Source organism: Delphinus delphis, chromosome 5, assembly GCF_949987515.2.
Source record: "Delphinus delphis chromosome 5, mDelDel1.2, whole genome shotgun sequence".
Taxonomy (NCBI): domain Eukaryota; kingdom Metazoa; phylum Chordata; class Mammalia; order Artiodactyla; family Delphinidae; genus Delphinus; species Delphinus delphis.
In genome coordinates this window covers 40,448,294-40,501,193 of record NC_082687.1, presented here as the reverse complement: position 1 = coordinate 40,501,193, position 52,900 = coordinate 40,448,294, and the positions used below count along the sequence as shown (strand labels likewise).

Below are 52,900 nucleotides of genomic sequence, written 5' to 3'. Positions count from 1 at the left end.
AGGAGCAAAAGGTAAAAGAGGCTGTGTGTCTGGACTGCTCAACCGATGTGTGGGTGGAGAGCAGAATTCATGGGGAAAGTAGCAAGAATTGAGGCTGAAGAAAACAGCAGGTGCCAGGTTATGGAGGACCTTATATGCTATAGGAAATGGAGAGCCATTTTAATTTTTAAGCAAACTTTAAGCAAAGTTTAAGAATTTTAAGCAAAGTCAGGAAGAACAATTAGAAAATTATTACAATAATACAAGTGAAAAAATGGGCCTTGAATTTATTAAGTGAAGGAGGGGTTAGGGAAAAGAAAAATAGATAGGACCGAACGCTGATCATGATTGAATCTACATGATGAGGGAGGAAATCGTGTTTGTGCCTGATGATCTCTTTTCTTCAAGGTCAAGTCGGTATGGGGGAGGCTGAAAGGACAAATAAAGGTAGGAGGTGTAAATAAAGTGGTGAAGGAAACAAGGGATCTGTAGGCTTAAGCTTTATTGAAAGAATAATCAAGGACTTCCCTGGTGGTGCAGTGGTTAAGAATCCGCCTACCAATGCAGGGGACACGGTCTTGATCCCTGGTCCGGGAAGACCCCACATGCTGCGGAGCAACTAAGCCCGTGCTACAACTGAGCCTGAGCTCTAGAGCCCACGAGCCACAACTACTGAAGCCTGCGCGCCTAGAGCCCGTGCTCCACAACAACAGAAGCCGCCGCAGTGAGAGGCCCGCGTGCCGCAACGAAGAGTGGCCCCTGCTCGCCACAACTAGAGAAAGCCAATGCGCAGCAACGAAGACCCAACACAGCCAAAAATAAGTAAATAAATTAAAAAACAGAATAATCATGCAATATTGAGGTTATAAAAGTTACTTTATTTCAAATGTGAAAATATAAAAATTACTTACATATAAAATTTAAGGATATTAAAGCATCCAAACTTTAAGTTTCAGCTTTAGTTCCTTATAAATGTACTTAATTGATGACAATATTCATAGCAGGCATAAATATAAGGAGAATTATATTTCTAAGAATTAAGACACAGGAGCAAATAATACATTCTGTTACTGATAAAAGCACAGAACAGTAGTGGTCAGTGTTATAGACTTCCCAACACCCTCTCCATTCCAAAAGATTATTAGGAGACAATTGGAGGAATCTCATTGATGGTGGCAGTGACTGGGGAGAATGGCCATGCGACCATGACACGAGGAGGCATGAGGAGAGTTTTGCTGAGAGAACCTCTGAGAAAGGGTCCTTCAAAAGTCTATGAAGGAGACAGAAAAAATTGCTCATCTTCTTTCTCTGGCTGCTGCCAGGTCTGAATGGGCCCATGGAATAGCTACAGCCATAGTGAAACCAGCTTGAGAATGAAGCCAATACTAAAGGTGACAGAGCAGAGAGATGGAATGAAACCGATTCCTTGATGACATACTGAGCAGTGGAGCTCACCCTACTTGAACTTCTTGTTATGTGGGATTATTAATGTGTGGTGGTTTAAGCCATTGGAATCAATGCCATTGGAATCAATCAAAGCCATTGGAATCAATTTCTGTTACTTGCAGCCAACTAAAACAAGAATTTAAGGTAGATTAAAGGTAAACATTAACAGATGCTTACAATGTATTGAATTAAATTTTCTCCTCTTGGTAAATCAATTTCACTTACAGTCAGTTTTTATTTCATTTGAAGTTTACATAATCCCTTCCCTCCAAATTGCCATTAATCGTCTTTTTTTTTTTTTGTGCTATCACATCTAACCATCTGTCCTCTCACACAGTATTGCTGACAGAGACAAACAGAACAGAGGGAAGTGAAGCAGCAGCTGAATTTAGCTCTCTGTTAAGCTGCAAAAAGATTGTCTCTCTTTTATAGATGATTTGAAGGTTGTGGTAGTAAACTTTTTCTGACAGCAGCCCTATGGGAGGAAAGCATATGGAGGAAAGAATCTGACAATCTTCTAATAACTGTTTTTTTTTTAAAATAAAAACAACTAAACACTTTCTTAAAACTAATAATATATCCTTCACTTACTTGCCCCCTGGCTGTATTGGGAGTATTTATATACATTTTTAATAATCTTAAATAAAAATAGTACATGCAGAATACAAACATAGTGTTTGGAACTAGCTATTACTATTAACAGTGGTCTACTTAGAACAAAATACTGTGCTAAGCTAGCGCTGAGAGTGTCCTAGTGGCCCTAAAGCAGTCACCAGTTCATCTGCTTGCCTTCCTACAGCCTGAGTTTTGCTTTCCTCTTATCAATGCACTTGAAAAATTCAGTCTCTGGGCTAGTATATGTCTTTCATTTTCAGATGCAAGCAGCAACTTTGGCATTTCTTATCACAAAAAATCCATATGAGAGAGCTGGCAGGCCCAGTGAACTTCCTGGGCGGAGAGGTTTTTCTGTCAAAGCTGGCAGGGTTTGGTCATCCACCATCTTCAGAGTTTGACCATTGAGCTGGACAGATCTGCAAAGGGGAAAGATACGTCCAAGTTAGCCAAGTTGTGTGTCTTCCACCTACTCTATAAAAGTCATGAGATCTTTTTAAGACCAAAAAATTTTTCTGTGGCAGTTTATATTATATAATTTGTATTTGAACACTATGTCAGTTAAATATTTGACCTAGATGGTCTTTAAGCTGCACTGGTAGAGTTGAGCAGTTGTGACAGAAACCATATGGCCTGCAAAGCCCCAAATATTTACTATCTGGCCCTTTACAGAAAATGGAACACATGTAACCCATACTAGGCAAGATGATGGAGTTATAAAAAGAACGAAGATGACATACTTCTGGATCTGCAGCATTTTTTTGGATGGTAAGAAACTGAAAACATTTTTATATAAAGCAAATATATAGAATGGAGTGTGAATTTCATGAATTTAACATACAAAATGACAGTCAATTTCCCATTTATAACTATGTCCATAAACCCTCTTACTCCCCTTTTCCCAGGAGGTATGCATTCATTTTCTTAAATTGTTAAGCTATTTTGGTAGAATGTATATTGCTGTGGTGAAGCAAAAATGATTTTGTTTAGCTAAACCACAGATTCCAAAAAAATTATGTTTTCTTTGCATCTCACTGTTGGAATTTAAAATCAAAACTGAGTCAAAAAATGGAAAAAAAATTAAGGACAAGTATTATTTCTTATGCATATTTATTATTATTTAAGTCAAATTAGTACATGCTTACAGCAATAAATCTCATATAAACAAGAGCTTATGAAGAAAAGCTTTAGTCTGCTTTTAGTTCTGCTGATAGTTACTTCCATAATTCCAAATGATGCTTTTATCTCTATTATCTTTTTCTTAAATGCTTTTTACATTATGAAATTTTTATATATGAAAAAAGTTTTTTATTGTTGAAAATTTAGATTACTGTCAGAGTTTATCTATGTCATGTATATAATACATGTAACAGTACCTTGTATATAGTAAGCACTGTAAAAGTATTATCTATCATCATCATTATTATTCAGATAAATATAACAAAAGCAACCTGTTAACTCATCATAACCATTTTTAAGATTTTGATGTATATTTATTCATCTCTTTTCTATGTATGTATGTACATACATGTTTTCATTTAGACAAAAATGAGCATACAGTATATAGTCTCTTAAAAGTTGATTCTTTTTCCTGTAACACAGCCTAACATTTGTTCACACCATTAAACATTCATCCACTACATCATTTTAATGGCTGCACAAGATTCAGTTGTATGAGCATATTAGTTTATTTACTTAATTGTCTAATGTTAGACATTTGATTGTTTCCAATTTAACATTATTATAAAGTTTTCTTTTCTTTTTTTTTTTTTTTTTTGTGGTACGCGGGCCTCTCACTCTTGTGGCCTCTCCCGTTGCGGAGCACAGGCTCCGGACGCGCAGGCTCAGCGGCCATGGCTCACGGGCCCAGCCGCTCCGCGGCATGTGGGATCTTCCCGGACCGGGGCACGAACCCGTGTCCCCTGCATCGGCAGGCGGACTCTCAACCACTGCGCCACCAGGGAAGCCCCTAAAGTTTTCATTTTTAAAGATCTCTCACACTCTATCCTAAGTATCAGTCAGCAGAAAAACTGGTTTCCATTTAACCTTGGTTAAATGCCCAGCTCTGGGCTCTGTGCCTAAAGATGTGATAAGATAACCATGGCTGTGCTGGAGGCTATAAGCCTGCATAGCTGTTACACTCAGCCCACATGCACCCAAGCTTTATCTTAGCACCTATATCACAGCAGTTCCTGGATGGGGTGTGGGAGGAAACGCCATGACCACCATCAGGAAACCACAGACAAAAATAGGCCTTGAAAACACCTCTAGATGGTGGTAGTAAGACCTCTTCTGCATGAAATTGAAGACCATTACAAGGGTACACAAAAAAGTCTCAGAAATGCTTTAGGAGAGGCCACAGAGTTTAAAGGTAAGTCTGATCATTGTAAATTAATACTGCTCTGGGTTAAGATGATGAAGCATGGGCAAGATAATCCATCTGGCTATACTGTTTAATCACCTATAAATATAGCTAAAGGATGCTATCAATATACTGAGTGTAAGCTTAAAGCGCGCAGAATATTTCCTCATCAGGCTGGGCAATGAGGGTAGGGCTTTTTTTGAGGGTAGTATCTTGTTTTATATTTTTAAGTCAGTAACATGATGACAAGAAATAGAAGACATGCTTGTCACGTTTCAGATAAATAGAGCTAGAAGGAATTAGCAAGCAACAGATTTGGCAAAATTGGCGATGCTGGGCAAAATTTATCTGAGATAACTATAAAATACTGTTTTTATGTTAACATATATTCACTTTAAATATTTATTAAAAACTTACTATGCAGGGCCTTCTATGGGAACTATACAAGTTATTCAAGTAAAAAATAATTTTTTAAAGGTGATTATTATTTAACCCTCTGAGGTCATTAGCGTGAGCAAGTGTGCAGACTGTGCACTCATTAAACTTATCTGCGATGCTTTTGCAACATTTTAAAGAGGGAAAAATATAAGTAATATATACTCATCAAAGAGAACTTAGGGTAATAAAACATTATGCACAATTTCACCAATTTTCCAAGTATAAAGCATGAAACGTGATAAGAATGCAACAGGGTCTGGTAAATATAGCAAAGAGAAGAATCATTGAAGAAATTGGGCATATTCAGCCTGGAGAGAAGACAGTCCAATTGTCCTTCAAATATTTGAGAGTTATTCTGGAGAAAAGGAGGTATTCAGCATTGTTCCAGATTAACAGTAGCAAACTCAAATGTCCTCAAGGGCCAAGGAAGTTACGTGTGCCAGTGCAGTAGGACAGGTTTAAGACACAGCAGGGTCACGTAGGGACTAAGGAGCACAGAAAGATGAACGACCTGTCTAAAGTAAACAACCCCAGTTCAACTCCATCGAATTGGGAAAACATCCCAGAGCTGCCAGAGCACCTATTTTCAAAGAAAAGCTAGAAATCCAGATACTTTAGTAGTTGTCAATTTTTACAACATTGACAACTAATTAAAAATAAAAATTAACACAGAATGTATGCCAACCTCCCCTAGCAGAAAAAGAGAAAAAAAAAATCCTCTAAACCCACTTGTCCACAGGCATGAGGTATAGTTTCCATCCTCCGTTCTAGAGAATAGAACTAAGAGCAGCAGATGAAAGGCTTAGAGGCTCACTTTATCCTTGCCACAGAGAGCAGTCGCCAGCAGAGGCTGCGAGATCCAACAGAGGAGGAATCAAACAGAGCTGAATGGCCTTAGATACCCATCTAAAATGATCTCTTAAAACACTTCTAATTCTGCAACTATTATTCAACGACTTCAGAAAAGCTTTTCTCTTATCAGCCTCAGACAGAAATATGCAAAAAATAGCCACTTCAAAAAGGGTCAAAACCCAAATAGAGAAAAGTATCTGTTATCCAAATATACATTATTTACAATAGGGAAAAAAAAAAGGTTTAAACAGTAGGAAAATAAGTAAACCATGGCATTTTATAAAACATGCAGCGGGGCTTCCCTGGTGGCGCAGTGGTTGAGAGTCCGCCTGCCAATGCAGGGGACATGGGTTCGTGCCCCGGTCCGGGAAGATCCCACATGCCGCGGAGCAGCTAGGCCCGTGAGCCATGGCTGCTAAGCCTGCGCGTCTGGAGCCTGTGGCCACAACAGCGAGAGGCCCGCGTAATGCAAAAAAAAAAAAAAAAAAAAAAAAAAAAAATGCAGCCCATTTAGAAGACTGCAAAGGCTATATATGGAAAGATACTTTGGGAAACTTGTGGGTTCCCCTTCACTTTTTCCTATTAGAGGTTGTATGATTACAGTTATAGTAAAATAAAGGACAGGGAAAAAAAGTAATGGTACCCAGTGTTAATAATGCTTGTCTATGGGGGATAGGACTTTGGAGAAAGCATGTTTATGGTACTTTTTCAGGTTCTGAGGCTGTCACTGAAAACATCACTCATAGAGCATTTGCAAAGATGCGAGGAGGTAGTAAGAATTTTGTAATCTCAATTTTTTATGCTTTAATGTGAGAATAGCCATGATGGAAAGAGCCCCTTCCAACACACAATGAATTTTTATTTTAATTAATTAATTTTTTTGGCTGCACCGCACAGCTTGTGGGATTTTTAGTTCCCTGACTAGGGATTGAACCCGTACCCCCTGATTTGGGAGCATGGAGTCTTAACCACTGGACCATGGGGGAAGTCTCCTTCCAATACATATTAGACAGAAATCTTACAATGTTTGTGTGCCTAACTCTTAAAGGCTTACGGTCATTCTTGGGTATTCTGTTGGATTACAGGCTTTTGTAAGACATAGTCAATGACAGGCTTTTATAACTAAAATGTATTAGAACCAACTTTAAATAATTCACCTAAAAGGCACATTTCTGACCACTTTTTTCTTACTCTAACCAATAAAAACACTACTCTGATACCATAAGAGACTCACACCCAGCTCGCACCATATAATATTTTACAACAACTCCTATGCCTTTATATAGCAATTACATATAGGTATTTTTGTTTTAGTGACTGTGTTACCAAGAATTATGTCTTTTTGGAGCAAATAATCTAAATGCATTGAGTGGATCTTGATATATCAAGTTGCTCTGAAATGAAAACATTTCCCTGAGATAACTGCTAGTTTGTGGTCCCATTCTTCCGCTTTGGACTCTCTGAATGAATCACACTTGTATTAGCATGTATTCATATGTAACTTCCTGAATATTAAGAATTGTTAGAACTTGAAATAGTTGACTTTTTTTTTTTTTTTGCTCCCTATCAACACATGGTATTCTGACAAACACCAATAAAATTCACTTTTGGTGAAAGTTTGAAATGAACCAAGAAAATTACTCACTTGGAAAATAAGCCATTGGGTCCTGAAGGTTTTATGAGGTATTTGTCCACTTGCTTGTCAAGTAAGTGATGTGGTAACTGCAAGCGCTTGGTGACATTATGGAGGTTTAAGGCATACAGAGTTATATCTCCTTCTTTATACCTTGGGCTAAAAGCAAATGGATTAACTCAATAAAAATATTTATCTAATTTAAGCAATTGAATAGTTGATTAAAAATATAGTCATGGACAATACTAAGTATTAGTATCTATAGTGATGATGGGCCCTCTTTGTATCCTTCCATTTATGATAATATTAGGCTACTAATGTGGTCCTATTTTGAAAACATGATAAAAATATTGCTGTTCACACTGCCATTTTCTGGGCTTTAGCACTTTGAGATCTTTGCTGCTTTGCTAGGCTGCGTTGTGAGGAAGCCAGTCAGCCCATATGCATTCAAACATAGGGAAGTTAAATGGTAAAATGGAAATTTTCAGGGTTCATGTGAATTCCTAATATAAACCATATAAACCCAGGCTTTTCCTAACCTTATGAAAAGACTGAAACAAATAAGAAAATTAAATCTACTGACACTTTTCAGAATTTTTCCACCTAAACCATTCCCCCACTTATTCCTAATGGGGCTCACTACCCAGAAACAGAGTTTCCACTCACTGAAACTGGAAACAGTATGTAGCTTTTGTAGCTAGAATTAGCATTTTAATATTATTCTATTAGGAAAGACAGACTGAAACTAAAAAGAGAAAAATCTCAGACTTAGGAACATTTTTCCTACCTAAGGCCAGAGTACTGGACTACAAAAGTCTCTATGGCCTCTCAACTCCAGAAACTGGGTTGAAACTTTTGAAAACATGAGTGTTATTGTTGTTATTGGTGTCATTTTAATTATTCTTCTTTATTAATCAGATATGATGCAAAGGGATAAGTATATTCATGTAATTATTCATTCATATGAGTTCATATTCATATTTTATTCATTCATAGCCATTCAATTGATTAATCATTCATACAAAATTGGTTTTATGTGCTTCATTTGTATCATTATTTATTTAAATTCAGGATATAGTTTCATTATCGATTGTGATAATTAAATCATTGTACAAATCTTTGCTGGACTGCAAATGCCTATGTTTAACCTTTTTTTTTTTTTCATTTTTTTAGCTAGACTCTGGCACCATATCACTATAAGAATGAAAAGAAATGAAGAACAATGACACACCTTAGACCCACACTATAGATAGAAGACAACAGTGTGTTAGAGTAGGAAGTTGTGTGCTTACTAATTAAAACTTGTTGATTGGTAAAGGGCATCTTACACACTTACTGGTTGATGTTTGTGCAATGAAGGTATACTCGAAGTTTGTTTCTGTCTGGACCTTTCACACTTGCCATTAACACATTGGTGCCCACCAGTTTCTTGAACAGAAGAGAGAGCCAATAATCCTAGTTGTAGTGATTGGGGAGGAGAGGGACAAAAATAAATCTTTACTTACTCTTTAACAAAAACAGTGTCAAGAAAATAGTTATCCTACAAAGAGTGTGACTGTTATCCTAGAGCTATTTTAAAAGGATTCATCTTTTGGTCTGCATTACCACCACGAATCTGAGGGCAATATCTTGTTTGCTGCTTTTTATCACTGGACGACTACACTTCCACAATTCAGAGTGCTAGGAGATAAATCTCAAGGATGTAACTCATTGCTCAGAGACAGTCTAAATATTCTTTGTTGTCAATCATCCAAGAATTCAAAGCTCAAAGCAAAACTTTTAGATATAGACACACACACTCACATACACACACACACACACACACACACACACACACACACAAAGCCAAGTTTTAAAAATAAAACTTCTGTTTAAGAGACTAAAACAATTTCCTCTGAAACCTTATAAACCCCCAACCCCTGCCCAATAAGGCAGTGCATTAGGCAGTGACCATGACTAGCTATCAAGGTCAAGAAAAGAGACAATCAGACATTATGTGTCTCTTGATGGAAGCACACACTATCACCTATGAAGAATTCTTGCAAAACAAAAAACCCCACAAAAATCAAGCCTCTGGGTCTAGCTACCAGTTTACAGGAAATACAGGGGACAGAGGAACATGCTAAATGATACCACAGAAATAAATTTAGCAAAATCCATAATGTGGGAAACACTATATAACATTATCTGGTTTCTTAATAAATTCCAAGGGACAAAAAAAAGAGAGGGAGAGAGAACTTAAAGATTAACAGACTTAAGAGATATAATAAATACAATATATGGACCTTGTTTGGGTTCTGATGTGAATAAACCAACAATTAAAAACTTTTGTGACTGGGGGGTGGGGTGGTGGTGTGATGAATTGGGAGATTGGGATTGACAGGTATACACTGATGTGTATAAAATGGATGACTAATAAGAAACAAAAAAACCAAAAAAAAAACCATTTGTGACAATAAGGAAAATGTGAAACACTGATTAAATATTTAATGATACTGAGAAATTATTGTTCATATTTTAAAGTATGATAATTATATTTTGTTATATTTTTACAAAGGAGATACATACTGAAATACTTATGGATAAAGTGGTATACCTGAGATTTGCTTAGAAGTAATCCAGTAGGTGGGAGGTAAAGAGTGGGTACAATTATGGATTAAACAACATTAGGGCTTCATATACTTTTCTCTCTACTTTGAAAATTTTCATAATAAAAAGTTTTGTTTTTTTTTTAAATCCACTCAATATATATATATACCCCAACCCTTCCTTCTTGAGTTTGGGTAAGGTAGACTCAACAGGCAAACAGCTTTTGTTTCTCTGCTCAACTTCAAAATTCTTACTGGAGACAAGAAGAGAATCAATTAAATGTTTTCAAAGGAGACGTAGCATGGTTCCATGACTTGGGGTAGAAAGGAAGCAGGCTCAGAGCCAGGATTTGTACAGGATTCTTTAGAGTAACAATGAGACAGCTGTGTGACCTCTAGCAAATCACACAAGTTCATCTCAATTTGAACTTCCTCATTTGAAAAATGGATCTAAGATACCTTCCTTGCCACCTTCCAGGACTGTTTTGCGAATTCCCTGGGATTCTGCAGATGTCAAAGGTACCATTTACTCTTGCAAGTTTTTCTAGCTGACTTGTGCACCTTGAGGAGGAAGTATATTTAGCACATATACAAAGAATTCTTAAGCCAAAAGTTTATGTTTGGCTGAGAAGCTTTAGATAACATCATAAATAGCTGGTACTACTTACAAAGAGTGACAGGATAAGCTGGCTAATTTCTAGGCATTGGACTCAAAGCAAATTGTGAAGAAACTGTTTATTTCTCTTCCTTGTTCAATGTCCATTTAAGAAGGGGCCAGTAGTAGATTTTGGATATTTGTCTAATGAAATGATCACGTTTGGTTTAACTCATTTTATAAATTACTCATAATATACTTGGGGAAGATAGATTCCATTTTGTGCAAAGACATTTTGCTAAAAAAATTTTTTAGGTTATGAACAGTGTGCTCCATGAATTTGGACCACTATAGACTAAAAGCAATTTTGGGGGGAAATCTATCTACAAACCACAAAAGCCTAGCTTATATTTTGGCATGTGCTTTTTGCAGACTTTCTTAGCTTTCCTACAATTTCAAGCAATTCCCTTAGGAATTATTCTTAGAAAATAGATATTCTCAAATGCTATTTTAGACTATAAAAATCAAGGTCATACTTCTCAGGCTATACCTATGCTATCCCAACTTTTAGATATATATATCTTCCAGGTGGCTTTTTAGATAGAAAGGCTATATTTCCTGATTTAGTACCAGATGTAGTTGGAGGTAGGGTGGAAATGAGACTTTACTCATAAATATCTTGAAGATTATTAACAAAATAGCCAATCGTATGGTGATATTTTTAAACAAATACATGGTACTAGCTTATTTTAAGTTAAATAAATTATGATTTCATGACAAAAAATTTTGAAACTTTGGATACTACAGGCAATTTTAACTTTGATTTACTTGGCAAAACATTTGATTCAAGTTTATCTTATAAAATTGAAGTCAAAAAATTTCAAATTACTCCTTTTTAAAAAAATCCCACAACATGCCCCAAATAACCCACATTAAAAACATTATTTCTGGGTCTCAATTTCTTGAGACACAAAAAGGTTAGAATGAGTGATCTCTAAGGTTTCTTCTAATTCATCTGTCTATGGTTTGGCTACTTATTGAGAGCATTGAATTTATTGAGAGAATTGACTATTTATAAAAGTTTAATACAGGGGGCCCTTAGTATACTCTAACCTACTCACGATAATAGGAAAATAATGGTCACTTACAGGCAAAGGTTCAAAATTTTCATCCACTAAATGGTAGTTTCCAGCTCCAAAGAACACTTGCCTCATCACCACTTCTATGCCCATTCTGGCTGACAGGCCCAATTTATCCAGCCACCTGCAACAGAGTGAGGCCAAGCTTTCTTCAGATTTGGAAAACAAAATAACTCGGTTTTAACTATACACTATTCTGATTTATTCCTCCGTGTGGGAGGAATTGACAGGAAGCCAGAAAAGTAGTATTATCAATAAGGCATTCAGATGAAGTAGAGACTATCCTTCACTTCACATGTTCTCACACTTCTGCATGATAACAAATCCTAGAAGACTATTAATATGCTATAGGAGTCCCTATCAGGGTAGGACAACATCTACAAAGCAGAGTTGACAAATGCCCACACTTATAGACTTATTCTCCGTCCTGTGGGATCCAAACCCGCCCTTCCCACTTCCACCCACTGCCTCCCCACCCGCATTTCCATGTGAGGTCTGAAGAAAGGATTGCTGGTGGCCAGCAGCACTAAAATGTGAAATAAGTAGAATCACCCCTAAGCTTTTATGGACACTTCCTCCCCCGCCGTGTTCAGTCAGTGGCAAAACACACATCTCCTTTCTTTCCTCTCCTCCTCATGCCTCCACAAGCATAAGGGATGTGTCTTCTAGTCGGGGCTTAAAAGAATGAGGATAGGAGAGGAAAGAGAATAAAGCTCAATATGAGCATGTAGAACTATAGACTAAGAGTGTTAACTGAGTTATGAAATGTAAGTAAAGCAGTTGGTTTTAAAGCAATCAAGTTTGTGGTGCTTGGATAAGGGGGTGATTTAGTAAATCTTTAAATTCATTGGTAGCCCCTCGGGTGCGACCTCATACTTTCAGGCTCGAAACTTCTTGGAAATCTATGAATAGAGCTACATGTACTCAGAATCCTTCTCAGAGTCAAGGCTCTTGATGCACTCTTTTACAATGTATTTCTTTAGAGAAAGGAATGCTTGACATATTTATGGGCCATAATTAAGGAACAAAACTTCTAAAGCAGTTCATTCATACAGTGATTAATTTGGGCACATGTTAAAGATGTCCAACCAACTTTAGTAAATCATTTTCTTGCAAAATCTGGCACAAACTTTGGAGCTCAGCCACGGAAACTGTCTTTGACCAGATTTTTGTCTGACGAGTTATTTCAACTGAACAGAAGAACAGGAGAATGCTATCTGGTCCCTGAGACAAGTGCAAATTCACTCACATAAAGCCAGCAGCAAAGGTGTTGGACAGCAAGGGCGCTCCACCCCCATATGCAGAGCTGGTCTCTCCTAACCAAACCTTCTTGTGGGGTCTGGTCTCCTCAACAGCCTATGTATGGAACAGAAAAGTCTCCACAGTAATTGCAAACAAGCTGACCAAATATGGTGCTGAAGATTATTCAATATTCAAAACCTTGCATTCCCAGATCCATCCGTTCAGTATAGTTACAAAATATTTTCGCGGTCATTTAGGTCTTGGGAAATTACCTTTTATTGGAATACTAGGTGTGGAAGGAATGTAAATAATCCCTTTCTTTTCTTATGGACTCTGAGAGTTCACTCTACCAAAAGGCCATTGGAAGTATTTTTAATTTCCAATCAACATACATGGGTGAGACCCGATACTAAGGGGAACTGAAGGTGAATAAGACCTAGTGCCTGCTCTCTAAAATTGGAAAAACATGTAAATTTATATACCTGTAGAATTTAGGACTAGCTAGACTACAAAATAAGGACTCTGGTTTTACATTAAAAAGAATAAGAAGACTATTACCTGGAAAATTTTTTGCACAGATGAAATAAAAGTGTCCAGTACATCAGGGTTCAGAAAATCTTCTTTGGTAGCAATTCGCCCATTCAAGTAGTAGCTAAATTATTCAGAAAATATTCAGGAAAAAGTAACAAACTTTACTTTCTGCTTTTAAGTTAATTGGCCGCCCTTGCCCTCCTTTCTACTTCTTCCCACCCCTGTGCTATTAAAAAAAAAAAAAAAAAGCAGAAGTTCTACTAAGGAGAGAACAAGATGGAAGGGGACCACTTATTCTGTCTTGAGAAAACATAGTCACAAATGCAGGTATTTGTGGGTTGCCCATTCTTTGGCAAGCATATTAGTTTTAGCTACTATTAGCTACATCTATTCCATGACTTAAACAATAGTGTGCCTTGATCTTGTAGAAACTACCACGTTACTTAAAACAAGTTTAAATTTCTGTTTTATTAATGTTAAGATCCTAGTACAATGCTGCTTGAGACCATTTCTTATTGGGAACTATAAAGTCAATTAGCAATTAAATGAAAACAATTTTTTGAAAACTAGGTAATAAGTAAAGCTAGCTTTACTTTCTCAGTATAAACAGTAGGAGACATACTTACTGATGCCATGTAACTGAATCAATCACTTCTCCCCCAGCCTTCAGGAAACTAGAAAAAAAAATCTATTATGTTATCACTTAATCTTTATATGAACAATAAATGCACTTGTCTTCCCTAGAAATAGGCTGGTTACTACTTTAGGATAAAGCAACACAAACTTCCTAATTCTGATACAAATTTTATCACAGGTGCCATTTGCCCCCAAATCTTTGGTATTCTGAGCCAGTCAATGTTTCCTCTTTTGGTAAACCTTCTAGTCAGGCAACAAATTGTTTAATAACAGGTGGTTTATTGAGGATTCTCCACCAAAGAAAATATTATATTTAAGAAAAGTGGTTCTGCTTCCTCTAGCTCTTACCTCTTCAGCATCTTAACAGTCTTTCCTCGAGGCTGGCCAACATCAGGACCATAGAGTTTTGCATTTTTGAAAGCAGATTTTCCTAGAAGTTTATGCAACTCCATAAAATCTTCTCCTAACTGCAATCCATCGATGAAAATACCAGCCTTCTTCCGGAAACTGTTAGGTTCTGAAAGACAGCAATTCACAAAATAATTGCTTACCTAGAAAATTTTTTATTTAAAAGCAAACATAAAAGCAGCATATAAAAGCAACAGAGCATTTTTCATATTACAAAAACTTAGAATCCAAAGTCAAGGAAAGTAAAATCTCCAGTTATAAAGAAGATATTCCAGGAAAATAAAAATATAAGTTATATAAATGAAGTATTGGGGGTAATAAAACAGTTGGAAATTAATAATTGGGACATTAAACTAGTGGATATTTAGGAAATAGTCTGTATTCAGTATTTAATAACCTAATTTACTTAAAAAAAAAGATTGTGTGGGAGAAGACATTTAAAAACCTATTTCTACAATGTAATTAAAAGTCTTCCTGAGGGGCTTCCCTAGTGGCTTCCCTAGTGGCGCAGTGGTTAAGAATACACCTGCCAATGCAGGGACATGGGTTCGAGCCCTGGTCCAGGAAGATCCCACATGCCGCGGAGCAACTAAGCCCGTGCGCCACAACTACTGAGCCTGCGCTCTAGAGCCCACGAGCCACAACTACTGAAGCCTGCACGCCTAGAGCCTGTACTCTGCAACAAATGAAGCCACCACAATGAGAAGCCCGCACACTGCAAAGAAGAGTAGCCCCTGCTCGCTGCAACTAGAGAAAGCCCGTGCAGAGCAACGAAGACCTAACACAGCCAAAAGTAAATAAATAAATTTATTAAAAAAAAAAGTCTTACTGAGAATTATAAGTGCAAATTATATGTGCATGTGAGTCTGGAAGTAGCAAAGCTGAAGGGAGGGGAGGGAGGCATGGAAAGTGTCCAATCTACTTCCCAAATTGCCTTACTCTTCTCCTTCACCCCGGAAACCAGACCTTCCCTTTGCAAAATGGGGCCCGGGGAAGAGGGGCACATGATGACACTCTTTTATCTTACTCTGAAGAGCAGGAGCTGGGGATGGGTAGGGTAGAAAAGTAGGGAAGGTGAGATGTACAGAGATGGGTAAGGATGGGTTCAGATGACCTATTATTCACATAGTTGCTGCAGTAAAGTTGTTCAGCATCTAACTAAGATATGGTTGCCTTGACCCTTCCTTTTATTCTGTTTTCAGTGCTTCAACTTGCCAGTTATCCTCAGTAACCCAATCCCAAAATCTGCTGCTAGACTTTATTATAATACATACCACTATAGACATGTATCACTTCTTTGCTTGCTTTCTGGTTGGTCTGCCTCCCTACCTCTAGAACAGAAGTCTCAAGAGAGCAGGGACCTCCTACTAGAGCCAGACTGCCTGGGTTCAAATCCTAACTCCTGTAAGATTCCTCTCACTGATAATTGCCCAGCATCACACAGCTATTGAGCTAAAATTTTTGTGCCTCTTTTGTCATCTATGAAATGAATGTCATAATTGTGTTCACCTCGGGGCAATTATAAAGATAAAATAAGCTAATACTTATTAAATGCTCAGAACAGTGCCTGGAATATAGTATGTGCTCATCATATTACTACATCTCACTTCCCATTTTATCTTCAGTTCCATCGGCTGATGTGTGAACAAAGCATTGTAAATATGTTTGAATGAATGTGGCTAATCACTAGCACTTTAGTTACAGTTTATAAGTTCCTTACAATAAAAGAATGACAAAGGAGACAATCAAGAGCTTGACCCAGGTAAGACTCTGTACCAGAACTTCTAGCTTGAACCCATTATGAGTGTTGGGTTGGGGTTGCTGAGATTGACAAGTTGAGAACAGAGGAAGGACTGGAAAGGTAAAAGCAAACTGCTTGAGTCCAACCTGCCAAGCATAAGAGGTCTAGGTGACCCTGAAGATCTCAAGGGAATCAGGGAGCTGTGGAAGTGCTCAAATGTAACATAAACTGGGATTAACGATAGGTTCTGGGATACATAAGGAGTTTTCTGCCACAAGTAATTCCAAACTCACACCACTGAGCACTTACACAAATATTCCAAGGCAAAAAGCATGTTTGCTATTATTAAAAAGAAGGTCATAGATAGGAACAAATAATGCCAAAGTGGGGGAATCTCCTTATTATTGAAATGTTCCCCGGGCAGGGGCAGGGGAGCACTTACCATTGCCTAGTTCCCAAGAAATGTTATAACTCTTGGAAGAGCAGTAGTCCAGGAGTAACTGAGCATTGGAACTGTTCCAGTGCAAATCTGCAGTTCGTAGTAATGCATTTAGACCAAAGATCAGGTCCAGTCCTGAGCAACTGGCAAAAGTATACAGCATATCCACTGAGCTTCCTAAAAGAAAAATGTTACCATTTCGTGGTTAGGTCAGCACCAGAGTGCCGAAGTGATGAAGGCCTCCAGATTTGTTCCTCATAATGAATTGCTATTTCTGTTGTTAAATGGAAGGAATTCCAATGAGTGCTTATAATTATGAATGTGTCAACAAAATTGGACTGGCAAATTAAAAAAATATATATATATTACTTTATTTGCTTCAGCTGTTGAATCAAGTCCTATGGAAGGTACCAGAGGCTTTGGTCTGGCACTTGGGTTTTGTTCAAGTGACCTCAGGTGAACTGGGGAAACTGCAGTGTACGGCTCAGGGCTCAACATGCACAGGCCAGATTTTCATTAGTCAACACAAACCCCACACTTCATAATCTAAATATCTCCACTCATAAACTCAGTCACAAAATAACTTGGTAACTTTGATTACATTTTTTTAAAGTTTTTGAAAAATTCATGTATATAATTCATTAATTCAAAATAAATGGAATTTTACATTAAAAAATTGGCCTAGGGCTGTGGTTTCCAAACTCTGCGCCAAGGCACTCTGGGGAGTGAATCCACTGGTACGGTTTAGCAAATAAAAATACAGGACATCTAGCTAAATTTGAACTTCAGATAAATAATGAATAATTTTTAGTGTATGTCATGTGTATTATTTGAGAAATACAGCAAAGAAATTATTGTTTATTTGAAATTAAAATTTGACCAGGCAACCTTACTCACAGGGGCACTGCAGGATCTTTTAAATTTGCAAGGGAATGCATCAACATCTGTTGGACATGATGAGAACTGTTACTATTAGGTTGTTCGGACCTAACAGCTTAATTGAAACTCTCAGGTATTTCTTTTGGGCTAGATGTGCTATGAAAAAAATTGAGTCACTAAGGAGTTATTAAAGCTTTGGAACTTTTGAACTCAGCTTTTTAACCATTAGCTAGCCTATAATCTCTTTTTGAGAGTGGCAGAAAGTATTTTTGAGTGTTTAAATCAGTTATTACCTGCATAGATCTGGTGATCTTAATGTATATTTAGAGTTATCTATTAAACAGAAATTCACTTCCCTAGTTTAAAAAAAAAATCTCTATCTATCTGGCAAACTTACACCCTTTCTCCTTCAAAGTGGCTCTGTTTCTAAGTCTTCAGCCTGAACTACTTGGATTACCAGAGCAGTGAAACCCTAGGTTTAATACTGCACATAACGGCTGAGGGGCGGTAACAACACTAGCAAGCTATTTTAGGTGTTTTTGATATTTTCTGTGTCACCCACTTCCACAAACCTGCTGCCTATCATTAAGGTGTTACAGACATTGGGGTCTGAAAAGCTCTCTGAGTCCTAGCCTGTTCCTGGGATCTTAGGGCCACAGTGGAGGACAGCATGGGACTTTGGGATTATGGAGTCCTCCCCAAACCTCCACCCTCATTTTTCTATGAGGAAACTGACACCCAAAGAAATAAAGTGCTTTGCCCAATATCACATAGCTATTTGGTGACAGTGCCACAGTAATAGAGCCTGTAATAAAGGCCCTGTGACTGTCCTAGTCACAGTTATCTTTTAGACATATACTGCTAATCATGTTGTAGAAAGTGTCCTAAATCAGGAATCATAGATCTGAGCTCCCAGCCCCACTATCCCACTTATAGACTGAATGATCAGGAGTGATCCCTTTACTTGCATGAGCCCTGGCTACAGATCTACAATCCTGGAACTAGTACCATCATCCATCTACCTCACAAAACCAAGTTGAAATAGCACATGTGAAAACCCTTTGTAAGCCATAAAAAACTCTTACAGATATAAAGCACTATTATTGCCTAGACCTTCTACAAGGATTATGGCATTTTCAAGAAACATAGAATGTTTTCATTTTTGAGTATTTATTCAGCTCATTCCTTACTCTTCCTCTATTTCCACATTTTTCCAAAAACACTTTGAATTTAAGTAGCTTGAAATTCTATTATATGCCCTCTGTAACAGTAACATCTCCTAGAATAAGGGCTGTATATTACTGAGTTAAAATCCACTCTTAAAAATAAAACCCACCCAGCCTATTCCCTCCTCAAAATAAGAAAACTCACAGATAATTATCCAATTCCCAGTCATTATCCAATCTCTTATCTCTTACCGTATGAAAGGGTGGAAAGACCCCTGGAATGAAGACAATCTAAATGACACATTATACATTGGCACTGACTATTATACCATTTTTGTTTACATAAATGTGTCCAGCATCCAGTGTGGGAGTGGGATGATGAGGAAGAAAGGTGGAGAAGAAGGAGAAAAAAGGATTAGCTTATTAAATATTATTATTTTAATAAGGGAGTCCTCCTTTCTGTAGTCACACTCAACATTATACCTGTAACATTGCTTCCTTTTCCTGCCCAGACAGGTTTGCAGTGTGAATCTATATTCTCATGACAAATGTTTTTGTCATTTTCTAGTTAAGTGAAACATACCATCCAATGGGTCCTGTATTTAGAAAATTCACCTATATCTTCTAGGACACCTGTTTTAAAGGTGCAGGCCATTAAGCAATTAACACAATAGACTTTTGTTATCTCTTCCATCATATGATGTCGCATCATACGATGTTACTCAGGCATTACCAACCTTAGCCACGGATGCAGAGCCATGTGTAGAGACACCTATTGGCTTCTTAGATAACCCTATAATGAGCTGGTGCCCAGACCAAACGCAGTAGATTTATTTTTTTTAAGACTTTTTTAATGTGGACCACTTTTAAAGTCTTTATTGAATTTGTTACAATATTGCTTCTGTTTTACGTTTTGGTTTTTTGGCCATGAGGCATGTGGGATCTTAGCTCTCCAACCAGGGATCAAACCCATACCCGCTGCACTGGAAGGCGAAGTCTTAACCACTGGACCACCAGGGAAGTCCCATAGATTTCTATCTATATGTTTCTAATACATGCAGATTAAAATAGAAAATTTCAAATCAGAAGTCAAATATTTCCAAATACAAATTATCTATCTGTATTTGTTATACATTTTAGCATTGCCAGTAGGGCGGCTGGAATTATACTGACCCAGCTACATAGTTAGTAAAAGAAGGGCTTTCCCCTGGTGCAGAAGCTATGAAGGCCCTGATCCCAAAGGCAGGAAAAAGGTGTTGAAAACCTACCATCTTGGTTCCAAAAAGATCATGTGAGGTAGCAAACATTTTTAAAGAAAAATTTAGGACTTCCCTGGTGGTGCAGTGGTTAAGAATCCACCTGCCAATGCAGGAGACACGGGTTCAAGCCCTGGTCTGGGAAGATACCACATGCCACAGAGCAACTAAGCCCATGAGCCACAACTACTGAAGCCCACGTGCCTAGAGCCCGTGCTCCACAACAAAAGAAGCCACCACAAAGAGAAGCCTGCCACTGCAACGAAGAGTAGCCCAGCTCGCCGCAACTGGGGAAAGCCCACGCACAGCAACAAAGATCCAACACAGCCAAAAATAAATAATTAATTTAAAAAATTAAGGTAAATTGGCATATGTTTAAGATGACCAAGAAAAAAAGTATAAAGCTATAGATTACCTAATACCATAGGGTCTTCTCCTAGCAGGCTTATTTCAGATGATTAATTACAAATAAGGCCTTCCTGCTGTGGGTCTCTTGGACTTCTGTTATCCCTTTAATGGGATCTGAGAAGGCTCTGTCCTGCCAAATTCTGTTCAACCATAGATCATGTTATTAAACCATTAGCATAGCTCCCCTCTGCCCTCTGCTTTAAAATGCAAAAATTAATTTAGAGGACCACATTTTCTATTAGCATATAACATATTTTCTGATTTCTTATGTGTTACTTTTTCCCTTACCTTATAAATAAAAAATATAAAAATAAAAAATCCATTGTACACACTGGAATCTAGGTAGTGTATAGTAAAATCTTACAAAGAAATAATTTACTGTCAATAATGTACTCTTAGAAATGTTGACTAACCCAAATTAACTTCAAGATCATTTATTTTTCAAAAGCCAAAAGAAGACAGTTGTAGCGTATCTAAGCAGGTTACTTTCTTAACTGAGATCTGGGGCAACATCATTCCTTAGTTGGGTATAAAACATCAACTTTTGGATAAAAATATATTTCATAGTTAGATAAGGATTGCTTGTTTCAGTTGTTTGTGGTAAAGCCCTGCATGACATCATCCCATTTAAACACTGGAAAAGTGTTTCCATGAATGGAAATAAATTCCTGGTTAGTTGAGCTAGTCCTGTGTTTTCAAACCCACAGAGGAAAGAAAATGAGAAAGCTGCCCTGCCAGTGATACACAACACATCACTGGCAGGGCAGTGGCTGCTTCTTGGAGGGGAAACAGAATGCACAATGAGGTGTGAATGGTTTCACGTTTTACTCTTCACACTTTCATATTTTACTTTTACACAAGGAGTATATCCATGTCTTCCTTGACTTCCTAGTTCTTCAGAGCAGTAAAGGTCATTATTAGCTTGTGAATGAATGATTCTATATTTCACTCTGTGGCTAGTAGGCAAAGTCAGGAGAAGAAAAGTAAAAAACAGAAGTTTGGGGTTGAAGATTGCCCATTAACTCTTGCTAACATTTGAGGATTATGCAGCTTTACGTAACTGCTATAGGGCTTATTAGATTCAAGCCCAAGTTCAAGCCATCCAAATATTTTGGGGGCTGGGACACTTGCAGGATACCTTTCATTTCTTACTTGAGTAGGTACTGTTCCTGAACTTTTTCTGATACTGTTCTCTGAGTAGCAATTGCTCCTGGAAGGGCCATTCCAACTTCAACCTCCTCTCCACATCAGAAGGGACGGATCCAGATTCGCAAATATCTGCAAATGGAGTAAAAAATTTAGAGAATCTATTTTCACAGTGACACGGTTGAAATCCCATACACTTATTTAGTTAGCTATTTATGTGACTAAAGCAGGATAATTGAGTTTCTGGTTGTTAAGTGTAACATCAGAGAAGGATATATTCTGCTATACATGTCAAATTTGCTGGCTAATCAATTACCACAAAAAAAACAGCCAAAGGGCAGGTTTCTGAAGAAACACTGGACATATACTGGACATAGATACATTGGACATAACTTCAAGTTATTTAACAATTCAGAAGGCTCCTCAGAAACCTGAAATTACTAGAGAACCCACCGGAAAAAAACATAGTTCAGTTCTCTTAAGGTTCACTTTCAACATACATAGAAATTTGTTTTACATGGACTATATCTGCTTTATGGTGATTTCCTCTTGCCAAATGGTAGGACAGGAAATGTTGACTTTTATTCCTTCAAATTTGGTATCATCAAAGCTCCTGAGACCACAACATGTGTACTTGGAAAATCCACCACTATCCTATCAGGCAGACTGTGCTTCCTTATCACAAGACAGCAGGGCTGCTGGGGGCGGCTGTCAGGACTGGCTGACCCCCCACTGACTTCCTTTCTGGGAAGCTGCACATTCTGGCTCTCTGACAGCGGGTGCCTCATCTACCCCTGTGCTCACAAAGGATGTTTCTGAAGCACTTGGATAACCCCAGTGATCCCCCCTCCCTACAGGATGAAGAAAATTGATGAGCAAAGGACAGTTTCCTATCTAAATTTATGGGACCTTTTGAATGCATATGACTGGTGAGAAAGGGCCAGGTCTAAACATATTCCAACGTGTTACACTAAGAAAACTCTCCTGCGTTTTTCTTTTTTTCTAATCACTATTCTATCAATTGGCACTGTTATTAATGGTTCTAAACACTTCCTAACTGCAGAAAATAAACAGAAGGAAATATGTAATATATAAAATAATAAAATATTGTTCATTTTTATATATCATAATTCACTATTGTAATTCAATGATGTACATGGTTCTTTAATAACTGTTAAGATAATGATTTAGCTTCCATTTGATGTCTGTATAGCACTTATGAAAGACACAGGGCAAATCCTCGTGGCGCCCCAGGGTGTTTCTCAGATGAAGCCCACAGACTCCCAATATCAGAATCACCTGAGGAGCCTGCTAAACTTGTAACCTAAGTTTGGAGCCCAAGAATCCAAATATTCAAACTCACCCCAGGTGATTATGTCTAGTCAATAAAGTTTGAGAACCACTGCCCAACAAATCAAGTCTTGAAATCCATTCTTAGAAGCAGAGCATATCTCCATGTCCCCTTATTACACCTTTCATCCACATTTTTTGGAATAAATGGGTCTTGATCAGTGCTGTGTCTTGAGCAGGAAATACTCTTTTTGTTTTGGTGCATTTCTACCCACAGGCCCCTCTAGGCAGCTCTGTCCTTTTAGCTACAATCATTGTTCTGTTTACACCACAATTAACTCTCCCCTGCCCCAATGTTGTGTCCAGCACACCATCCCCCCTGCCCCAATGTCTCACATTCATGAAAACATCAGGAGGAGGAAACCTGCCCACCGCTTCCTCTTTTTGTATAGGTGCCTCCACGGGTCCGCTGGGAGCCCTTCATCTCTTATTAATTGTTAGATGTGAGCAATAGCTCTCCTCTGAGAATGCCCACGAGTGACTCAAGTTATCAAGTTAACTCAGATATATGGTTAATCTTTAAAGTTTCACCCTGGTTGACTTGAGATTGCCAGTAACTTCTCTCTTCAAAGGTTGGTTCCTTCTTGGGATCAAAAATGAGAAAGTCCGTCTTCGTGCCACCAAATCTCAGGTATGCGGGAGACAAACCTCTGGCCAAGGTACGAAGCTTTGAAGAACTGTTATAAAGACAAGCAAGAAATTAAAATTATTTTTTCCAAGACAATGCAGTCAAACAGATTTACTCCCTTCTCTCTTGGTGGACCCATTTCCTAATAGCTGTACAGGCCCTGGAGGGAGAAATATCGCTCTAACAGGGACATCGTCTCAATTGGAATCTTCCTAATTGCAAGACTGCTCTTCTAGGCACCTGAGAAAACTTGGAGCTCTGACTCGGGCAAGAGCTTATATTTCAACTTGACAAGCAGGATAATGTTCAGTACTTTCAAAAAATTCATAACCTTTTGTGATTCATGGAGGAAAAGAGGTGAGAGAGTGGAATGATGACTCTGTTTCTTTGAAAAATAGATTGTCTTCAAAAATTTATGTTCCCAGAGAAGTTCATAAATGATTGGGAGTCCTCTTCATCTCCTTAACCAAGCCCCACCTCCACCCCAAGGAAAACCTTCCTTTTAAATTTAAGTCAAATGACTTAGAACGATGTAAGATTCTAATTCCTACCCACCTAGGACACTTCCAATTCAAGCAATTCTAAATGCGTATGTCATCAAGCCCAAAATGCTCCTGATAGGTGCCTATTATGCACTCAGAATGGTACAGAATGCTATAGAATGGAATTAGAATGATTTATAATTCCTTCTCTCAGAGAGATGAAGATGTCATGAATATTTAAGTGAACAAAACTAAAAAAACAGAAGACCCAGGTAACGGGGACACTTGCCATGTATTTCTGAAGCCTCACATATGTGATCCTGGCTTCAGTGCTCTCTGGAAAGCTCTTAAAACACATGGAACCAATGCTGTGCATTCTCAAAATGGCCCAGTTAATTAGTTTACATTTGGGTTTATTTCAAATTGGAAAATCATGCCAGGAGGACTATCTAATTGACAGTATTTCTTGACATCTTAGGAACTGAAGACAGGACCTAAAATTTAAAATTTCAATGCATGCTCCTGCTTTAACTATACATAGTGCTATGTAAAATTTCTGTAAGATTTCTTTATTTTTGCTTAGGAAAGAGAAATTAAAAGGTGGAAATTGACCAAAGGATAAGTGTCTTGCGTTAAAAACTTCAGTGATTCCTCCTCACCATTTTTTTTGTTTGTAACATGAAAGCATTTACAGTACTACCTAGGCACTTTTGCCTTCATGAACCTCTTCCACCATAAAAAAATTTTTTTAATTATATTTTGTGATGATATTCATGGAAAGACAAATATGTTAACATTATATATTAAAACATTTTCGAGGGCCCCTGAACCTATTGTGGGTCCTGGCATGAGGAGACGTAGCACAAAGTGAGACTTCAGGGATGTTATCAACATGGAATTGACTGAACTACCTGACAGCACCAAAGAACTCTGGGAAGGATGGCATCTGCCAGGAAATCCTCAGAACCTCTTGAAGATAAATGGGAATGTTCGCTTGAACTGAGTAAGGATTCAGAAGAAAGCCATTTCCACTATGCTATGAACCCAAATAAAACTAAACTGTAGGGACTTCCCTGGTGATTCAGTGGTTAAGATTCCAATGCAGGGGGCACGGGTTCAATCCCTGGTTGGGGCACTAAGATCCCATATGCTTCAAGCATGGCCAAAAGAATAAATAAATAAACTGTAGGAAGGGGGAATAGCACATTATTGTTTAATGGGTACAGAGTTTCAGTTTGGGAACATGAAAAAGTTCTAAGATGGCTGGTGGTGATGGCTGCACAACAATGTGAATACACTTAATGCCAGGGAACTCTGCACTTTAAATAACCACAACTTTTACTATTAAAGGAACAACCTGTAGACATAGTATGATTTCAACAATGAAAATAATATATATATAGAAGGAGATAACAGGAGTCATAATTATGTGGTGAAATGGATGGTAGACTCTTTCTTATTGCTTTTATGTATTTTTCACATTTTCTATAAACACATAATTTTTTTTTTTTGCGGTACGCGGGCCTCTCACTGTTGTGGCCTCTCCTGTTGCGGAGCACAGGCTCCAGACGTGCAGGCTCAGCGGCCATGGCTCAAGGGCCCAGCCGCTCCGGGGCATGTGGGATCTTCCCGGACCTGGGCACGAACTCGCATCCCCTGCATCGGCAGGTGGACTCTCAACCACTGCGCCACCAGGGAAGCCCAATAAGCACATAATATTTTAATTCGTACAAGGTGACTCTGTGTGTGTGTGTGTTTCTGTCATTTTAAGAATAGGTGAAAAAAACAAGAGTTACTTAAAGGAGACATAGTCATCCATTAATTTATTCAATAAGTATTCATTGTAGGCGCACTCTGTGTCAGGCATTATGTTAGTTGCTGGGGCTACAATGGCAAAAAAGCCACAGGCAGCTGCTGTTCTCATATAATTTATAGTCCAGTGATTATATATATATATATATATATATATATATATATATATATATATATATATATCAAGTAAATAGGCAATTCTAAAACAATGCTATCAGAACATACAAAGGGGATCTTAACCCAGACTTTGTCCTAGAGGTAGGAGGTGGTTAGAGGTTTTCCAGGGGCAAGCGTCTTCACTGTTAGATGTTCAAAAGGAAAAAATTTTATCCAGATCGAAGATAGTGAGGTGGGATTGAAGAAAGTGTTCCAGGTGTAGAGAAAAGTCTGTGCAAACAACAGAGGTAGAAGAAGGGAATATGGCACCACCGAAGAGCTGACAGGTGTGGCGAGAGCCTAGAGATTGGGGACAGTAAGGTGCTGGGAGAAGATAGACTGGAGAGGCAAGCAGGACCATACCATGGAGGGCTTGTAAGCCACCATGTCCAGGAGCTCCAATTTTATATCAAGGCAGTGGGGAGCCATGGAAGGATTTAAAGCAGTGGAGTGCCCGCACCAGACTTTTATTTTAGAAAAGAATCTCAGGCTTCAGTGTAAATAACTGAATAGAAGGACCAAGACTGTGGTCACATTAATGTAGACAGAAAGTGATGGGCTGAGGTAAGGTAAAAACAGTGGGGATGAAGAGAGGGATAAATTCAAGATACATGTGGAGACACAAATACTAGATTTGGTGTTTAACTGGATGTTGGAGAAGAGTCCAAGATCACCCCTGGGAAGCATCTGGAAGATGGTAATATCATTTGCTGAGATGAAGAATAGGTGATAGACTGGAGATAGGGAGGAAGATGGGGGCAGGGCACAGTGCTGTAGAATTTGAGATGCCAGTAAAAGCCAAAAAACATTGCCATTAGGCCCTTGGCCACGTGTGCCTGGAGCTCAGAAGACACATAAAGGCGAGGTGTAGAATGGAGAGTCCTCAGTCTAGAAGTCAGTGACTAGTGAATCCCTAGCCCACAGGTGCAGAGATGTGGCCCTAAAACTGATACAAGGAACTTTCCCAGAGTCACTCTGGGATGGCCCTGTTCCACTGCTTTTGTCCAGGCACCGATTCTGGTCCTCGATTTTGATTTTGATTGTGTTTGATGATAGAGGAAGCTCATTTAGATTTGTGTAACTGGTATCTGTAAGTAATTGAGACAGGAGAGACTGGCGCTGTCTGGGAAAGGAAGGGTAAGTGAGCAGCAGGAAGGAGCTGTGGTATCACAAGATGTGTGTCTGTGCACGACCTTGCTCAGATGCCTGAGGATCAGAGCCTGATTCCCAGAAGGCATGACTGTACCACCTCGGGTCACTCTCGACCACATTACCCTGCCTTTATGTTCTTCACAGCATTCACCACTCTCTGAAATTAGCTTCCTTTTTTGTTGATTTGGTTTACTATCTATCCCCACCCCTGAGCTAAGCTCTGTGAAAGCAGGGACTCTGTATGGCTCATCAGAATCTCCTCAGCACCTAGATAAGTACCTGGCCCACAGCTGGTGCTTAATAAATATTCGTCAAGTGAATGAACAGTTAAGTCCAGCCTGATGAAAGGGCAAGTGGGTCCAGACAAAGACTGTTTTCTGAACAAAATTAAAACCCAGTGCTACGGCTCCTGCCAAGTAAAGGAAATCACATGTTTCAAAGTATTGGTATGAAGGACTTTTTTGTCTCCTTTGTAATGGAATATTTTCTTGTTTTGAGATACAATTTTGATGCCCTCTGACAAAAAACAGATTTAAAACAGCTGCAAACTTTTCATAAAAACAAAATTGATCAAAGGTACAGTATTCCTATCATATACAGTGAAAAGAAAGGGGGGAAAATCCACTGGCATCAGCACTGCCACCACAACGACGTGGAAATAACAAAAGAACACGTAAAAGCAGCTGCAGATATTCCATTTCTGGAACAGTTTGTTAGGGGAAAGAAACGTCTGCAGGTATTTTTATTTTACCTTAAGTGTAAAAATAAGTTGCTTATCTCTGACACAAAAGCAGAGATGAGTTGGAGCCACCCTGCACTGACTCGTACCAGCTTGTGAGAGCCAACTGTTTCGTTCTGAGAACCAGCTGTTAAACTGTTGGCAGTTTGAAGTCAGCCATGGTGGGGATATTTATACTACAGAAATCAGAAAAAAACATAAATCAGTCTCCTCTCCTCCCAGAGAGCCAGTCGTGAAACATTTTCTGGCACACCACTGCATGAACAGTAATTCAAGCCACGGAAGTGGGTGAAACCACTCAGATTATGTGAAGTAAAAAAGAAGGCCTAGGTCAGAAGTCTGAGGAACATCAACACTGAAGATAAACTAGAAGAAGAGGTGGAGAAGAACTGTTAGAGAGATTGGGGAAATCCCCAGAAATGGAAGTGACACAGGGATGAGTGTTTCCATTGTCAACCTTGTCAAATGCTTCTGGGAAACTGTATTGGTTTGCTAGGGCTGTAGTAACAAAGTACCACAAACTGAGTGGCTTAAACAGTGGAAGTTTATTGTCTTATAGTTCTGGAGGCTAGAAGTCTGAAATCAAGGTGTTGGCAAGGCCATACTCCCTCTGCAGGTGCTGGGGAAGATCTGCTCCAGGCCTTTTTCCCAACTTCGGGTAGTTCCTTGTAGCAGTGTAACTCCAATCTGCACAGGGTGTTCTCTGTGTATGTCTGTCTCCAAATTTCCCCTTTTTATAAGCTCATCAGTCATATAGGATTGGGGCCCACTCCATTCCATTCTGACCAATTCTTAACTAGTTATGTCTGTAATGACACTATTTCCAAATAAGGTCACAGACTGAGGTACCAGGGGTTAGGACTTCAGCATATGAATTTGGAGGGGACACCCAGACATTCAACCCATAATAGAGACAAATAAGATAAGGATTGAAAGGTAGTCATTGGATTTCACAATAAAAGGTCACTGATGATGTGGGAGAGATTGATTTTATGACACGATGATGGGGACATCATGAGGATGGACTAAGGAAGGCATGGTTAGTAAGAAAGGCTGCAAAGGAGAGGAGAAAGAGGGTGGTGAATGCAGAGACACACGTGCTGGGAGGTATTTGAGATGGGAAAGACTTGAGGATGTTTCTATGCTGAGAAGAAGGATCCAACAAAAAGGGAGAGGTTAAAGATACTGGAGAGAGAAGAATCTCTCTAGATGATTGCTAGAGCAAAGTCCTTGGGGAGGGGACAGGATCCACAGCAGACCTAGAAGAACTGGGCTGAGAAGAGAGAAAGGAAAAAAGCTAGAGGTAGCCATGCTGTCTGCAGGATCGACTGCAGGAAGAAAAGGAAGTTCCTATCTAGCGACTTCATTTTCTTTGGGAAAGAGAAATGTGGTCATAGACTAAGAGTGATGAAGTGGAAGTGGGATCAGAGTTTTGAAGGAAGTGGAGAACGAGAGAGGCCAGAAAAGGAGTGTTAAGGAGTAGCATTAAAGGCCAAGTAAGTCTGGAGGCCAGGAATTTACAGCACGACATCAATCCATGTCACTGGGAGATTCCCCTCTGCCCCCAAGAGCGTAACAGCCCTGCTATGCAGGGTGGCCACTAAGACTGGAAGCAGAGGTAAATACCTATAAGTGGCTTATTAATATGTATGACAGTACATGATTAGATAATATTTTCCATTTCCAGACTTTATGGCCACCTTATAGATTCCAAAGAGGGAAAATATAGTTAGACTAAGCTAGGTTTGGGTTTTAGCAAGAAGAAAAATGGGGCAGGAGTTTGGGGAATATTATCATAAAAATGATTCATGTGATAAATCAAGAAGCCCAAATCAGATATGGAAGAAGTAAAAGGAAGAGGCTGTTCAGTGGAGGTACTTAAAAAATAGTTGTGGTGGGATCCACAAAGTAAAAAAAAGCTAAGAGGGTAAGGAGTACAGTCCAAGAATTGGAGATTTTAAGATTTCAGATGTTGAAAGGTTCTTAGTGATAGAAAGAGTCAAGGCATGGCCATGGCATCAGGTGGTTGAAATGGAGTGAAATGGTGTGTTCTAGGAAGCTGCCCGCCGCCCCCAGAAAAGTGCCCTGTTTTTTGCATTTGCCAATTTCCATGGTGTAAATATTCCCATCAAGGCTGATTTCAAGATAATGGTGTTGATGTCACTGAATATGGAGTTGCGAAGAAATGCACACATTTCACCAGCTGGTGGAAACTGGCTCCAGTAAAACACTGAGTGAAGATTATTAGAAAACGTGGGTGTGAGGAAACTGAGAGACAGTATTCAAGTGGACTTGAATTCATCTAGGATGATGGTGGGACGTGGGAGTGCAGAGGAGACTGTGAGATCGATGTGGATCTTCAGTCAATAATGAGGAGTGAATAAGAGGGGAGCAGAGTTCGGTCGCAAGGAGCGTAGGAGGAGAGCCAGACGTGGAGATAGCAAACCTCACCCTGGATCAGGACAGTCATCTCTAGCAGGCATCAAGTTATCCAAACTGAGTGTTTTACACACTTTGCATAGATTATTTCTTAATGCCCAAACTTAATGCCCAAACAACCCAAAGAGGTAGGTGTCATTATTACCCTCATTTTACAGACAAGGAACCTGAACAAAAGCAGGCTAGGTAATTTGCCCAAGGTAACAAGCCAATGGGGATTTGAACCACAGCAATCTGGAGTTCAAACCAGTGGGCAATTATCTAGAAGCTACACTGGGGAATGGGGGAGGGCTGCAGTGTGGGAGAATGCACAGCTTCTACTCCAAAGGGCTACTTCAGAGAAGTAGTTGCGTCTACTTCTCCACTTGGGTCTTCAAAAGAAGAGCCAAGTTTTAGCTAGGGCAAAGAGGAGGCCAGAATATTCTCCAGGGAAAATGGAGCAGGGTTACCATTGCAAAGGGCTCTAGGCTGCACAATGAAAGACTTTGTGGAGGAAGGAAACAGTGAGCGCTGCTCAACCAGGGGGAAGCGCAGAGTCTCAGGGGTCAGAAACTATGAGCCTATGGCTTGTTGATTGTTCTCAGTTTTCTGTTTCTCTGGCTGTGGTTCTTTCTCTCAGCAACAGGCACAAAGAGGGCCTGAGGTTATTTCCAACATTGCTTATCAAAACATGCATTTGACATTGATAATAAGTGCTTTTCTAATATGGAAAGCAACTTTGTCCATGAAGATGCAGGAATCTGATTATTGAAAGTTATTAATAATAAATATTTATCAAATTGGCAAGAAGGGATGAACTTTGCTGAAATAAAATAGGCAAATCCTTATGAAATGCAAGCACAGCTGCATTATCACTGCAATCGCTGTGTAGCATCACCGTTTTTGCTCTGTGATTTCTACCACTGACTCGGCGCTCTAATTTTTACCTTGAATTAGTGAACAGTGCTTGTATTGAAATGTGGCTGCACTGCCAAGGCAGTAACCACATGCAGCTTGAAATGTGCCTAGTCTGAACTGAGATGTGCTGGGAATATAAAACATACACCAGACTTTGAAGACTTGGTTTGAAAAAGAATGTAAAATATCTGATTAATATTTTGTGTTGATTACATGTTGAATGATAGTAATTTGGATATTTTGTGTTTAGTAAAATATATTATTAAAATTAATTTTACCTGTTTCTGTTTTCCCTTTTTTAATATGGCTACTAGAAAACTTTAAATTACATTATGTGGCCTACTCATGAGGCCCACATTCTATTTCTGTTTAGCCCTGCTGGTCTCTGTCCTCCCATCTTTGAGGGCCAGGGCCCCTTGGGAGCTCTGCATGTAGTTGGGTTTAGGAAGTTTTTGACTGGGTTGATGAGTTACCTCCAGGAAGAGGGCAAACTGAAAAGATGCTCCTTTCTGATTCTAGATTGTTCTACCATTGGCATTTAAGTTCTGTGTACTCCATGTTCTTTAACTGCAAATGTGGGGGAAAAAAAAAACAAACCCAAAACACATCTGTTTGCCACCATGGGAAACCAGAACCGTGCCATCTGACTGAATTTGCTTAGGCCTCTTTTGAAGTACCGTAGCGATATGGGCCATGATTCTCCTGTTCTCAAGACGGTGCTTCTTTTCATTACATCAGTGTCTCAATTTATTTCCAGACAATCTTTTTCTACCATTCCTCCTCTGCTGCCTTTAAAAAATATGAACTACTTTATTTTCTTTTTGTGTACTCGTGTGTCTACAATTAGCATCTGGCTTCAAATTCTGTTCCTTCATGTCATAGTTGGCTGACCATGGGCAAGTTGTTGAATCTCCCTAGGCCTCAATCTCTTCATTTTAAAAATGGGGATGATAACAGTACTGACCTCACAGTTTTGTAGCAAGGACTAAATGAATTAGTGCCTAGGAGATGCTTAGAACAGGGCCTGGCCTATGACGGCGGTTCAATTAGTGCCAGCTATTTTTATAATCCTTCCCTTCTTAGTACTTCAGCTTTCATCTGCTCAGCTCTTGCCATCTTCACCCAAGCAGCTTCACTCTTGAGGAACTGAAATACAACAATGCCCATCTGACTCTCCGCTCCTGTGATAGATGATAAGCCCTGTGTTGTCTTTTGAGATGGAAGCTAAATATTCTGTCTTCTGAGATGGCCAGGTCACTTTGGGCACTGTGACAGCCATCCTGGGGAGATGGACCCTCAAACCCTAATTCAGAAGCTCCGTCTCAGGTGAGAAGGGGAGGGAGCTCATTCCTCTTTGAGCTGCAGTCCTTAAGGTCTCAGATGAGAACTGTGTGGATGCCTCTGGGGAGTAGGCATGGAAAACAGCTTCTGCTCAGGGAAGGGACCTGGAGGGGTCAGGAGCCAGCCCTGGAGAGAAGCCCATATGAACAGGAATACATTGTGTTTTGTAAACAAACAGTCTTATTGATTGCATGCCAGGCTTTTTTGGTTTCATTATCCTCCAGCCTTTAACAAAAAGGTGGAGACGGGGGGGGGGGGGGGGGGGGGGGGGGGGGGGGGGTGGGGGGGGGTGGGGGGGGGTGGGGGGGGTGGAAGAAAGAGTGCTATGGGAAATTAAGAGATGTGTTTCAGAAGAATGGAAGTTCTGTGTGTGTTTGGGGATGGGGAGCATTGCTATCAAGTTGGTTAGCTTGCCTGCAGGGTGATCAGGCCTGGACCCCAAAAGTCATACTGTAGGTTTTTTATTTTGGACTTGTGTCTCCAGGAAGGGATACCCAAACTCTCCTCCTTGGGGAGGGGTAGGGTATATGCTGGCTGCAGCAGCAGAAAAGGGCTTAAGTTCTCACATTTCAAGAAGTACGTGAAGTACTTCTCACATTCAATAAATGGTCATTTACTTAATCTTTCTGTTTGCAGTAAGGCACCTCACACCCTCTCTTCCCCTATCACCACCACCCCCCATCCCCATCCCAAGCTAGGCCTGGGGTCCTCAGATATGGAGCCCTCTAGTTCAGTGTTTCACCAGAATAATCCTTCTGTCTCTCAGCCAGCTTCTGCCTGATATCAGCTCACTTTCCATAAGGGAAAGGGGAAAAAGTGGGAACTCCTTTCCACCAGGAAATTCTTCCTTTCTTGCCACATGGGGAAAGATAGAGGTTAACTACCATTGAAAGAAATGCACAGAGAACTGATGAATTGTTAGCAAATACTCACCAATTTCCAGGAAGAAGCAATTAACAAATTTTGAGCACTGTCAAACACTAAGTGCTTATTTATTATCTCATCCAATGCTCATAGCAATTCTACAGGAAGGTTTTAGAAGTTCCATTCTACAGTTGAAGAAATCGAGGCTTGGAGCTGCCAAGCAACCTGTAAAAACCAAGCCACCGGTTTGGACAGAGCTGGGAACCAAGGCTGGTCTCACTGCCAATCTCGCAACCTTAGACTATCTGCTTTTATTTGCAAAGGAAGTGACTGAAATTAGCAATAGCAGCTGAAGGTGTGGGCACAGAAAGCCCAGCCTGTAGGTGTTTGGCAATGGCGGGATTCGAGTTGTTTGTGCTGGTTGAGGTGTGGTCATCTCTGGAGGCTCTCATGACCTAGATGAGTGGCCTAGATGACCTGGGTCTGTCCCTGTGGCGCCCTATCTTGGAATCAGCCTGCACTCATGGGCAGGGGCCAGTGAACCTGCACTAGGCTCAGTCTTTCTCAAGTGAGAAAAAAAATTACAGTTAGTAAAGCAGCGCCACATCTTGCACATCTCTTGGAGAGAGAGCTTTTTATTAAGGCTCTGTAAGTCACTGAAATAGTCTTCCAGGTCTCACTGATGTGATATTAAAAAATTTTTTAAAGAGCGTAGTATGGGAAATCTGTGTACCTTGTGCTCAATTTTGCTGTGAACGTAAAACTGCTCTTTAAAAGTCTTATTATAGAATAAGTAAGCTTATTCTCCTTTGTGGCCTTTTCCTTCCCCCACCCCTCCCCCAAGGAAAAAGTTGTTTTTTTCCTTTAACCTTACTAACAGAGTTTAAGAGACTGAAGCCTGGCGCACAGTGTTACTTGTCCTACAAGGTGCAGCAAATTCAAATGCTCAAAGCCCTCCAGGTGCACTTGCCGGGCCCCCTCCTTCCGGCGAGTTTCTGGGGCAGATGGGAAGTTTCTTTCCTCAGTTTCCCCTAATACCTGGCCTTTAGTTGGCACTCAGGCAACACTTGCTGAATGAATGAAGGCAGAAAACAAGGGTTGGGGGACCTGCAGGGTGTGGGCTGGGGAGAAAAAGAGAGAGAGAGAGAGAGAGAGAGATGAGAAGGTCCCAGAGTATAGAGAAGAGAGCGGCCGGCAGGGCGGGCGTGATGTCAGCAGGGCAGGAGAGAGGACAAGGGCCCGCAGGCCCGCACTTACCCCAGGAAGGTGAGGAACCGCGGGTCCGTGGCCAGATTGGCGTCGATGGTGAAGGACAGGAACGCGGGACTCACCAGATGCACTGGCCGCTCGGTGGAGAAAACCAGCACCACGACGTCCTCAGCTGGCGCGAGTTCCGCCAGGGCGCCCGGGGAGCAGGGACACAGCGGCCCCAGGAGCAGCAGCAGCCGCAGCGGCAGCCCGGGCTTCCAGCTCAGCAGCATCTCGGGCTCACCTGGCGGCCCCACCCGCCAGGGGTGCGCAGCGACCGTCGAGACCCGGCGCACTTCCTCCTGCCCGGCCACAGCGTCCTTCTCTCCTTTCCGCCGCCCTCTCACTCCTCACCCCTCCCACTGCTCCCTCTCCACCCGCCCCGCCTCCCCGCTCGCTCCCACCTCCTTGCGCGCTTTCCCCTCGGCGGTGGTCACGTCCACTTAAGAAACCACCCACACCTATTTAAAGGGTGAGGACGTGGCTAGGATCCAAGCGCCCGGGAGGCCTGGGGAGGGAGTTCCCGGGGAGGAGCGCTGGGCATCCCGGATCGGCTTCCTGAAGCACAATGTCCGGTGAGCGCTGGTGAGAACGCCAGTGGTGCCCTCTTCCAGGTCCTCGCCTGTGGCGCCTGGTCTTCTGACCTCAACTAAAGCCTCCAGTGAGCATTTATCGCTTCCCTTCTCATCTGGCTTCTGAACACTTGCCTGTTCCTTGAGCTTGCCAAAATCTGATTAACTATGTGTCCTCTGGCGGGACTGCTGTTTCCCAGGCATCTTTTGCCAGGAAAAAAATCTGAGCATTGGCTAACATACACCTAGAAAGAGATTAACTCCAAATATTTCTTATCAATTTCTCATGAAAACAGTATTTAGCAGAGCCTTAAAGTATTAGGTGTCCCAATATCTGAAACTCGGGACATACAGCCTCCATACAAGTGTGGGGTAACGACTGTCCCTTGAATTTGGGGACTTTGCCAAGTTTCCCCTCCATACATTTACCTTTAGCTGTTGGCCAAACTTTTCTTCAGTTTCCCTTTGATGCCTACATTGGTATGTAATTACACCAAGCGCCATGCACTTCGGGCTTACTACATGCCTGATACCGCAGGAGGTGCTTTACCTTGTATTCTCTTTCACTCCCACAGCGCTGACAAGTGGGCATTATCCTCATTTTACAGGTGAGGACCCAAGCTCTGAGACATTAACATGTCCAAGGGTCAGAATTGGGATGGGAATGCATTTACACAACCCGGAGCAGATGGTAGTCTGTCTCAGCTGAAACGTAACTTCCTCAAAGACACTTTGCCTGAATCTCCAGACAGCTGAATTCTCCCCATGACACACTCTTACAGCATCCTGAACTTGCTAGAACTTACCACATTTGTTAGTATTGTATTGTTCCACGTTGGCCTCACCTCCTGGATTATAAACTCTGTGAAAGCAGAGATGGGGTTTGTCTTGTCTCGAAGCTCACAGCACCGTGCTTGGCACTTAGTAGGCATCCAGTCAATATTGAGTAAGCAAATGACACCAAAACCCTTAGATTTTTCTGCTTAGATTGTACCACCAATAAAGTAATAAATAAAAATGGATTGTTTTGAGATTTATGTCTAATTTTCATAGATCTGTCTATTCTTAAGCAATTTAAAAGATTTTCCCCCGTGCTGCGTGGCTCGTGTGATCTTAGGTCCCCCAAAGTCCCCCAAAGTCCCTGACTAGAGATCGAACCCGGGTCCCGGCAGTGAAAGTGCTGAGTCCTAACCACTGCAGAATTCCAGAGAATTCCCATTAAAAGTTAAATGTATAGTTAATTGAGAAGGTTACAGTTTGGAGATTTTGTGTGTATGTATCCATTACTTAGCAACTGTGCAATCTGAATCAGGTTTCTAGCCTACAATTACACATAAGAAAAAAATTCATATATAAACACCAAGCTACCAGGGGATCATATGGCCACAGACATGAAGATGGAAAAGCAGATGCCTGGGCTCCTTTTCTGCCTTTGTTCATACAACCTACCCCACTCCACCCATGCCCCTGTTGTCATGGGGCAAATCACACCAATTTCTTTGGAATATTTGGGCGATTTTGAAAACTGATATGGCAAGTTTTCTAAATAGTAAATCCTTGTGACATGGTGAGATGTGGGTCAGTGCGGTCCCCATGTGAGTTACTAATATGGAAACTGAGAAAACATAAATGAGGAAGTGAAGAAAAGCGACTTGCATAAATGATGGCTGAGATCAGATGAGTTCCCAGCTCCTGGATCTAAGCTGGTTTGATTCACTGAGCCAGATAAGAATATACAGGCACATAGAAGGGAGGCTATGTGGTAATATTAAAAGAACTTGTCATTTCAGAGAGACTTTATAATTAGATACCTTATATTTTTATGGCAAGTCCAGCTTACACACATCCTAGCTAGAGCCCTTTTACATGCATCTGAGGCCTGCAGCTTGGAAGGGTGTGGAAGCTTGGGCCAGTTTTTCAACTTCCCAGAGCCTCAGCTTCCTCATTTGGAAACTGGGTGTAATAATACATATTTCACAGTGCTTCTTTTAAGACTCATTTAACCTAATATATGTAACACATCTAGCTCCATATGCAGTATGAAGTACGTGTTCAACAGATGAGTTATTATTATTACTCATTTAATCTTCATAATAATCTTGTAAAGTAGATTTGGACCCAGCTTTCTGATTCTAGGTCCAGAGGTTTTCCACTATTATCTCCCAGATTTAGTGACTCACAAATTATGTGACAATAATGATTTAGAAGTAAAAACCTTTAAATGAACTATGACCAGTGCATGCGAATCATTTAATAGTTATGATGTAGCATCATTTCCATGTGGCCTTGGATTGACTTTCAGTAGTGGCATCGAACTAAAAGCCTAAAAGGGACTCACAGAAAGTTTACCAGGTCAACGACTACAAACACTTGTAAGACAACAGCTGACTGCAGGGCGTCTTCAGAAAATAATAATCTTTTCACTTGTCTGTCTAGAAAATTAAGATTTTCCTAATGTAGAAATCCCTTAGTGATGGCAATCTCTCAGGCATTTGTGGCTCCCTTCAGACTGTGTAAATAGTACACAGATAATATGTTGTTTTCAGTTATTGGGTTAAGACTTACTAAAGTTTTACTTTTAATTTTTCGACGATCAAACTATACTCTAAAACAAGGGGAAACTAAAAGCAAATATATGCTAGAGACTGGAAAGAAGGAAGTTAACATGCACTGAGCATATGTTACTCTTCAAGGTGCTTTCACATATTTGTTTATTCATCTAATCATTCAAAAATATATTGGGTGCCTATCATGTGTCAAGCAGTGGGCTGGGCAGCAGGAAGTAGCAAGCAGGAGGGGTCCCTGCACTCTGCAGCTCTCAGTCTCCCTGGGGAGGCAGATGGTATTAAAACATAAAAATCACACAGAAGTGAAATTGCAAGTGTGACAGATGTTTCAAAGATGATCATGGTGGTTTACACGGGTATGTTGGAAGATTTGAATTTGTGTGGGTGGGAGAGTTCCAATGGAGATAAAACAAGTCGAGAGCTGAAAGATGAGTAAACAACTTGGCAAAGTTGGGGGCTGGGAAGCATTCAAGGCCAAGGGGATGGCATGTGCAAGGATGAGGGAGCCAGGAAGGAAGAGGTTAAGAGAAGTCTAGGGAAGCTGGACAGAGAGAGCGAGGGGACTGGCATTGCAGGGTCTTGCAATATCCTTGCAGTGATGGGGTTGAAGCTCTGGAAGGGCTTCAAGCTTTCAGCAGGCAGAGAGGGGATGTGATATGATCAGATTTATATTTCATTTTATTTTTTTATTAAAAAATTTTTTTGGCCACGTTGGGTCTTCGTTGCTGCGTGTGGGCTTTCTCTAGTTGCGGCGAGTGGGGGCCACTCTTCGTTGTGGTGTGCGGGCTTATCATTGTGGTAGTTTCTCTTGTTGTGGAGCACGGGCTCTAGGCGCACGGGTTCAGTAGTTGTGGCTCGCGGGCTCTAGAGCGCAGGCTCAGTAGTTGTGGTGCACAGGCTTAGTTGCTCCATAGCATGTGGGATCTTCCCGGACCAGGGCTTGAACCCATGTCCCCTGCATTGACAGGTGGATTCCCAACCACTGCACCACCAGGGAAGTCCCAGATTATATTTTAAAAAGTAAACTATAGATGTTCTGTTTCCTCTCTTGTGTGTATGTCTGTTCATAGAACATGGATGTGCATTTCTCTATAGCTCTAGACTGGGTTCCCAGTTTTTTTCTATTAAGTTTATGTCTATGTATACCTTATAAATATGTATTTCACTCTGTGTCTGTAGGAAAGTAGGTACTTGGGGCCAGGAAGTGAGCCTAGGGGTGTCAGAGAAAGCAGGAAGTGTCCCTAGAATAAGGATTTATAAGTCCCAATGGTCACACACAGTAACCAGGTAGGTTACTGTGGTGTAGGCTGAAGGATTATTCAAAGATCCCCAGAGGAAAGCTGACAGCCCAATTTTGGTCACCTGTCTCTGGGATGGTGAAGGCCCTGGAAGACCCTGTTAATTATACTTATGCCAAAAAAAGCACAATGAAGTGAGTGAAGTGGACATTATTTATTATTATCTCCAGGTTCTATAAACAGTATAAACAATACAAATATGGGCAAAGAAGGAAATTTCCAGCAAATGCATTGGAAATAAGTAAATGGTTGGGAGATAGGGAGGAGGTGTCCTACCCCCATACTATATGTAAGACAGACTCTCTACTATGTTCTTGACTTGGGTCCAGGCTTCAGGTAGTTTGGGGCCCTCTCAAGAAATAAGTGCTATGAAGTGGGGTGAAAGTATTTCCTGCTTTGTTGACGCCAGATAAACAGTTAATAAGGAAGGTGGCCTGTGTAGGAAACTGTCCTTGTGATGGAACTGATTTAGTGCTGGTGACTTAGGCATTGTAATGGCTACTGTTTGCGTCCAGATTGTGGCCAAAGTGCATGTTGGAATGCTCCATGAGCTGGGCGGGCAATGGCTTCTACAACTTCCATTGAATAGTTGGTTCGGGCATGATTGTGCAATTATTTGAATATTGCATTAGATTTTGTCATTATTTCATAAAAAGAATAGAAAATGGAAAATACTATTGCTGAGAAGCATGCATCTCATTAACTTACTTCATTTGCAACCAGGTGGGAAATCGTTAGGTGTGCTGATAGAGAAAAATCTTTTTTTTTTTTTTGCATTTTTTAAATTGAAGTATAGTTGATTTACAATGTTGTGTTAATTACTGATGTACAACAAAGTGATTCAGTAATGCATATATATTTATATAGTTTCTTTTTTTTAATATATTCTTTTCCATTATGGTTTATCATAGGATATTGGATATAGTTCTCTGTGCTATACAGTAGGACCTTGTTATTTATCCATTCTGTATATAAAAGCTTACATCTGCTAACCCCACCCTCCTACTCCATCCCTCCCCCAACCCCCTCCCCTTTGGCAAGTACCAGTCTGTTCCCTATGTCCACAATTCTGTTTCTGTTTCATATATAGGTTCATTTCTGTCATATTTTAGATTCCACATATGAGTGATATTATATGGTATTTGTCTTTCTCTTTCTGACTTACTTCACTTAGTATGATAATCTCTAGTTGTATCCATGTTGCTACAAATGGTATTACTTTGTTCTTTTTTATGGCTGAGTAGTGTTCCATTGTGTATATATACCACATCTTCTTTATCCATGCATCTGTTGATGGACATTTAAGTTGTTTCCATGTTTTGGCTATTGTGAATAGTGCTGCTATGAACATAGGGGTGCATGTATCTTTTTGAATTATAGTTTTGTCTGGATATATGCCCAGGAGTGGGATTGCTGGATCATATGGTAATTCTATTTCTAGTTTTCTGAGGAATCCCCACACTGTGTCCCACAGGGGCTGCACCTAGATACAAATTTTTATCCTCAATCTGAAGCTCTTCAGACATACTCAGGCCAAATGTGCATTCAGTTCTGAAGGAAAAATTTATATTAAAGACTCTATTCAAAAAATGCTAGAAATAACCTGATTCCAATCCCAACTCAAACAAACAAACTTTGTTTTAAAAAATTTATGAGGCAACTAGGGAAACACAGACTGAATATTTAATGATACAAAACAAGTTATTGTTAATTTTTTTAAGGTGGGATAATGGCATTGTGGCTGTTTTTCAAGAATCTTTATGTTTTAGAGATATACACTGAAGGTGTTTATGGGTACAGTGATATGATGTTTGGGATTTGCTTCAAAATAAACTCAGCAGGAGGAGGGAAGTGGGTTTGGGTATGGATGAAACAAGAGTGATGGGACTTCCCTGGTGGTTCAGTGGGTAAGACTCTGCACTCCCAATGCAGGGGACCCAGGGTCAGGGATCTAGATCCCGTATGCATGCCACAACTAAGAGTTCGCATGTTGCAACTATGAACCTGCGTGCCACAATTAAGACCCAGCACCGGCAAAATAAATAAATAAATATTTTAAAAAATAAGATAAAATCAAGGACAAAGAATAATAAAAAAAAAAAATTGACTGTGAGTGAATGATTATTGATGCTGGGTGATGGGTATGTGATTTTATTTTCTAAATATGGAAACAGTATTTCCCAAACCACATATCCTTCTGTAATTTGACCTATCCAACCTCCCATAGAAAGGTGGGGATCTATGTTTCTTCTCTTTGAAAATTAGGCAGGCTTATAATGACTTTGATCAATATGGCATAAGAGGAATGACACAAGGTGACTTCAAAGGCTAGGTCATAAAAGCCACATGGCTCCCACCTGATTCCCTTGGTACACTTGCTCTCCAGACACTCCCTCTCAGGATGTTCCATCTGGAAACCCAGTTGCCATATTATGAGGAGCCCAAGTCAAATGGAGAGGCCATGTACAGATGCTCCAGTCGACAACCTCACCTAAATTCAGCCTCGAAGTCACCCCAGCACCTGGACGGATCTGTGAGTGAAGAAACCTCCAGATGATTCCATCCTTGGTGATTCAAATCACACCAACCATTCTGTTCTTTTCACTTGAGGCACCAGACATTGTGAAGCAGAAATAAGCCATCTCTGCTCTGTGCTGTCCAAATTCCTGACCTTTAGAATCCATGAACATGGTAAAATGGTTCTTGATTTCTATCATAAAATTTGGGGTTATGCAGCAACAGAGAAATGAAATAGAGGGGCATTTTGTTCTTTATCTTTTGTATATATTTGAAATTGTCCATAATAAAAAGCTTTGAAAAGGTTTGTATGGACATTTAAAAAAAGAATGCTAGAAATACACCATCAGGTTGTCTAAAAGGTGAGGTGCAATGAAGGATTTTACAATGGTTTTAGCTCTCTGGGGACAGCATCCCCCTTATGGTATGGTAAACTCTCAGACCCCTTGATCATACACGTGCAGCCTGTGAGAAAGTCAGAGACGGTCTAGATGAGATTTCTTGTATTAAATTGGAGAGGAGAGAGTGTGGGGGAGATAGTGGGAAAGGTAGACTCCTGTATTCAGAGTGAAAGGTCAAATTAGAGTAAATTGCAGGTTCTAGGTAGATTTCTTTTTTTTTTAAGATTTTCTTTTTTTGATGTGGACTATTTTTAAAGTCTTTATTGAATTTGTTACAATATTGTTTTTATGTTTTGGCTTTTTGGCAGCGAGGCATGTGGGATCTTAGTTCCTCGACCAGGGATCAAACCCACACCCCCTGCACTGGAAGGCGAAGTCTTAACCACTGGACCGCCTGGGAAATCCTAAGCTTCTAGGTAGATTTCTATATTTTATGTGTCAAGAAGCTGTCTAAGCCCTTATTTCTTCTTCATGAATATTGAGATTGTGAAGTAAAGTTCATATTTTATGGCAAGACAAGAAAAATTTAAATATAAAAAATGTTCTCTGCCCTTTGCCCTCTTCTCTCCCCGCACTGTGCACTGTGTATCTGCATTATGCAGTGAGCAAACCTCTCCCGTAGGCAGAAATACCTGCTCAACCATAAAAGAGCAACATCCTCCCAGCACCAATAAGACAACACCTTAAAAGACAACATTCCTTCTTGATCATGTAAGGGGTCACGATGACGCTTAGATCTGGACTGTGTGAACTGTCAATAATATGTCATTTGATGTATAGCCCTTGGTCTCAAAAAATTAATGTAACTCTGCCTTGACTTCTAAAGTTCTCAGAGCTTTCTGAGATGTTTTTCCTGAGTTATAATCCTCAAATTTGGCTCAAATAAAATATTCCATTTCTTGCTTAGATCGACTGCTTAATTTTTCATTGACAAGATTATGGACAATCTTTTCTTTTCCTTCATAGTTGACTAAATTCCCAGGAGTCTTGCACAATAGGCTGATCAGCTAAGTTAAAGACCTTTACACCTCCTTTTCCTTCTCTTTGTTACCTGTGCTTTTTGAGGGAGAATGTGTTGTCTTTTTCCAAAATGGATATAGCCTTATTTTATTTCTATTTATAAAGTGAATTCATGTTCTTTAAAAAATTAGTATGTTTAGAAGCAACTCAAATGTCTATTAGTGAATAAATATGTAAACAAATGTGGTATATACATACAATAAAATGTTATTGTCTTAAAAAGGAAGGAAATCCTGTCACATGCTATAACATAGATGAACCTAAGTGATATTATGCTATGTAAAATAAGCCAATCACGCACACAAAAACCAAATATTCTATAATTCCACTTTTATGAGGTTCCTAAATTAGTCAGATTCATAGGAACAGGAAGTAGAATGGTGGTTGCCAGTGTCTGGGGGCTGGGGGGAACAGGGAGTTTTTGTTTATTGAGTATAGAGTTTCAGATTTGCAAGGTGTAAAATATCTAGAGGTCTGGTTCACAGCAATGTGAATATACTTAGCACTACTGGACTGTACACTTGAAGAGGTTGAAATGGTGAATTGTATGTTATGTGTTTTTTACCACAGTAAAATGTTTCAAATTAGTATATAAAGAAAAGGAATAAAGAAAATAAATATCTTCATACTCTTATAACCTAGAAATAATTAGCATTAATAGACATGTATCCTTCCATACATTTTTCCCTATGGGTATACAGACACACACACACACACACACACACACACACACATTTATTTTAATTAAATATGGGATCACACCATATCCATTTAACAATAAAGAAGATATCTTTTCATTCAATAGATATGTTTCCATGCTCCATTTCAGTGGTTGCAGAGTTTTCTGCCATACTAGATGTGTGGCAGAATGAAACTTTGGAAGTGGTACTCAAAGTTTTTGCTCGTAGGAACCCTTTACACAATTATAAATTATTGGGGCCTCCCCGCCACGTCTGCCTCCCTCTCCCTCCTACGTGGGCATTGCTGTATCTCCCGTAGAACAATGAAGGGCTACCAAGTTTGCTAAGACTCCCAGGCACATTCTTTGGACTTCTGTGATAGTCTTCAAAATGTTTTGCCACTGACTTTTACAAGAAGCTGTTTTTTTAAAAGCCCTTCCCTTCATGGATTGCTTTGTCTGAAGATTACTCAGGGTGACCATGGCTCAGCACTTTATCCTCAGAAGGCAGCTAATCAGGAGTGTTTTTGTGTGTGTCTATCTGTTGAGACTTAGGAAACTAGCCACAAATGTTGGTCTCAACAAATTCTCTTTGGGCAAAATTGAAAATCTGACTGAGGCTCTTCAGTATCTAGTGCCCAAAATGCAGCATCTGGGAGCAAAGTTTCACACTCGGAACTCTGGTCTGAAGTACCAGGTGGAGGCCTCTGCATGCAGCACCCTATGAGCAAGTGAAACTAGATGAAGCACAAAGGAAAACAAACAAACAAACAAAAGATCTAAGGAAACCAGAGGCTGGAGATATGGAGTAATTGTCCCAGCTCTTAAGGTGATAGAGTGAACATAAGTGTTTGTATTTCCTGACTCATGCTCTTCTGGGTATTGTCAGAGCCTAAGAGCTGGACTTAGAAGAGGCAGCAGTTCAAACCCTAGTAACACCACTTCCAAGCTGGGAGACTGGTCTTTGTGCTCTGGCCCAGTGGCAGGCCTGAGCCTCTGAGGTGGGAGAGCCAAGTTCAGCACATTGGTCCACCAGAGATCTCCCAGCCCCTCATAATATCAATCAGTAAGAGCTCTCCCAGAGACCTCCATCTCAATGCTAACACCCAGCTCACTCAACGACCAGCAAGCACCAGTGGTGGACTCCCCATGCCGAACAACTACCAAGACAGGAACACAAACCCACCCACTAGCAGAGGCTGTCTAAAATCATAATAAGTTCACAGACACCCCAAAACACACCACCAGATGTGGTCCTGCCCACCAGAAAGACAAGATCCAGCCTCATCCACCAGAACACAGGCACCAGTCCCCTCCACCAGGAAGCCTACACAACACATGAACCAAACTTGTGCACTGGGGGCAGACACCAAAGAAAAAAAAGGAAACTATGAACCTGCAGCCTGTGAAAAGGAGACCCCAAACACAGTAAGTTAAGAAAAGTAAGAAGACAGAGAAATACACAGCAGATGAAGGAGCAAGGTAAAAACCCACCAGACCAAACAAATGAAGAGGAAATACGCAGTCTACCTGAAAAAGCATCCAGAGTAATGATAGTAAACATGATCCAAAATCTTGGAAATAGAATGGAGAAAATGCAAGAAATGTTTAACAAGGACCTAGAAGAATTAAAGAGCAAACAATGATGAAAAACGAAATAAATGAAATTAAAAATTCTCTGGAGGGGGGCTTCCCTTGTGGCGCAGTGGTTGAGAGTCTGCCTGCCGATGCAGGGAACATGGGTTCGTGCCCCAGTCTGGGAGGATCCCACATGCCGCGGAGCAGCTAGACCCATGAGCCATGGCTGCTGAGCCTGCACATCCGGAGCCTGTGCTCTGCAATGGGAGAGGCCACAACAGTGAGAGGCCCGCAAACCACCAAAAAAAAAAAAAAAATTCTCTAGAGGGAATCAATAGTAGAATAACTGAGGCAGAAGAACGGATAAGTGACCTGGAAGACAAAATGGTGGAAATAACTACTGCAGAGCAGAATAAAGAAAACAGAATGAAAAGAATTGAGGACAGTCTCAGAGACCTCTGGGACAACATTAAATGTGCCAACATTCAAATTATAGGGGTCCCAGAAGAAGAGAAAAAGAAAGGAACTGAGAAAATATTTGAAGAGATTATAGTTGAAAAATTCCCTAACGTGGAAAAAGAAATAGTCAGTCAAGTCCAGGAAGTGCAGAGAGTCTCATACAGGATAAATCCAAGGAGAAACACACCAAGACATATATTAATCAAACTATCAAAAATTAAATTCAAAGAAAAAATATTAAAAACAGCAAGGGAAAAGCAACAAATAATATACAACGGAATCCACATAAGGTAAACAGCTGACCTTTCAGCAGAAACTCTGCAAGCCAGAAGGGAGTGGCAGGATATATTTAAAGTGATGAAAGGGAAAAACCTAAAATCAAGATTACTCTACCCAGCAAGGATCTCATTCAGGTTCAACAGAGAAATTAAAACTTTTACAGACAAGCAAAAGCTAAGAGAATTCAGCACCACCAAACCAGTTTTACAACAAATGCTAAAGGAAATTCTCTAGACAGAAAACACAAGAAAAGGAAAAGACCTATAATAACAAACCCTAATGATTAAGAAAATGGTAATAGGAACATACATATTGATAATTACCTTAAATGTAAATGGATTAAATGCTCCAACCAAAAGACATAGACTGGCTGAATAGATACAAAAACAAGACCCATATATATGCTGTCTAAAGAGATCCACTTCAGACCTAGGGACACATACAGATTGAAAGTGGGGGGATGAAAAAAGATATTCCATGCAAATGGAAATCTAAAGAAAGCTGGAGTAGCTATACTCATATCAGATAAAATAGACTTTAAAATAAAGACTATTACAAGAGACAAAGAAGGACACTACATAATGATCAAGGGATCAATCCAAGAAGAAGAAATAACAATTATAAATATATATGCACCCAAATTAGGAGCACCTCAATACATAAGGCAAATGCTAACAGCCATAAAAGGGGAAATCAACAGTAACACAATCATAGTAGGGGGCTTTTAACATCCCACTTTCACCAATGGACAGATCATCTAAAATGAAAATAAATAAGGAAACACAAGCTTTAAATGATACATTAAACAAGATGGACTTAATTGATATTTATAGGACATTCCACCCAAAAACAACAGAATACACTTTCTTCTTAAGTACTCATGGAACATTTTCCAGGATAGATCATATCTTGGATCACAAATCAAGCCTTGGTAAATATAAGAAAACTGAAATTGTATCAAGTATCTTTTCTGACCACAACGCTATGAGACTAGATATCAATTACAGGAAAAAAACTGTAATAAATACAAACACATGGAGGCTAAACAATACGCTACTAAACAACCAAGAGATCACTGAAGAAATCAAAGAGAAAACCAAAAAATACCTAGAAACAAATGACAATGAAAACACGACCACCCAAAATCTATGGGATGCAGCAAAAGCAGTTCTAAGAAGAAAGTTTATAGCAATACAATCCTACCTCAAGAAACAAGAAACAGGGCTTCCCTGGTGGTGCAGTGGTTGAGAGTCCACCTGCCAATGCAGGGGACACGGGTTCGTGCCCTGGTCCAGGAGGTTCCCACACACCGCGGAGCAGCTGGGCCCGTGAGCCATGGCCGCTGAACCTGCGTATCAGGAGCCTGTGCTCTGCAACGGGAGAGGCCACAACAGTGAGAGGCCCATGTACCGCAAAAAAAAAAAAAAAAGAAAAAAGAAACAAGAAACATCTCAAATAAACAACCTAACCTTACACATAGAGCAATTCCAAATAAGAAAAGAAGTAAAACTGTCACTGTTTGCAGATGACATGATACTATACAAAGATAATCCTAAAGATTCTACCAGAAAACTACTAGAGCTAATCAATGAATTTGGTAAAGTAGCGGGATACAAACTTAATGCACAGAAATCTCTTGCACTCTTCTACACTAATGATGAAAAATCTGAAAGAGAAATTAAGGAAACACTCCCATTTACCACTGTAACAAAAAGAATAAAATACCTAGAAATAAACCTACCTTAGGAGACAAAAGTCCTGCATGCAGAAAACTGTAAGACACTGATGAAAGAAATTAAAGATGATAAAAACAGATGGAGAGATATACTATGTTCTTGGATTGGAAGAATAAACATTGTGAAAAGAACTATATTACCCAAAGCAATCTACAGATTTGGTGCAATCTCTATCAAACTACCAATGGCATTTTTCACAGAACTAGAACAAAATATTTCATAATTTGTATGGAAACACAAAAGATCCCGAATAGCCAAAGCAATCTTGAGAACGAAAAACAGAGCTGGAGGAATCAGGCTCCCTGACTTCAGACTATACTACAAGTCTACAGTAATCAAAACAGTATGGTATGGGCACAAAAACAGAAATAGAGATCAATAGAACAGAATAGAAAGCCCAGGGATAAACCCACGCACCTATGGTCAACTAATCTATGACAAAGGAGGCAAGAATATATAATGGAGAAAAGACAGCCTCTTCAGTAAGTGGTGCTGGGAAAACTGAACAGCTACATGTAAAAGAATGAATTTAGAACACTCCTTAACACTGTACACAAAAATAAACTCAAAATAGATAAAAGACCTAAATATAAGGCCAGACATTATAAAACTCTTAGAGAAAAAAAAAGACAGAACATTCTATGACATAAATCACAGCAAGATCCTTTTTGACCCACCTCCTAGAGAAATGGAAATAAAAACAAAAATAAACAAATGGGACCTAATTAAACTTCAAAGCTTTTGCACAACAAAGGAAACCATAAACAAGACCAAAAGACAACCATCAGAATGGGAAAAAATATTTGCAAATGAAGCAACTGACAAAGGATTAATCTCCAAAATATACAAGCAGCTCATGCAGCTCAATATCAAAAAACAAACAACCCAATCCAAAAATGGGCAGAAGACCTAAATAGACATTTCTCCAAAGAAGATATACAGATTGCCAGCAAACACATGAAAGGATGCTCAACATCACTAATCATTAGAGAAATGCAAATCAAAACTACAATGAGGTATCACCTCACACTGGTCAGAATGGCCATCATCAAAAAATCTATAGACAATAAATGCTGGAGAGGGTGTGGAGAAAAGGGAACCCTCTTGCACTGTTGGTGGGAATGTAAATTGATACAGCCACTATGGAGAACAGTATGGAGTTTCCTTAAAAAACTAAAAATAGAACTACCATATGACCCGGCAATCCCACTACTGGGCTCATACCCTGAGAAAACCATAATTCAAAAAGAGTCATGTACCACAATGTTCATTGCAGCACTATTTACAACAGCCAGGACATGGAAGCAACCTAAGTTTCCATTGACAGATGAATGGATAAAGAAGATGTGGCACATATATACAATGGAATATTACTCAGCCATAAAAGGAGACAAAATTGAGTTATTTGTAGTGAGGTGGATGGGCATGGAGTCCGTCATACAGAGTGAAATAAGTCAGAAGGAGAAAAACAAATACCGTATGGTAACACATATATATGGAATCTAAAAGAAAAAAATGTTTCTGAAGAACCTAGGGCTAGGACAGGAATAAAGACGCAGACGTAGAGAATGGGCTTGAGGATATGGGGAGGGGGAAGGGTAAGCTGGGACGAAGTGAGAGAGTGGCATGGACATATATACACTACCAAATGTAAAATAGATAGCTAGTGGGAAGCAGCCACATAGCACAGAGAGATCAGCTCGGTGCTTTGTGTCCACATAGAGGGGTGGGATAGGGAGGGTGGGAGGAAGACACAAGAGGGAGGGGATATGGAGATATATGTATACATATAGGTGATTCACTTTGTTATGCAGCAGAAACTAATGCAACAGTGTAACGCAATTATACTCCAATAAAGATGTCAAAAAAAATTATTAGGATCCCAAATAATTTTTTTGTAGTTATATCTGTGATATATGATGTACTAGATATTAAAACTGAAGAAGTTAAAATATCTATTCATTTAAAAATAACTATAATAAACACATTTTAAATTAATATAAATAACATTATTGTGAAAAATAACTATATTTTCTAAAACAACAATTAGTGAAAAAGGTGGCATTGTTTTACATTTCTGCAAATCCCTTTCATGTCTGGCTTAATAGAAGATGCTGGATTCTCATATCAACTTCTGCAGTCAATCTGTTAGCATATCACATATGTAGCTTCTGGAAAACTGCACTGTTCTCTCATGAGAGAATGAAAATGAAAAGAGCAAATAACATTTTAGTATTGTTATGAAAAGTGCTTTGATCTCACAGACCCTCTGCATGGGTGCCTGAGACCTTTTATGGACTGTGGACTACATTTCAAGAACAGTCTTTTTATACAATAGATATTACCATATGTCCAGTTCAAAAATTTTTTGAAAATTTCAGCTTTATTGAAGTACTATTGCCAAAATTTTAAGACATTTAACATGTACATGGGGACTTCCCTGGTGGCACAGTGGTAAAGAATCCACCTGCCAATGCAGGGGACACGGGTTCAAGCCCTGGTCTGGGAAGATCCCACATGCCGCGGAGCAACTAAGCCCGTGTGCCACAACTACTGATCCTGTGCTCTAGAGCTCGCGAGCCACAACTACTGAGTCCCTGAGTGCCACAGCTATTGAGGCCTGCGTGCCTAGAGCCTGTGCTCTGCAACAAAAACAAGCCTCCACTATGAGAAGCCCGCGCACCGCAATGAAGAGTAACCTCCGGCTCACCGCAACTAGAGAAAGCCCATGCACAACAACAAAGACCCAACACAGCCAAAACAATAAATAAATAAATAAATAAATAATATTAAAAAAAATAAAGTGTATGTCATGGGAATTCCTTGGTTGTCCAGTGGTTAGGATTCCGCGCTTTCACTGCCGAGGGTGTGGGTTCAATCCCTGGTTGGGGAACTAAGATCCCGCAAGCTGCGCATCGTGGCCAGAAGTAAAGTGTACATCATAGTGATTTGATACATGTTTGCACTGTGAAAGGATTTCCCACTCTAGTTAATTAATACCTCTATCACCTCAGGTATTTATTTTGTGTGTGTGAGAGAGAAAACATTTAATTTCCACTCTCTAAGCAAATTTCAAGTATACCCTACAGTGTTATCAACTATAATCACCACTATAGATCCTCAGACTTTATTCATCTTATAGTTGAAAGTTTGTACCCTTTTACCACCCTCTATATGTTTTGTTTTGTTTTTTCTTTCTAGTCTTCCCTTTAGAACAAGTAACCAGGCAGGCTCTTTGCCCCATGGTAGGGATGTGACAAGGCAAAAAAAAAAAAAGAAGAAAGAAAAAAAGCTTTCATTTCTAAAAGCATATGCCTAAATCCTCTAAGGAGCTTATATGATGTGCATCAGAGGTAACATGTCACCGTAGTGCAGCTGCCCAACCTCGTACTTGTTTTGACATACACAGGAAACTACAGCATTTGTAGGGCACTCTAGGGAAAGCTAGTGCTTTGGAGGGAGTCTATATATACTTGGTGAAAAATCATTCCATTTTGTATATTATATAATTATGATAAGAAAAGTAAAATACAGAGCATATGCTTCTTAAATATTTGATTTGTACACAACTTCCAAATACTGTCTCTTCTATTTTCTTAACAAAAGACTTGAGCTTGATTCCATGAACAGAAATTTTTAACATCCAATGTTGTGCTTGAAATGGCTGACCACCATCTTGGTCAAAAGCTTTAAATGATGATCTCTTCAAATTCTTGAGAAAAACTTTACTCACACAGTATATAATAAAAAAAAAATTTTTTTTACTAGTTGTAATTCTATTATGAGAATCTTACAGCAATTCCTTTTCTTTCATGACAAAGATAATGTTGAAATTTCCTGTGATAAAGTGAATAGATTTTTAGATATAATTTAACTTTTCATAGTAAGTATTTCAAAATACTGATGAACCTGTAATTGTCAGAAAGGGCTTGCTGATGACCAAGAGGCAGATGGGCCAGTAGACGTTCCAGCTGACACCAGAGTGGACGGATGCCCAGAACCTCAGTCCCATCCATCACTTGCCTGCTCCCTCCAAATACCACACCTTGGCACTGTGCAAGCATCCCCAAACTCAGAATAATCCTACAGAAGAGGGAAAATTCTTTTTTTATTTTTCTTTTCCATTATGGTTTATTACAAGATTTTGAATATAATTCCCTCTGCTATACAATAGGACCTTGCTGTTTATCCATTCTCTATATAATAGTCTGCATCTGCTCACCCCAAACTCCCTCCCCCTCACCCCACCCCACCCTACCAACCTCAAGTCTGTTTCCTGTGTCTGTGAGTCTGTTTCTGTTTCATAGATATGTTCATTCATGTCATATTTTAGATTCCATGGATAAGTGATATCATATCGTATTTGTCTTCCTCTTTCTGACTTGCTTTGCTTAGTATGATGATCTCTAGGTCCATCCATGTAGCTGCAAATGGCATTATTTCATTCTTTTTATGGCTGAGTAATATTCCACTGTACCACATCTTTTTTAAAAAATGCCATTTATTCTATGAGTATTATTTTTTTGTTTTGTTTTTTGGCCGCGTGGCATGTGGGATATTAGTTCCCTACCAGGGATCAAACCTGCACTCCCTGCATTGGAAGCACGAGTCTTAACCACTGGACCACTTGGGATGTCCCACCACATCTTTATCCATTCATCTGTCAGTGGACATTTAGGTTGCTTCCACATCTTGGCTGTTGTAAATAGTGCTGCTATGAACATAGGGGTGCATGTATTTTTTGAATTATAGTTTTGTTTGGATATATGCGCAGGAGTGGGATTGCTGGATCATATGGTAACTCTATTTTTAGTTTTTCGAGGAATCTCCATACTGTTCTCCATAGCTGCTGCACCAATTTACATTCCCACCAACAGTGTAGGAGGATTCTCTTTTCTCCACACCTGAAGAGGGAAAGTTCTTAATTGACTGAGATTGTGTCTACCCTTCCTATGGAATGGGCTCAAAACAAAAATTAAGTTGTCATAGAAAATGTATTTAAAGTTTTTTGTGTTTTTTTTAAGGTGGAACTCTATTCTCCCATGTTCTTTTTTTAAATCTTTATTGGGGTATAATTGCTTTACAATGTTGTGTTATTTTCTGATGTATAACAAAGTGGGTCAGCTATATGTATGCATATATCCCCATATCCTTCCCTCTTGAGCCTCCCTCCCACCCTCCCTATCCCAC

At 39.8% G+C, this 52,900-nt stretch overlaps 1 protein-coding gene across 1 annotated transcript; it reads right to left on the bottom strand.

Annotated features, from left to right (window-relative positions):
• Positions 1–850: 850 nt before the first annotated feature.
• On the bottom strand, positions 851–34,924 carry HPSE (heparanase). The gene is made up of 12 exons (XM_060011665.1): positions 34,614–34,924; positions 23,378–23,523; positions 21,503–21,628; positions 16,645–16,818; positions 14,402–14,570; positions 14,044–14,091; positions 13,445–13,538; positions 12,894–13,000; positions 11,654–11,768; positions 8,659–8,777; positions 7,335–7,481; positions 851–2,456 (listed from the first exon to the last, which is right to left on the bottom strand). Exons 1-12 carry the CDS (start codon positions 34,835–34,837, stop codon positions 2,297–2,299), a joined length of 1,629 nt encoding a protein of 542 aa, XP_059867648.1. The 5' UTR covers positions 34,838–34,924; the 3' UTR covers positions 851–2,296.
• Positions 34,925–52,900: the final 17,976 nt, after the last annotated feature.

Bases quoted from the DNA above. Each gene is read 5' to 3' on its own strand.
- HPSE (XM_060011665.1), bottom strand. From the start codon at position 34,837: ATGCTGCTGAGCTGGAAGCCCGGGCTGCCGCTGCGGCTGCTGCTGCTC. The intron at 14,571-16,644 runs GTAAGTGCTCCC...GCTGTCTTTCAG, and splicing joins TTCTTGGGAACTAGGCAATG to AACCTAACAGTTTCCGGAAG. The intron at 14,092-14,401 runs GTAAGAGCTAGA...TTTTTTTTCTAG, and splicing joins ACTGTTAAGATGCTGAAGAG to TTTCCTGAAGGCTGGGGGAG.